Below are 72,089 nucleotides of genomic sequence, written 5' to 3' on the forward strand. Positions count from 1 at the left end.
TACAGTTCTTGGGGGAGAAGTCTTGAGATTAGAATGTCAGCAGAGTCAGGTTCTGTGACGGCTTCTTCCTGCTTCATACGTGGCCATCTACCTACTGGGTCCTCTCTGGAATCTCTTTTATTGGGACACTAATTTCATTCATGAGGTTCCTGCCTTCATGCGCTAATCAACTCCTCCAAATCTCACCAGCAAATACCCTTAAATTGGAAGCTGGAATTTAACACATGAAGTTTTGGGGGCATAAACATTCTATCAATACTCTCATGCTCTTTACCTACATGCAGTGATCCAAGTTTCTTCTAATTGCAGCTCCATTCCATTCTAGACTCTCAGAGTCCCTGCATCCTAGTGGACGAGAAAGGAGGGGAAGAAGCCAATGCTTCTCTTATACAAAGGCTATATCATTTCTACTCATACTGGACTGACAAGAACTAGCCCCACGGACCCCCTAGATGCAAGAATGCTTAGCTAATTACTGAAAAGCAGTTTCTGGCAACTCTATCTTCTGGAAGCAGGGCGGGATTGGTAGCAATTTAGCCTTCTGTGTCTCAAATGCAAAAGACAGTAGTGTAACACTTTAGAAGACAAAGGAGATAATTTTTAAGAATCTGGAAAGGAAAAGATTTTTAAAAAACAAGCCACAATAAATCAAAAGTATAAATAATCGATAAATAGAACTACCCAAAAACTTTGGGAGCTTCTGATCATAACACACCATAAAGAAAGAAAAATGGTAAGTTTCAAACTGGGAGGAGATACTTGCCATATTAACAGCTGCATACCAGGACTACACAAAGAGCTCCAACAAATAATGAAAAACTGTGCACAGGTCAAGAGAAACAAGATGTAAACATACATAAATATGTGAAAAACTGCTTAAAGTCGTTAGAATTCAGAGAAATGCAAAAGCAAGCTGTCTTTTGGCATCAATCTTATGGGTGGATGTTTAAAGGAGGATACTCTGAAGCGCTGGTAACCAGTCTGAGGTGAGGAAAGGTCATTTACAAACCAATTCGTAGAGCAGTTTGATGTCTCATCATAAAGGTGATGGTGCAAGAGTACTTGCTTATTTATTCTTTTTTTATTTTAAAAATTTAAAAACAAACAAAACACAATGAAGACAGACTCAAAACAATAGAAAAACAACAAAAACAATACATGACGTCAAAACCAGATGATGGGAATTAACAATGGTTGCTACATTGCATACTGTTATCTTCAAAGAAGATGCTCAATCCACCAGACATAAGAATGTAAGATTGATCAAACAATCAAAGACAGTAACAAGTAATAAAAAAAAAATTGGAAATGATGCAGAGCTTCACCATCCAAGATGGTAGGAGTTCAGTAATGGTTCTTATACTTCATATTGTTGTTTTCAGATCAGTAATTCTGATTACCAAATTCAAGTATGCAAAATTGGTCAAGAAAAAACGAAAGTTTTAAGCACTGACTATTCCTTTCAATAAACCACAGATATCAGCAATACACCTATTCTAGCTATCCTTACATATACATATAAATTTTGTTTTTCATTTAAAAAAAACCCCAAAAAACAAATACATAAACAGAAGTGTAGAGAACAATAATACAGAATTTCAAAACATGATGATAGAATATTAACAATGGTTGTTATATTACCTAATGTCATCTTCAAAATGGTTGCACATATAACCAGATATAGGCATGCAAGATTGATCAAACAATTACACATTAACAGTTCCTTTCAATAAATCGATAGGTATTAGTAGCACAATTATCCTAGCTATTCTGTGTATACATATACATATTTTTCCCTCTTCCTTCTTTCTTTTTCCTCTCCCCTCCTTCATCTCATCTTTTCCTTCCCATTGGAACAGTTTCTTTCCCTTTCACAGTATCTATTGTACCTTTCAGATTTTATTTACTCTTTCAGTTTCTTACAGTAGGGAGGAAATACGATGTTTACACATGTGAATCTGATTTATTTCACTGATGAGTATGGTGTCTAGTTTGCATCTATTTTCTTTGGAAACAACACAAATGTTCATCAACTGGGGAATGGACAAAAAAGATGTGGTATTTTTATAAAATGGAGTATTACTCAGCTACAAAGAAAGATAAACTAGAGGCTTTTATAGGTAAATGGATGCATCTAGAGACCATATTTATTCTTTAAACTACACTTGCACACTCTATTCCACAATAGAAATACTTAGGACAATAATCCTTTTATGTGCAATGTGTAAATTGTGGAACAGCTGGCCTTGGGGGTCACACTGCACCCTCACTAGAGACACATCATGGCACCATATGCTGGTTTTCATCCTGCCAACCTATATGGTACTGCTCCTTTCTCCCCTTGCTAGATAAGCAAGGGGCATAACTCAGGCTAGTATGAAAGACTAATATTAACACGAGATAGCAGTTTTGAAGGAGTGCACCTCACCACTTGTCTTTTTTTTTTAAAAAAAATTGATTTTATTGGTACATTTTAGATATGCATAATGGTTGTAACATAAATAACATAAATAACCAGCAGCGACCACCAGGCTGTGTAAAGGCAGCATGGTATGGAATTTATTGTTCCCGAGCTCAGGCAGAGAGTACGATGAGACCTTCTGCCCCAGACAAAGAGAAATGTGTCCTTTCCATAGGGATGGAGAGAAAGCAGGGGACGTTAGGTGGGAAGATCCCAATCAACATCTGTAGTTAAAGTTTTCTGGCAATTTTGCATTTCAGTGGGTTGAGTCCCTTGAAGCATCCTTTTATAATTTTGGGGTGTCTTCAGATGTCTCCAGGACCTGCAAAATTCCTTGTCCTATCTTATCTCCTTTCCTGTGTTTGCCAGAGTGCTGAGCTGAATTCTCTGCAGAGAGTAGTGCTTCTGCCGGCAAGCAGGCTGGGGGATGGGAGAGTCAGACCAGGTTGGAGACTTACAGTGTAACATTCGTCCTAGGGAATGTGTACTTGTGTATGATATATCTTCCCATCCAAGGACTAACCAGGCCCGACCCTGCTTACCTTCCAAGATCAGACAAAACTGAGCATTTTCAGGGTGGTCTGGCTGTAGACTGTATGATGTATCTTGATTCTTCCTTTTTTCCCATTCTCCTCCCCTCCCTTCAATCCCTCTTCCATTTCACTGTTCGGAGGGTTGCTGAGAACAGGAGGCAGAGCAGACCCATGCAATCTCTCCATCCCACCACCCCATCCTCTCGAGGAAGCACACCTTCTGTTTGTGTCAGAGGGGTTAATTAACAAGTGTCAGTGTCGCTTCCCATAATTACTAGGCATCAAAATTTGCAGAAGGCACAAGGAGGGGCCGGTAGTTTTAGCCAAATAAATCTGCCTCTGACCATGTAGCCATGGCTGCTCCATCTCAGGAGGAGTTTTCAGATCACCTTCTCAGAAGCCTAGGAAATGAGTATCACCCAATTCCTCTGGAGTTTGTGGGCCTTGACCGGAAGAATGGCCCCATCAAAGCCGCAGGGATTTCCTGTGGCCTCTTTCACTGATGGGACCCATTTTCCATTTCTCAGAGTTCATTTTCAGGCCTTTTCTCCAGGAGGCAGAATTTAGGGACCAAACAGGTTCTTCCTTGTTAACTTTCAAAAGGAAATAACCACTTTTTGTAATAAATTATAAAATGTAGCCTAAACGAGTAGAACTTAAAATAGCCCTGTGCTGGAGAGCGCAAAGACAGAAGTTTGAAAAATAAAGCAGACCTTTGAGCCTCTCTTGGTGGAATATGGGGCGAAGTCATCCTAGAGCCCGCTCCACCCTTAAGGGCTCTCCAGAAATCACTTCAAATGCCACAAGGAGAGCCCAGAGCCACCGCTCTTCCCCACCTCAGGCAAAATTTGCTTCCTAATTGTACATCACTTGGACTCAAATGCCAGAAACAAAGCAACCACTAGAGGGCATACCAAACCTTATGAGAAGTAAAAATGCCTCAGAGAAAACCATCTGCATCTGAAAGAAAGGAAGCTGGAAACGCTGTCACAGCCAAATAGTGTGGAAAGGCCACGAGAAGATGCGTGATTTATACAGTCTCCTTCTATGAAATGTGAATCTCCTGTGGGAACATGAATTAAACTGGTCAATTTAGTAAATGTACGTATTTGCTCACCGATGTGGAACGATTTCTACATTTTCGATCAGACTGCAGACATCAGGATTTTTTTTAAAAAAATTAACCATAAAGGTCTTTTATAAAAAGTAATGTAGTGACTATTAAAGATTACTCTTAATAGTACCACCATTTTTCTAACTTTCTCCTTTTTTTAAAAAAATAATTTTTATTAGTGCATATTTGCAGTACATAATGATTACATTCGTTACAGGAAACTGGTATGTAAACATAATATGTCTCAGTTCTTCTCTCCCTTCACCTCCACCCTTCTTTTTCATCGCATCAGATTCATTTATTTATCTTCTAAGTCCTTACAAAGTTAATTATCATACATACAAATTAACAGCCAGACTAAGAGGCCTAAAACATATAAAACACATAAGACAACAATATGTAATCCAGCATCGACAATGTATGCAAAAGTGTCTCTTGATTTCATATAACAGTAACCTTTTCCTCTTGAAAAGATTCCAAGGGACTCAGAAGCAGAAAAGACGGTAAGGGTATTGTATGGAGATTGCATTTGGCAAATAGCAAAATCCTCCTTCGTGAATCCCATAGTACCCTGGGCTTGTTGGGAGATATGGTAAGGGCCATGTGGCTAGTTAATCCTTCAAGTGATCATTTCTGGCTCTTATTTGCGTTGAAGTAAGGAGTTAATCAGTAGGGGTATTTACCTTGAGTCTGTATGTGTCTTTCTTTCCAGAATGAAATAAATGCATACCAGCTTTGGGGTCCTGCTTCGTGATGAAAATGAATTGCTAGGTCATGCTACAGCTTTCTCTGCCAACAACATTCCCTCTGTGTTTGCTGAAGTATAAAAATATCTCCATATGACCAAAATCACTGTAAGCTACAAGCTAACGCCAAGAAGCACTGATGCATAAAGAAAAAAATAACCTACCCCGAGGCTTCACCTGCCTGCTAAAAGGATAGAGCAGAGTATAGAGGCTCAGAAGGAGATGCTGAGGGAATTTTTTGTTTATTCCAAACCACAGTCATTAGTTTTAAACCTTCAGGAAGAATGAAAGTCAAGAGAGAAATTGTCAAGAGCAGATAGGAAATTATCTTTTATTTGGTTAAAAGGAGTTTGTGGAAAATTTGAAGGAAAAACAAGAATAAAAAATGAAGCAAAGGAGAAAAAGCATTGTAACAGAGAGGATGATCAGAAAATTCAACAAGGAAATTGCTGGTATCTTTTGTCTTTGGGAATAGAATCATAGAAGCAGAACAAATGAAACTGGAGTCTGGGATAAGTCTGTCGCTTCAGCAGAAGGTATAGTTTTCACACCACTGGACTCAGTGGACTCTCATATAAAATTTTTTGGGTGTTAGAGGTATGGTAAGTTATGGAAACCAGGATGATTAAATCCCTTCTTCCAAAAACCAGTTCATGTGCTTAATTCCTTACTGTGTGCTTGGCTTGAAGCACACAGTGAAGACAGACATTTTAAATCAGAGTTGGCGAAGAGGACCCATTAAACTCTGTGATAATAGTGATTGCAATGAGTATGACGATGGTGACTGCCACAACAGGCTCTTTGTAGTGCTTTGTTGTAAACACTTTATGTATATTAACTCCTTTATTCCTTATAAAAACCCCTTGAATTAGAAATTTTATCATGATCCCATTTTACAGGTGGAACTAAAGTGGGAACAGAGAAGAGGTATTTAGTCCAAATCATGCATACATTTTAGCATGTCACAGAGTGAACTTGAATTAAATGATTTGCTTCAGGATCTAGAATTTTCATTATTGGTTGAGCTGCTTCTCTAAACTCATAAATATGCTTTGTTAGCATGTTTATTGTTCCAGTTCATTAGTGTTCACTGCTGTGTAGGTGTATGTGATAGTTTGAAAACTTCTGTCTTTCAGGTACCTCAAGCCTGCTGATATGGGTCCCTGCCTGGTACCATATAAAGGCAACCCTGGGTAGATGTTGGCTCTTCTCTGTGCACATTACTCTCCAGCTTGTGTATCTTAAAACATACAGCTATACTTTGAATCATTAACTTAAAGGGACCTGTGCCTATGACAATGTTTCAGAGAAAAATTGCCGTAGTTTGGGATAGAAGATTCTCATTAGTAGAAGATTCTCATAGTAGATTCTCATTACCTGGAAGGATGGCTTAGAGCAATATAAAGAAGAAAAATTCATCCACTGGTATCACTAACTTAGCATTTCATTCCCTTTATTATCTCTTATACATTTCCACTTCTCTCACTTTTCTAGACCTTTCTTCATGCTAAATAATAATATAAAGTTTATTCTCACCAAGAAATTCAAAGCCTTTAATAAGACTGATGTCAGACATGCTGGGTCATTTCCTGAAGGCACATTTTTTTTTAATAAATTTTTACTAGATCTTAATTAAAAATTATGTGAGTTTTATTAAACCTGAAGACACTCCCCAACCAGCAGAGATTGGGGGTCTGTGCAGCTGCATTTATTTCCACCTACTTTGCTCATTATTCTCCCTTCTTAGGTTAATTAAGTACCTAAATATATAGGTTTTATGTTTAATCATATTATTTGCATTCAGGGCTTTTGCTTACCAAGCTTATCTGAGCATCAGCCCTAAACATTTTAATTATTTCTTCCTGATAAACACTGGGTCTCAAAGTGTGATTTTAGATCTCTGAAGGTCCTCAAGATCCTGTCAGGGGGCCTAACATGTCAAAACTATTTTCACAACACTACTGAGATGTTTCTTACCCTCCTCATGGGTTGTTACGTGCCTTGCTGGTGCAAATGAACGGTGCGTCTAATTGTTGGTGTCTCACTACAAAGCAAGACAGTGCCCACAAAATGTACAAAGAATCATCACGTTCTGTCTCTACTTATTTGCGGGAAAAAGGAGAATTCCAGTTTCACTGAAGAATGTTCCTAATGAAACAGTAAAATTTATTGTTATTAATTAAAATTCTATGACTGTGATGTATACATCTTTTTAATGATCTTGGGAAGGGGCGTTCAAACCCTAGGCCATGTACAACCCAGCAAGAGGCGAATGGTGGGCTAGCAAATGAAGCTACATCTGTATTTATTGCTTATCCCTCACACTATTGTCCTAGGTCCACTTCCTGTCAGATCTGTGGCTGCATTAGATTCTCATAGGGACTGGAAGCCTGCTGAGACCTGCACATATGAGGGATCTAGGTTTCATGCTTCTTATGAGCATCTAATGCCTAATGATCTGAAGTGGAGCTGAGGCAATGATACTAGCACTGGAGAGTAGCTGCAAATAAGAGTGACATTAACAGAGAGATTTGACTGCACAGCAGCCATAATACCGTAATAAACAGTTGCTTACAGACTCATCAAAATCTTACCAGTTAGTGGCAAGTGGCAGTTAAGCAGTGTCTGGTGGGAGCTTTATGGTGGGTGATGTACTTTAATCATAGTGAGTTGATGTAATTTAATCACACAGTTACATCTGCTGGTAGGCTTGAAGTCAGAATCTGACATTTATTTTAGTCTGCAAGTTGCTCACCCATTATTTTATTCAGCACTTTTCTCTGTGTCCCTCCCCACCAACTGTGGAAAAGTTGTCTTCTACTAAACTAGTCCATAGTGACAAAAAAGTTAGGGTCTGATGTTCTACGGGACAAAAATGTGACGTGTACATAAAGCACATCTTCATTCTGAAATCCACATCTGTTTATAGAAAATACTTGGGCAGTTGCCTGAGTTGTATGCTCATGTAGCTGCTTTCTTTTTGAAACACTCCCTTCACTGGAAAGAATGACTGACATACTGTGGTTATACAGCTTTCAGCATTTGACAAACATTTTCTGCAAATCATCAGAGCACACCTCTTGTTAATTCAAGGAACATAATGGTCAATTCTTGTTTTCAATGATAAAGTTCAAGTTTTCATGTGAAAAGTAGAATGTTGTGAACTCTTATCTATCCCCATGAGTTTAACAATTTAATTCTTAATTTTTAAATGAAATCTGTAATATTATCAATAAGTCTTATTTTTTGGTATTGAACTAATGAAATAAGTTAAAATTAGGAAACCATATAATTTAGTGAAACAATATTTACAAGTGACCAATGCATAATGTAAAGAAATGAAAAGTTTTAATGTGAAATAAATAAATTTATTGATACAGTTCCAGATTCAGCTTTGGAATTCATCTTTAAGAAACCATCATTCATTGAGTTATAATATAGTATCAAGGAATAATGTCCAAAATTATCCTTAAAGTATTCTAAAATACTTCTCTCTTCTCAACTACATACCTTTGTGAAAATGGACAGTTCTTTATATATTTCAACCAAAACAACATACCCAAACAGATTTAATTGGAACCATTTGTCTTCTAAGCTGTCATACATTGAAGAGATTCGCAAAACCTGTAAAACTATGTTACTCTTCCCATTAATATTTTCTATTTTGGTAAATGTAATTATTTTCCATAAGTATATATTATTTTTGTTAATGTGTGATGCACTTATAATGTTCATTTAAAATAAATGAATACGTAAAACTTTTAAAATTTCCATTTCAATCTCCATATGATTTATCCACAATAACCAAAGCTCTTTTATGTCCTCAGTATTTGTGAGTATAATTGGTCCCAAGTATGGAAATTTTACAAACTTCTTCTTCAGACTGCTGGCCTTTGTGGCCCTAAGCTCCGTGGTGGCCATGCAATAGACGTACTCAGCAGTGCAAATATTATAGGATTGGATTCACAGGACTGAATCTGATCACGTCTCACCCATTTACAACCTGTGTGGTATTAGCTGAGTGACAGCGTTCCTGAACCCTCAACCCTTTCACTAAGATGGACTTACCTCTCAGAGAGCCAGAGCACTTGTCTGAGTTGCCCCAAGTAATGTGCCTTCCCCAGTGTCTAGGATGCAGTAGGTGATAAATGTGCAGACCCTTCTGTTTCCCCAGGTACCACATCTATCCTACCATTACATCTTATTTTCTCTAGTACCTTATTTTTCTTCCAATATAGTGAGAAAAAAATACTTGCTTATTTCTATACTCTCTCTAAATCCTTCTTTGTGAAAAAAGTTTTCCAACCCAAACAGTAGCTAATATATATATTTTTTCCCCCCTGGTACTGGGAACCAAACTCACAACCTTGCACTTGCCAGGCAGGCGCTGTGCCACTGAGCTAAATTCCCAGCCCCAGTAGCTAATATTTTTTGAGTGTTTTCTATATGCCAGGCATACCTTAGTTTAACTCTCTGTATTAATTCATGTAATCCACACAAGAACCCTAAGAGTAATATATACATGTTATATATATAAGTTATAAAATATGTGTATAACATGTAAATTAGCTGACACAAACAGTAACTAAGACCACACAACTTAAGAAATGTTGGAGCCAGGATTTGAACCCAGGTTAGAATCCTGTGTTAGAATCCAGTGGTTCTATACATACCCAGTTAATATACGACTAATAGGAAATGGACCTAATCACATTAATGTCTACTACATTTAGAAATTTCAACTGTGTCTTGTCTCCTCTTGCATCATTCTACCTATTGTGAATCAGATGGCCCACCTTCCTTTAAATGGGTGCATCTAGCCAGCCCACTGACTCCTGTCCTTGCAACAAATAGCGCTCCATGACTTGAGTCACTTAAACACATTCTGGAAGTTGCTTCTGGCAGATAAACAGAAATAACATCTTCCTCCCAATTAATCAGTTGCATTTGAATCAATGAGATGGGCCAGTCCCTTATTTTCGATTGTTACCTACTGCCTGTGTTGACTATCTTTACATTGCCAGACTTGGAGAGAGTGGAAAGTTAATATTCTTTGTTTAAATCAGTATGTTTGGGTCTAAAGATACTGGAACTGGTTTTTTTTTTAAACAATTACATAAGTGTCCGACACACTGTGTATACTCTCAGTAGTAATCTCAAGACATCATCATTTTCAGAACAGATGCTACAAAACTGTCAGAGGAATCCAAACAAGCCATTGATTGGTGCCAGGAGAATACTTCTGTTAATTTATTTCTTTTTTGTTCTGACCTAGGTATTAAATGACTGTCATTATTGGTGTCATCTCTTGTGAGTAATCAAGTTAATTCACTTCATCAAATATTTTTCTACAGTAAGACATAACTTGTATTATTTTCCCTCAGCTCAGTGAAAACCTTGGATTCATAGAATATTAACGTGGAAGGACCCTAAGGGACCGTGGAGTTAGCCTCTAATTTTATAGGTGGGGAAATTACTGGCAAATCATTCACAGCAGGAGCAGGTGCAGGGATCTGGGATGAAGGAAGATGGTATTTCTTTTCTATTTCTTTCGATACATTTCTTTATCAACTCTGGTGACCCAGTTTCCTCAGAATTGTTTTCTCCACTGTGTACTTCTTTTCACTTCTGTCCTTTTCTTACTTGGTGCCCAAGTAAGCATGAGACTTTTCCCTTTACACCCCAAAGGTTCCATTCCTGTGATGCCAACATGGGGTGCAGACTTTCATCAGAGACCAGCTGGAGCAAGGACATGTTAGAACTGTATCTCATGCGCACATGAGAGATGACTGAACAGAATGTTAGATTTCTCTTTTTGTACAACTCTTGGCTAAGAATGGAAACTCCTACCTTCTAGGGATTTCCACTGTGATCTCTATATCTTTAGCACACCTCCAACCAATCTTTTATGTCTTCTGCCAAGGTCCTTACTGATCTTAGAGGACATAGTTCTTTAACACGTCTCCGTGTTGTTCTTAATCCATCACTCCCTGAGGCCTTAATTTCTGTTAGTTTCAGATTTTCAGTGCATTTTCTTAATTAAAAACAAGTCTTTTCCTAATAGGAATTCTGATACGAACCACAAAATAATGCATTTCTTTTTGCCATATTACATTATAAACTGAAATATATTTAATGGGTTTTTGAACAACTAGTGAAAATGCTTCATTCTACAAGGGAAGGTCAGTGTCTTTTAATTTAAACTGACATTACAAAATGCCATAGAGTGGGTTGCTTAAACAATAATCATTAGGCTGGCAAGCCCAAAACTAAGGCACAGAAGATTCTGTCTCATGAAGGACACTTGGTTTGCAGATGGTTGCCCTTTCAATGTATCTTCATATGGCCCAGAGAGATCACCTTTCACCTGTCTCTTCTCATAAGGACACTAACCCTATTGGTGAGGGCTTCATTTTCATGACCTAATCACTTTCCAGAGGCCCTGCTTCCAAGTAGCACCACATGGACTGACTGCTAGGTTTCAACACGGGGGGACATAAAGGGTTCACAAACATTCAGTCCATAGCAGTTAAATAAGGTAAAAAATGTTTTTCTGGGGAAATAAAGGAGGCAAGATTGAGAATAAAATATATCTAGCAAATACAGCCACATGGAGATAAAGACAGAATAAGGACAAACTTTAGCAGTAGCTGGTGCCTGGAGTCCTTGCGGCCCATGAGAGATGATTGGCAGAGGAGCACAGGTGCAGAGAGGAATATTCTCCTTATACCATAGTAAAAGATTTAGGTAGGCCCACAAGGCACCAGGATCTGTTCTTTTAGTTCTTTGACCTCTCTTCACACAGACTCTCCATCCTCTCTGGTCTTACATTAGTTGGGCTGCCTCATCTTTCCCTTGGAGGCTTGTTTTAAGAACACAGTACATCAGGAAAACAGACTGTTAGCTCAAGGTCATTAGAGCAAAAATGTGTGGATGGGTGGTAAGGCCTGAGCAGAAGTGACAAGTAGAGAGCAAGATTCTTCCCATGATGCTTTGCCATTCATTCAACTCTATTTCTAGACTCCAGCTAACGATTCATCTATCCAGATTTACTTATTCCAGCTCTAAGAGGAAGCATTCTCACGATAAAAATTTTCTTCCCAATTCCCTCTGAAAGAAACGTAAGCAATTTACAATTCTAGCAAATTTCCAGAGTAGCGTAAAGTTTATGACAAAAAAGAATATCAAAATACCAATATTTTGTTGATAGAGATCAGAGAAACTAGTAGAGAAGCTCTACATTTACGAGAACTGGTTGTAATAATGTTTAGCTATTCCACACCATCTGTGCGAACATGGAAATAGCCTCATTATATGTAAACACATAATAATAGTAGTTATTAAAATTTGATTCTCTTTGTACTGTACTCAAACAAAAGGGAAAGTAGAGAAGCTAAAGTATGTTTTCTATGAATGTAGAATTAGGAAAACAATTAGATGTAAAAGGAAACTGTTGAGTTTGAAAATTCTTTCTGGAATATCTAAAATTGTTATTTGAAAACCCAAGATTCCCAAGAGATAAACTAAGCTATTGCTCATGTGATAATTACCCAGAACCATGATGTCCAGCATAAAGCAGTCCACACTAATTATAATCAACAGGTCCCGTTTAGAAGAACTGACATCCACCAAGTCCCTTTTGTCCATTAAGTCTTTAATACATGCTAGCATTGTACCCTTTATTGGGTGGGCAAAGGGCTCTATCACCACCACTGGATTTTGACTTTTACAAGTTCTGCTTTGATTGTCCCCTGGCCTCATTCTAGTGGTATAAAATATAACAAAAGTTTGTTGGGTCTCTGCTATCCTCTAGGTAGTATGCACAATACTTGTCATGTACATAGGCACATATATGTATATGTTTTCTCAGAAATACAACTGTCCGGCAAAGTGAATATTACCATCTCCATTTTACAGATCAGGCAAAACTATTGGAAGAATTCTTAAGGCTTTACTTAATCAATACTTAGTTGAGGGTCAGGATTTCCCACATCCAATCCTTCTCTCCTTGCACCTTCTTATCTGTCTTGGTCTCTGCTTCTGAGACTTGTGACTAGTTAATGACCCTTAAACCTTTCCTTTGGTGAACACTGTAAAAAAGCAGACACATTTTGAATCATAAATTTGTGTTTCATAATCACAGCATATTCATCTTCCTGTATTAGCTTTTAAAATTCTTTTGAATATGAGTTGTCCTCACATCTGTAAACTGAAACTTGCAAAGTGGCTTTAACCATCAGGTGGAGAATGTATGATTATTCGATAACCTTTATAATTTTTGTCAGAATATTAAATACTCTTACTGTCAGTTGTAAATATAAATGGAAATGATGAAAATAGTAAAACTATTATGCATTTAACTTAAATATTAGAAATAGTAGTGAGAACAAAATTATTTTGTTTCATTGTAAAGAAAAATTGAGAACAGTATTGACAGTGCTTACTTTCTTATCACAAAACTTAAGACACAGAACAAGCAACATTTTTGTCCAATGTCACGCTCCTTTCTACACTTAAATTGATGTTCCACATTATAGTCTTTGTGCTTTCAACATGGTGCAGGGTGTCTGAGGATTTCTTGAATGTGCAGTGTCCCCTTCCTCATCCTTTTCTTCACAGCCACTTCCTCATTTATGTAGGTAAAGTTCACCTTCTGAGCTGCTCTGGCTGGACCTGGAATCTTCACCCGACAACACCACTCACATCACTTCTGCACTTCCATGTGTGTCTGATGGAAACTTGTATCCAGTGCTCTCCATTTTTATTTCTTTGTTAAACAATGTGGTTGACCAGTTCCCACTTTGATTACTTTTTTATGTAAAATGTCACGTGGCTTTATCACTGGGAGACAGAAGGCAATGCAACGACAAGCTTCAGTGCCTGTGTGGGACTTGAATCACATAGGCACAGGGGCCAGGCAGCAGGGCACTGTGAAGGAAATGATTAGGCTGGTGACTGATCATGGTGTGCAGTACATCTGCTATCTAGGTGATGGTTTATGGAATGAAGGCACGCAACAAAATTTGTACTTCATGAACTTTTTCACATTTGCTATACCATGGAAACTTGAATTAAGACAAAGTCATCAGGGAACTGACATTATGTAACTAAACCATGATGACTGGAACTTGCATGTTGTAAGCATGCACCGTGAGGACCAGCTGTGTTCACATGATCAGTCAATGAAGAAAGAATAATGAGAACCGGGCATGATGACCCACACCTGTAATCCCAGCACACTGGAACGCTGAGGTAGGATTGCAAGGTTGAGCCCAGCCTGAGCAACTTCACAATTTAGAGAGACCCTGTCACAAAGCAAAACTACAAAAAGGAGCTCAGTGCAAAGGCCCTGCATTCAATCCGCAGTACAAATAAATAAGTAAGTAAGTAAGTAAGTAAGTAAGTAATTGGGGTATTCTGAGATGTACTCCCCACTTTTTTTTTTTTTTCCAGACTGGTTACCTTTCCTGGTTATATCTCTGACTGCCAAAGCCGCACCAAGCGGCGATTTAGCAGAGGCAGGATCTGATTGCCAGGGTTTGCACACTGGTTTGGCTCCCTCATAGCCATGCTTGTGATATACCTGTATTTCTCTCTTCCTTCATCTTCTCTGATAAAATTGTAATAATAACCATACCTATCTTGGAGAATTTTGTGAGCCTCAAAGAAAGAATCCATGTAAACTCCTCCAAATGTATCAAATACAGAGTAAGAGACCAGTATGTTCTTTCTATATTAATTTATATCTTATTATTCATGGTTAATAGGCTCTGAAAAGTATTTACTGGAGAAACGTTTGTTGCTTTTCTGCGATGTGTCAGGTGCCCTCTAGACTGGTGGAAGTTTTTTTCCCCACAGACCTTACACTGTAGTGAGAAAATGAATAGAAACATAATTATGATTTGTCATTTAAAAAATAAAAATAAAAAAGATAAAATATAAAATCATAAAAAGAAAAATATATACTAACAGAAATAATCATGTCCAGTAAATCACGTCCAGCACTGTTGAAGGTGAGGTTATAAAGCTGCTAAAGGCAGGAAAAGAAAAGTGAATTTCCTGGAGGGCCTCAGATCTCTGTTTTTGCTTTGGGCACCACGTGAAAGAGTTACTTTTAGTTTTTCCCAATGCAAGCCTGTAAATCTGCCTTTAGAGAATTATTTCCACGATCATGTATTTGCCCAGTTCCTGAAGTCAAAGAAAAAGAAAAAAAAAAAAAAAACTGCTTTCACTAATATTTACTTACTGCCATTAACAGACCTCGATGTCAATGGCAGTTGGCAACCTCGCCACCCATGGGGAGTTTTATCTTCTTTTAGAGATGTGTTTGTTTGGCTATGTTATCCTAGTCTTTCTTTATGATAAGTCAAGGTGTTTGCTCATATAAATATTTCAGAAAGCAGTACATAGAGCCTCGGAAAGAATGCTTGAAAAGGAGACAGATTTATGTCTAGATTTTCTTCCTGGAACACTTAAATTATTTCTTCCTGTTCTTTAAGCAGGAAAAGAAAAAGAACCACCTCGTTCTAAAAATACTTCCTCTGTACAATCGTTCCACACCCAAAGCGTGTCTTAGGAGGGCCTGGCCGGGCTGTTGCTGAACTGCCTCCCTGTAGATGGGCCCGTGGGGGCACCCCTCCGCCTCGTTGTCCTTGTGCAGGACTGCTTTCCTGTGTGCTGTGGGAGGAAACACTCAAGACGCAGATACTGCTATTTTGAAAAACTTTAACTGTGACAAAGGTGGTAGTTTGATGACTCTTTGCAGAGTGTGGAAGAAAGAAGGCTTGAGACACCAGTGAATTATTTCTTGGGTTATTGTGAGGGTTGCGTGCAGGTGGAAAGGGTTCCCTCCCCCCTCGAGGTGCAGCCTGGGCACTGGGACGGGGTAGGTTCTGAGCCCTACTTGGCAGATCAGCCACTGGCTGTGCTTGAACGGAAAGACAACGGGGCTCAAACCACCCAGCGCTGCTTGTGAGCAGATGCTTTCTAAATTCTCTCAAGCCCTGGAAAAGATGAAGAGCAAGGACCTGGGTCTGCAGAAGGAGCCATAAAGGTGCCGTCTCCCTGCCACCTCATCTTTATGCATCGTCTCCCTGCCACGCAGTCCTTCACAGTGCCAAGAACTGAAGGAGTCAAATTCCCAGCGAAAATCACGCATCATTTTTGGTGGCTCAGATGGGCACCTGGGCGAGAAGAAGTGGATCTTCTGAAATAAGGTTGTATCACAAACTTCAATATTTTCACTTGGCAAATAGTAGTGCAAACATCTTCAGAGAAATTCATTTTAAAAGAATGCTCTAACATGCTAAAACAAAGTTTAAAAGGAAAAGAAGATCAGCAACAAAGGTATTGAAATGTTAATGTCAAAATCAGAGATTAATTTAGTTTGACATGTATTCAATGGGAAAATATTTTGTGTCAGGTTACGGCTGCCTGGTATGACTGTGTAGTGTGTAGATGTCATGAAAGCACTTGGCTAGTCACAAAGAAACCGTAAGGGCAGATAGAGGCACCAGAGTCAGGAATTTGGACTGGGGATAAAACAGTGAACCATCAGACAGACCCTCTGCTAGCAGAGGAAGAGGCAAGCATGTTGGCAGGCACTAAGGAAGCAGTACGTTGGACACCATGTATGTGTAGTGCAATGGGTACATGAAGGAGGACTCTTACCCAAAGGGGTCCTTACTGGAGGGGTGCAGCTGACCACAGCCCATGGGCTGATCTTAGAGACAGATTCCTGGACAGAATGTGGGCCATGAGGGTTTTTCTGACAAAGGGAAGGAGGTGGGCAAGATTCCAGGGTGCTGCTGAGATCGGCACTTTCTAGGTTCCAATGAGCTCAGTTTTAGTGGGCGAATCCAGAGGAGGGGTGGGGAATGGGCTGGGAGGCAGATGAAGACCCTCTCACAGAGAGCTCAGGGGACCATGCTGGAGTGTTTGGAGCAGTGGCCCAATGCATTTAGGGAAGAAGCGGGCTGGGATAGCAGGACCTGCACTGTGAAAGGAGCGCTGTCAATGCCAGGGCCAGACTGATTCGAGTGGAACAAGAGGAGAGAGAGGATACCTCCAGCAAGACTGCCGCGAATGCACCTCACATTGCAGATTTTACTTAGGAAGCATGTGCATGGTTGATTTAAACAATATTTAAATAAATTAAAGGTAATTACTTGGAATTGAAAGTAAAGTTAAATGAATGACCTTAGCTGTATATCCATTTGGTAAAGAAATCACACAGAAAAGCATTATTCTAAGTGCGTCTGAAAAACAATAAATGGATTGTCAATCTTAGCACAATATACCCCAAGGAAAAAAATCACTGCCAACATTTTTTTCTTAAACAATTTTCAGTAATCAAATTGTTGGGAGAAATGTTTATATAATTATTCTGAGAATTTTGTTCTAGTTTGTATAAAGCCATGAAAGAATTGTCATTTTAATGGCTCCTTCTGTTCTTGGATTATGGATTGTACAGACTTTAAGTAATGATTTATTTTTCCTTAGAAAAGCATGGTAATGGGCCTTTTGGTGCTAGCAGGTGAGGCTCCTGGGGTAATCTGTAATGGAAAGATAGAGACTAAAGGAGCAAAGTTATTCTATAATTAAATATTGAGAATTGTCTGTTTTTTCTTAGTAGCTCAAAAAGAAAAAAAGATGTGAGAGAGGCTAAACTCAGAAAAGGGAAGTGGCAAAATGGAGACAAAGGTCTCGAAAGATGAGCAAAATGGTGGCCAGCTGCAGACTGGGAAGAAGAATCAGAAAGAAACAGTTTAAGAACCTCAAGGTCAGTGGGATCGGAGACCAAATTATAAGTTGTTCATTCAACATCTACACAATGTCTTTCCATCATATGCAAATTTATGATGCATTTTAATTGAGCTTTAATTTTATGCCAAACACTATGGTGAGCACTGACATTATCTTAAAATCTTCAGAGAGTTTGTTATCTTCATGACCAGACTCCAAGTGTGTGTGTGTGTGTGTGTGTGTGTGTGTGTGTGTGTGTGTGTGTGTGTAGGCAGGAGGGAGAGGTAAAGCTGTGTGTGCTCATATTTTTGAGAACATAATTCAGAAGACCAGTGGAAGAGGGTGAATGAGCTGGTGACAAGATGACCAGGGGTACACATGAGTAGTTAGAAAGAAGAGTTGAGGGAAAGGTGAGGCTGGAAATCTTGATTTAGAATTAGCCAAGAAGTGCAGGTTGGCAAAATGTGGCAACAAGATACTGTCCCTCTAGGTAAGGTGTATAGCCTGTCTTAGTATTATGCAGTAGTAGGTACTGTAGTTCTCTATCCATACCTCTGGAGTTAATCCCAGCCATGCCCCTTGTAGCAATAAGGATTGTGGGCAAGTTATTGAATGTTCCAGAACATTCTCAGTGTTCTATTCTGGATTTTCCATTTTGTTTGTATTTGTTACATGACACTGGTTGGTGCCATCTGTTCCCAAACATACTCAGCCAACAGGAGTGACGACACACATCTGCCCCACCTAGAGATGTGAGCTGCACTCTCAATTGCTGGTTTCCATACATGGTTGGAAGAAGAGGTTGCTAAAGGGAACTGGGTAAAGTCATATTAGCTCTTAACATTTCTCTTTTCTCTAATTCTTAGATAGATCCTCTTTCACTGACATCCCTATCCCCAAGAATCTCCTTGCACCATTTTTCATAGAAGAATTATCTTGGGCTGATAGCATTTTCCCAAATCTTCTATTTGCCCAGCCAGCCTAAGAGAGTGTCCTTGATATATTTACCCTGCTCAGCTGGGTGGTACCTGGTAATGCTCTCTGTCCCTGGGGAAACCTGAAATTCCTGACAGGTTCCATGTAGGGAACTGGACCAAATCACAACTGTGACAGGGTACTCTAAATGCCTGTGGGAGCACAGAAAGGCCGAGAATCACTGATCAAATGATCAACAGTCCTTGGAGATGTTTAATGTAACTGAAACATCAGGACAATATGGTTAGTCCCTAGACACAGGATTAAACCTCAGACTTGAGCAGCATAACACACATCTGTGGAGGTTCCGTTTTGAAATGCTTAAAAATCCCATTGATGCTATGGGACTGAGAAAAAGCTCATTTTTTCTTAAGCAATTGATCTCATTCCCCAACGCAGTGCTACCTTTCCCATTATAAATGGAGCTACAGCTCTCTTTGGGCTGCTACCAAAAATTTTCTAAGGAACATCCATCACATAAATGAGATTTCCTAATCGTTTAAGCACAAGGATTTTCCAACATTCTAAAGAAATTGATTACTCTCAGTTTAAATAAGAAAATGTGTCTTTCTTTTAAAATATAAACAGTGGCAGCCACAGAAGGACTGCACCAAGTGCAGAAGGGAATTTTTTCCATTAAATATTTTCTAGACATTGTCATTTTCTTAAAGACCACAAACAAGGACTACTACAGATTTTAGCTGGCTGAAAAGAATCACAAATTTTGCTAATTTGGTATTATTGTTTCTCTCCATCCCTAAAATGGCAGCAAAATAAATAAAATGGTGAAATTTTATGAAGTGAAATAAGGTCATTGCGAAAAAACATATAAAAAGTTGCTGCTAATCCTGTGTATTTGATTTTTTAAATTATATTTTTCAATGCAAAAAGACTGAAGTCAACTCGAGGCTACCATGAAATTATAACTTCAGATAAGAAGAGTTTTTGTGTCTTTGATTTTTGGTGCTGACTTTCCTTTTCTACAGACAAAACATTTGATAATAATGCATTTTAATAATAATGCATTTAACAGTAACAAAGAAAAATAATGCATGTGTGATATGGGTGGTAAATTTAAATAGTGACCCAATTTGTATCCAGAACTCCAACATTAGCCTTTGCTCTCTGCTTTACAAGAGACAGATACTTGCAACTTAAACAGAATAAAGGACATCAACTGGCATTCTCAGTGCTCTTAATTAGTGTTTCCTACAAATCAATAAAGAAAAGCAAATAAATAGAAGAAAATGTGCAAGGGATGTGAAAGTGTAGTTCACAGAAGAGGAAGGTTGGCAGTCAATAAGCACAGGAGGTTATGCCCAGCCTCACTTATAAAGAAAGAAGGGAAGATTAAGGTAGCGGTAGGGTGTCATGTTGCTCCTGCCCAGCAGATCAGCCAAAAGGAGGGAGAGGCCTGGGAAATGGAGACTGGGTGGGGGCTTGGAGTGAGGAACTGGACTCACAGATTATGCCATTTCAAATCAGCATGTGCTTTGAAGGACGTTTTGGCATCACCTGGAAAAGCTGATGTTTTTCTTTTATTATGAAATATCCTGAAAACATAAAAGGTAGAGAAGATACCACAAGCATCTGTATGTGTTTTCTCTGACATGAAAAATTTACTGTAAACATGCCCTGTGTATCTCTTCTTTCTCTTTCTTCCCAAAGGAGACTGCTCTCTTGAATCAGTATTTGTCATTTTTATGCTTATTTTACTGCTTGGGTGTTCAACTATACACTCAGTCTTTGAGCTTTTTACATAAATGATATTATTATATTGTATTTCCTTCCCTCAACCTCTTTTTTGTTTTTACTTTGTTTTGTTTGGGCTCAATATTATATTTCTGGGAATTATTCATAGATGCATTTATCTATATATCCATGATATATGTAGCTGTGCCTTGTTAATTTTAACTCTGCATAGTGTTCCTCGGGTAAACATGTTAACTTATTTTTCAGTTCTGTGCAGATGATCAATTGTTTTATTTTTCCTGTAATTTTTAAATTGTAAACCGTACTGCAGTAAATGTTCTTGTGTAGATTTTTCCCATTAGTGTGTTTTTCTGAGTGTGTATCTCACTCTACTACGGAGTAGTCTAGACCAAACTTCTCAACCTCTGTATGTATTTGAACGTTCTTAAAATATAAATTCTGATTCAGTAGGTGTGGAGTTGGAACAGAAATACTGCCCTTCCAAAAAACTGTGAGGTGAAATCAATATCTCTGATCCATGGGCCGCCTGGGGAAATTATGAAGTCTTATAGCTGTTTGCTTTTCAAGTAGCTTTTGAGTACCTTCCTATGTCCATCGGTACAGCCTCCCCACATATACCACAAAAAAGTTCCTGTGTTTAACTCTTTAAAACTGAACGGACCACTCAACACAGTCCACCAAACCTACCATAACAAGGTGCTAAAAAGACACCATAGAGTTTCTTTTTTTTTGTTTTGTTTTGTTTTGTTTTGTTTTTCTCCGGTACCAGGAACCGAACTCATGACCTTGCGCTTGCCAGGCAGGCACTTTGTCGCTGAGCTAAATCCCCAGCCCCACCATAGAGTTTCTTTACAAAGTCCTAAATCGCCATACTGCACCTTGAATTTCATGTTAGATAAAGTTACAGTGACCCTTGGCCACCCAGGTGCTGGCTCTCAGCTGTTGCGGAGCAGAGCAGCTATAACGATGGAGCAAGAGGATGTGAATGGCGTCTACCTAGAGGACAAAATGCTGTGTGGTCCTTGTCTTTTAGTTTCTTAACTGATTAGCAAAAATCTGTTTTGTTTTTGATGTATGTGTTATATATTTTAATTAAAAAATGGTAAGTGTAGCTCACTCCCCCCAGAATGTAAAAAGAATGAAAGGAGTTGTACTTGGAGTTCTGAGCCTTCTTGCCAGGGATAGGTGCTATCACCAGAGTTTTAAGTCCCATGGTAGGCAGACCTGTAGGGAAGCCCCATTGTTCTCAACTCCTGATCTCTCACCCTGGGCTGTTCCATCCCTTGGGGTTGGCAGGTCTTGTGGAACAGGGCGACGGCAAAGGGATGAATGTGATCACCTGAATGTGATGGTGCGGTTAAGTTGTGTAAGAATTAGCACCCATCTGGTTTGAGTTTCTTGGCCCTTTGCTGGCTTTGAGAAAGCAAATAATCATGGTGGGAACCACATGTGACAGAGAATTACAAGGGAGGGCAGCTTCTTGGAGAGGACAGTGGCTTTCCCCACAGGGACAGTCAGTGAAAAAGTAAAGCTCTCAGTCCTACAACTGCAGGGGCTAAATTCTACCAACACCAATGTAAGTGCAACAGCAGCTCCTGCTCCAGTGAAAACTCTTACTTAAAAACACAATCATGGCCTTTGCCTTGATCAAACCCTTGCAGAAGATCGGAAAAGCCATGCTGACTCTTAACACACAGAAACTGTGAGATAATACATGTATTCCTGCAACATAACAATGTGCTGAGGTGACACTGTTATGCAACAATAAAAAATTAATCCAGCAACCGTCCATAAGTAGTATACATATGCAAAAATATATATGCACATTTGCTCCCATCTTGCAAATTATTCAACATGATAATTTATATAGCTGCCCCTTAGTTTTTAAAGCTATGTAGTATCTCGGTGTGAGGGAGGCTGAATTTTATTTAACAAGCCATTTTTTAATGGACATTCTGGTTATTTTCTTTGACTTTCAATATTTCCTGCTGTATTACCAGAAATATATGAAAGTGACTTGAACAGCTAAGGGCAGTAAATAATATTTAAAGAGACATTCTCTTTAGCGCTTCCTTATCTGTCCTCTTGTCTTTTAATCACTTCTCCCAGCTGAAGTTGTTACTTGAGTTTTGACCACTTTAGTGTACTGGGACTGAGGGGTTCTCTGGGATGTAAGACTTTCAGGGCTAACCCTGGGCCAGTCCCAAGAAAGAAAGGGCAGCTGATCAACCCATAAGGCCTTTAAATGTCAAATAAGAAGATGAGGGAGGAAACTTCAACAATTGTATATGATGTCCTCAAATCTCAACTAGCAGAAAAGAAAAAGCACTCCCCAGGTCTAGCTGGCAGATGGGTCTGCAACTCTGGCTTGGAGTTCTCTTTGAGCCTCTGCTAAAAGTAAATACGCAAGTGTCTTTATCTAATATAAGAATGAAAGGAAGACTTTGAGGTTTCAGAACAGTAATCTACCTCCCTTTTCAAAGGAATTAACCACTCAACCTAGAAGAATGATTATCCACATAGGGCTTGGATTATCACCCCATAAAGCAGCAGGATTCTTCTATTATCACTAAAGAGAGCTGCTACCAAGCTGGAACAAACAGGCAAGGCAGAGAGTCTCCAACAAGTGAGAGACTGAGAATAATAATAAAGGCTTCACAAATGTGCTAGAGATCAGATGACCTGATGTTTGAGGCAGGTCGGCTAAGAGCTGTAAACAAATTGCAGTACTCCACATCCTGGAATCTCTGTTTTCTCATCTGTAGGTGCATGGTGGGTGTTCAGTAAACAAAGATACCACCTCTCTCCATCTCTTAGCAGGCTGGATGGACGGAAGTGTATGTGCATTCCAAGGAGGATAGTGGAGCATGTCCTAACCTCACGTGGCCCCAAATATAATGTGCACTTGAAAAGGGAAGAATGTGGAGGGAATGCGTGGTACTATCTCCTGCTCTCAGAAAGCTGAAGAATTTGCTTGCTGGGCACATGGTTACTATACCCAGAGACAGCAACTGGACACCTCTGCTCAGTAGCATGTTTGTGTGTTTCTCCCGGTGGTGGAAAGATCTCCTATTGTATCGTAACCTCTTCCTATTTTATGTACATACTAAAAACTATCAGTCTCCTTAGACAGAAAGAATACACTTCCACATACTTACAGTCTATAAATTAAAGCACCTTTTAGCCTTCTCTTTCTTGAGCTCCAAAATCCACATTCACATCCATTTCCTCAGCAACAGCAAATGCCTTTGTGTGGCAGGTTGGGCTGTTTGACTACAGCTGTTGTTACGCAGCCACTGTGCTCAGACACTGTTGAGAAAGCTGTTACCTGCACGCGCCAGTTCAGTAGGCAGGCTAAGTGGGACCTAAAGGGCCCCAGGCAACGGACCTCCTTCCTCTTCCACTGCAGTACTGTACTCCTGCATATGGGCACCTGCCTGTGTGCTTACTGTGTTCATTTCTAAGTATCTTGTCTACAGAGGAACATGAAAAAATGAGAGAGGGAAGAGGAAGGAATGAAAAAAGAAAACAGATTTGTACTAATAAAATAAATTTTTAGAAAGACGTATTGCATCTGTGTACCAGCTCCCCACAAGGATGCAAACATTAAGTGCTACAAATACATGCTAATAAAAAAAAAAGGGATGCAGTGATGACTACAGAAAGCCTTTAAGGTTTTTTAGGATGAATAGAAATCTGGAATTACAGCCATTTCACAACCAAATCAAAACTATATTGTGTGTGAATAAAAAGTATTATAGTGAAAGATGCATTGTTTTTAATTCCCCTTCAAAATCTTCCCCCTTGCCTCAAACATACTTATCCCATTAGTCTTGGCCCTTTCTGAAGCCTTTCCGGAAGTCCTCTTTCTTGTCTCCTGTTGCTCTGTTCTGGTGTGCTTGATGTCCTGAACTGATGCAAAACTTTACCTTTCATGGTCATTTTGACTTTGGGGAAGAGCTAGAAGTCTGCGGCGCCAGATCTATGAAGAAGGTGGATGAGAACGTGCTGTGACGTTTTCACAAGCCTGCCTTCCTGCTGGACGGCACTGGCAGCAGCACTCACTGTATTTTTGATCATGACACATGAAGACATGAAAGAGGACTTCCAGAACTGCTTCAGAAAAAATAACAAGAATGATGAGAATAAAGGAATTCAAAGTGAGGGGGGTTAATGGCAATGTGTATTTTACTGTAATGATTTTTTTAAAAAAATTAAGTAGTCACTGTATTTTTCAATCACCCCTTGCATTACCAGAAAGAGAACTATGGTTGAACCAGTGTTCCTGGGTCATGGGGACAAGGGAAGGACCCAGGAAGTGGTAGCAGCAGCAGCCTCCTCTGGGACTTCAGACAGTGCCAGGAAACAGAGGGTGCAGAGGCCCACTCTGATTCCCTCTGTACACTTTCTTTTCTCCTTCCTTTCTCACTGCCCACTGCCTACACAGAAGCCTTTCCGTGATGGGACCTCTGAGCCCTCCCACCCTATGATTTACAGAGCCATCTTCAAAAGAAGCTGAAATTCCATCCCTGAAAATGTCATTTGAGCTTTTAGCAGAAATCATTTTAGTCTTCTTGATTACCTCAGCCCAGAGGAGCCCTGCAGCTTTCACAAGTACATTCTAAGAGGGGGCAGCCGAGAACCCCAAGCTTCAGGCAGCAGGACGTAGATTGCCTACATTTTAGCAAGAGCAGTGGAAAAGACACACTTACACAGAGAATAATTACTCAGTCCTAAAGCATGTTCCCATTTTTAAATTGTTTTACTGTCCTAAGTCATTTATTCCTTTACAAGATATTTATTCAGCCCTGGCCCTCACCCACTCACATTTTGCTTTCTTTGCAAACACTTTTAATTCCCTTGCTTCTCTGTACCAAATTGGTCAGTGCCAGTACTGGACAAACCAAACATCCACTTATCCCGTCCCTGCAGCTGAGCCATCCAACACTGGCTCACCAAAGCACACAACGCTATGTGTTTGTCTTCCTTTAATGCATGTTTTTGTACATTGCAACTGGGCATACAGTACTGCTTGCTGACCTTATTGTTGGCTCCTGGTAGACCTGTTGTCTCATTCCTTAAAGTGAGTTCTTAACACCTTGTCTTCTCTACTCAATCCTCTTGTTTCCCTTTCTCTCTTTTTATTCTCATCAGATAACTTTGACTTAAAGTTGTAAGAGAAATTGAAAGCATTCAGACTGGAATTCCTCCTCCTCTGGCTTACTTGATCAGCAGAGCATGAACTGGACTCTCTACTTTCTCTGCAGTAAGAGGGAATGGATTCTGCCTCTTCTTCCCACCATATATCAACCACCCTTTTCTCACCCAGGAACTTCACTTGCGTATATATCTCTTCTTTCTCCTGCACCATTGGTTTCCTCTTTGTACCAAGTCATCCAATGTGAAACAAAGTGCTTCCAATCTTTAATACTGTATAAAACAGAATCACAAAATTATCCCTTGCTCCATCTCCCTATTGCTACAAATCCATTACTTTGCTTTACCCTCTCCAAGTGCTGAAATAGTTGTCTAGAGTTTCTGTCTGTACTGCACCCTAGCACTCTGCTAAACTGCTTCCTACTGCTCTGGATGACCTTCACTGTGCAAAATTTCTTCTCTGATTTTGCCTTACCTGACTTTCAAAGCAGTATTTCATGAAGTTGGACAGCCTTTCTTCAAACATTTTCCTTCTTGTCTCTTGGGAGATCACACTCTCCCAATTCCTTTTCCTATGTTGTGACCATTTCTTCCCAGCCATTCATTCTCAGTCTCCTTCAGGGACCTTGTTCTTTTGCTTGAACCTTAAAAGTTGGAATGTCCATGGGAGATGTCCCGGAACCCCTTCTTTTCCCAGCATATACTCTTCCTAGCTAGTTCTGTGTGTAGCATGTAAATGTCATTTGTAGTATGATGGAATTCACACTTGTGCTTATGAAACTCTTATAGTTTATAGATCACCAGATGCATTATTCAGTAATGTATCTTCCTGTCCTTCCCACTCAGTGACACTAGAACTGAAGATCAGCAACAAGATAAAGTGTTTTTCATTTTCTTTCTTTGTCATATTGCTTAGATCTAACTCATTACAAAGTTTGGGAAACACTGGAGAACATATCCTGATTACACCTGGTTCTTTCTTTCCATTTCCAATGCCACTTCCTAGACCCAACCGGCTTAGTAACTTTTTCGTTGTTGCTGAAACATAATAACTGACACCCACAAGTGAAAGGGGGAAGGGTTTATTTTTGGCTTACTGTTTGTAGAGTTTTCTATCCATAGTGACTGGGCTCCAAGGCAGAGTAGCATGGCAAAGGGGCATAGCAGAGGGGAAACAGCTCATGGTGTAGCAGGCAGGAAGCAGTAAGTTGTCAAGGGAGGATGAGGGACAAATACCTTCAAGGCCACACCCACAGTGATGCACCCCTTTCCATCAGGCTTTACCTCCTAATATCTATCCAGCTATAAACCCATCAGTGGACTAATCCAGTATCATACACCCATGACCCAATATCACACACCCGCAAGACAGGCACCCCCCAGTCATATCACCTATGATACGAACTCATGAGTCTTTGAGGAGACATTGGGATACAAAGTCCTCTTCCAAGCCACCATCATCACTCATCTAAATTATTCTATTAGTCTTTCATTGGTTGCCCCAATTCCACATAGGCATTGTCCTTACTTAACACAGGAAGAAACTAAAACTAAAAGGCGTCCAATGAACTTATACAATACAAAATGAGTTTAAGCAATATAAAACAAAATCACAAAAATCTTGTATGGTACATCTACCTGTAGCAGCACCATTTCTCTCCTTTCCATTCCTCAAGCATCCATCATCCGTGTTCACCTCTGTGTTCACCTCTACAGTCGGACAACTACTTGGGCAGAGCCAGACTTTTCTCCAAAGCCCTGAGGGCTTTGTTCTGCTCCTAGGACTGATCCTCCTTCTTTTTCCCAGATTTCTGCTTGGTGACAAGAAGAATCGTTGTTGTAATTTCTGCTGGCACACCTCGGTGAGAAGTGCCAGGGTCTGTTCTGAGTCCTTTCAGTCTCAGAGAGCAGGGAGTATGGATTCAGTCTTTTCCATTCCAGAAAGCCTGAAGATTTTAGGTGAATTGGTCCCCCACCCACCACTTTAGATTTTTGTTTCTAACAGTTCTCAGGCAACTTTCTCCAGCTGGAGAGATGGTCCACTGCAACCCCCCCACACCACATGACAGTGAGGCCTATCTGTGTCATTACCCAAGGAATGTATCACTGTTTAAGGAATGCTGCACTGTGACCCCCTCCTGTGAAAAGCAAAATCTGCCTTCAGGTATAGGCATAGGAATAATATAAAGGATAATTTTGCTTCAGCTGATCATCAGTGCCTCCTTTAGACCTGGGCAATAAAGCTGCACTCTACATAACATAAAAATATTAACTGAGCAGAATGGGTGTTCCTGCTACCACTGGAAGTCCAACGGGTGTGTGAACACTAAACGCGCATTCTCAGGGCTAAAATTGTTCCAGCCCCAGGATGCTGTTTCTCCATAACTTGCTCTATGGGTCCTTGAAAACCACTTTGGCTTTGCTGCTGCCAAGCCAGAGACATGCATCCTCTGCAGGGCAGGAAGAGCTCAGTGGTAAGAAGCCCTGAAGATTGAAAAAGGCGAGTGAATGAACATGCCAATCTCTCCTCTCAGGGAGCCCAAGTGCAGGAAGTGCTTGAATAACTAAGTGTTTTTTTCGCTCACTAGTGCCAACTGTTCATCTTCTTGTGTCTCTAGGTGTTCCAATGTGTGGTTCTGAAGATACTCAAGAATTCATGAGATACTTCCAATTGCGCATGGGTGACTGAGGGACATTGTGCGGTAGTAATAATTTATATTATTCTTAAATTTATATAAATGCAGTTCTGAATGTAATATACATGAAGAGGGACACTAGCTTCTTGTAAAAATGATGAGAAATTGGAATGCTAGTTTAAATAGCTTTTTACATTTTCTTTTCTTTTTTTCTTTTTTTCTTTTTTTCTTTTAAAGAGTAAAAGAAGGATAACATAATAATGGGGGTCTTACCAAATTACAGACAAAATGGTAGGAAATTATCAATGGTTATTGTTTCACATATTGTTATCTACAAGATAGTTTCTCAGGAAAACAAATAGACAAATAATAGTGAGTTACAGACAAAAGAGGTAGGAGATTATCAATAGTTGTTGTACTACACTTTGGTATCTTCAAAGTGGCTTCTAAAGAAAATAAATAGAGCTATACACGAGTGACCTATTGAATAATCATTAACTTTTCTCAATGGTTGTTGTAGGGAACACATAATGATAGACATGCATCCATTTATGAAATAGGATAGGAACAATACAAACATTGGAGAGTTATGGATAGATTAGTAGGAAAATATCAATGGCTGCTGTAATACATGGTGGTATCTTCAAAGTGGTTTCTCAGGAAGACAGAGATACGCAAGAAGGATCTAACAAGTAGTTATAGCCTAAGGGTTGTCAAAAATCAAGTGAGCCGTCTGGGGCCAAAGCCAGTTTTTGTAGCGTTTTCTCTCCAGCCTTCCATCGCATTGGGACCCCACAACCAGTTAGTGTCCTCTCCCCAACTGTCAGCACAGGCAGCAGGAATCCTGCTGCAGACCTCTCCGGAGCTCCACCACAGCCTGTACTGTCAGGGGAAGAATGGCTTCCAGGGAGTCTCCGCAGGTATTGTGCAAGTTCCTCCTGGTTTACAGCTTCTGAGCGGCTCTCGTGACCCCAGTCCACAAGACCTCTGACTCCTCGGGCTTAGTCTGCATTCTCATGTTCTCCGAGTCCTTGTTCAGCAGCTGCTCCTCCGCTGACTCTGGACCTTTCTGGTTCTCAGTGGCAGGAGCAAGAGTGGCCCATTGTATGGCATGTATTCCCGGGGGTTTCTCCATGTTTGAATTATTCACACATGTCCATGGGTGGGCATCTGCAGCTGGTGCATGGTGGGCCAGTTGTGTCATTGTTTCTCTGTGTCATGGTAGTTCTCAATTAAGTAGCAGCGGCCATCCTGAGGGCTGGAGCACAATAGCGCTGGCCGCCGCGTGGCTTCCCCTGAGCCAGGGGCCCTCCTTCCGGGCACCTACGAGGCAGGAAGCGAGCCAGTCGGAAGATCGGTGTTCCCGCCCATGGCTCCCCGTGTGCCAGAGGCCCTCCCTCCAGGCTCCTAGGAGGCATGAAGCGAGCCCCAGTGGTATTTTAAAATTTGAGACAAGGTCTAAATTGTCTTGGCTGGGTTTGAGCTTGTGATCCTTCTGCCTCAGCTACCAAGTCCTGGGACTACTGTGTGCTACTGTGTCAGGAATAAGGCCCTGGGATTTTTTTTTTTTTTTTTTTTTTTTTTTTTTTTTTTTTCTGGTACCAGGAACCAAACTCTCGACCTTGCTCTTGCCAGGCAGGCGCTTTGCCGCTGAGCTAAATCCCCAGCCCCCAAGGCCCTGGGATTTTAAAAAGCTTCTTCTTCGCATCCTCGCACCTTGGAAGCTGGTACAACTGTTAGGTTTTAACCATGCATCTAGCCAGGCATGGCAGTGTAGGCCTGTAATCCCAGCACTCAGGAGGCTGAGGTGGGATTATCATGAGTTTAAGGCCAGTCTGAGCTACACAGTGAGACCTTGTCTCAAAAAGAGGGGAGGCACTACTTTCTATGGTTTTCAAGGAGGCAATCTAACAAACCCCCTCCCTGCAGGCAGTGAACTATCTCCTGTCTCCTGCCACAGGACTGCAAGACCCTCAGGTGACTGAGGGTCATCAGCAGAAGGTGGCCTCACTCACCAGGCTCCAGGTGGCTGGCAAGCACATGGCACCCTGCAATGGCTCTGTCCATGTCAGGCTACTAATCATTCAGGTGTTCACGGGTGGGAACACTGAGTGTAGACATAGCCTCAATTCTCTCTGCAGCCTAGTGACGCAGATGTGACACAGCAGCCACACCTGCAATGTCTTGAGGAGCATAAATTTTCTTTTAAATATATATTGATAAGACTGTCATGAATTTTTAGAAAGTATTTTGAAATTTTAGCTTTATTTAAATTTTGATATGAAATTTAGATATACATCACGTTTTATTGTCTTTTAGTTTTAATATGTACTATTTAATATTTCAAAGGATGATAACTGAAGAGACACAAAAGTATCAGGTTTTACATTTTTATACTTAATTTACACCTTCAATGAAAGTATACTAAACTTTTAAAGATTTTAATACAATTCCATACAAAATTTTTACTTAGAAAATTATTGTCCAAATAGAACAGACTATATAAAAGTATTACTTTGGATGACATGATTAGTAAATTTTGCTAAAATGAAGACAGGAAAATAAGTTTCAGAAAAACAGAAGTTCTGAGTCCTTTTTTCATTAGTGTATTACTAATTCCAAAGTTGCCAGTCTATCAACAGAATGTGTAGGTTTACACAATAATAACTGACTTCAATTACTTTGGTATTTTACTCATATACATTCTCTGCCAGAGCTTTATGTCTCTTTTATTTATATAAAGAAATATATATCCAAATAGGATGATAAAACATAGTTTTAGTGGCATGTGGGTCTCAACTTGGACTCTAACTCAGAATCTTCTGACCCTCAGTGTTGCCAACAAACAGTACTTGCTCAAACAAGTAGTAGTGACATAGAGAGGCCAGCTTTCTTCACAGAGAACAAGGCTGGGGACAGCAGCTACACGTACAAAGGAGGGACTTTGCAAAGAGGAGAAGCATGCTAGGATGAAATCTGAGTGCTGCACTTGGAAAGACAGTTGGAGTTGAAGCTTCTGATGTGCTTCCAACTCTGCCTTTGGATTTTATCTGACAGGAGAAAGGAATGACGCTCCAAGTGGGGTTTTGCTTAGTGGAGTTTCATTGGCAACCTGACTGCTTTGGAAAAATCTGGACCCAAGCTGACTTGGAAGGGATTATAGCTGGAGACATGAAGAGTAGGGTTAGGGAATTATAGTAATTTGGAGAGAGGGAATAAGAACATGGATAGATAATAGGAAGTAGAAAGATCTTTCTAAGTGGGAAGAGAATGAAAAAAATTTGAAATATGTTACTTCCCCCCACAAGAACTATAATCATTACCTACCACAAATGGATACTAATAAAAACATTTAGGATGAGATAAGACCATGAGGATGGGCTACTCATGATGGTATTGCTAATTTCTTAAGAGGAAAAAAGGCTCAAACTAGCAGGCTTGCTCCATCTTACCATCTGATGCCTTCTGCCATATTACTATGCAACCATACGACATGAAGACCCTCACCAGGTGTCCGGAAGGTGCTAGCACCCTGCTCTTGGACATCCTAGCCTCAAAAACTATGAGGCAAATGAACCTGTGTTCTTTATGAATTATCCAGTCACAGTTATTTTGTTATAGCAAAAGAAAATGGATGAAGACAGAACACCAACTAAAGTTAGCAGCTCAGCAGGGCCATGGGAATGAAATGGGACACTGGATTTAAGCAGTGTCTTTACTCAGCTTAGAAATATTTGATTGACAAATTTAGGCCTCAATGCTCCAGGACTGGAGAATTGAGGACATTAATATTCTACTTACTTCTAAAATTTTAACTTGGTCTTGAGCTTTTCCATTACTGTTCAGAATTCATATCTTTCAGCATGGATGAGATGGTGATATTCTTCAGGGAAAGACAAAAATCTGAAACAACTTTTCCTCTCTTCCAGGAAGGGGAGCTCCTATAATCATATTTCTGGAGATTGACCCTTGCAGCTGCAAAGAAGTTAGAACTCAATGTTTTGTTTTTATATATAAATTTATTTTTATTTTGATTCTGAATGGCTTGAGGTTTAGTTTTAATTGCTGTTGAATTTCTTCATTTAAAGTTTTTCACTGAGGATATACCTGCCGGCTTCATGGATGCTTGCTGCAGCAAGAGAAAATACACACTCAAGGAAACCATGGACCATGGGCTTTATGATGGGTTTTGAGCTTGTACAAGGTACTTTTGGGGCAAGTTCAAGTAATTAAGGGTGTGTTCCGAGAAGGCACCATCAAAAAGCAGACTATCTAAAAGTAGAAAAGAATGCAATGAGAGCAGAACTCCAATTGGAAAGACAGACAGTCACTCCAGTTTTCCGGGGGCGGGACTATTTGGCCATGTTGGTAGTTTGCATAGTGGCTGTACTTTGGTCTTTGTTCTGACAGCATGCCAACCTGGTCTGAGATTTATCCTGCTTCATCGCCTTCTCTGAAAGTGACACTCTGTGAGATTGATCATGCTCAATAGAAAATATGGAATACCTGCATGTGCCACAACAATTGTCCACCACTGGGGCTGCTTTTCTTTCTCTTGGGCCCTTTATGATACAGGGAAGTTTTACATTGAAAGGGGAGAGAAGAGGAAGCCCAACGTGAGAAGGAAAGATGAGAAACTTGAAACCCAGATAAAAACTTGAACCTCATTGCCCGCATGGCAATGAACAAGCTACTGCTGTACTTGTTCCAGCAATTTACCCAGTCATCACCAGCCAGGCTCTGAGTGCTGTACACCCTAAGAACCAACTGGCATTTCAGGAAAAAAAACAAATGCCTACCAATGCCACTGCTTTCTGGTCCACTCCAGATGCTGCGGCCAGACTCCTAGAGTTCAAATTATGCCTCTGTACTAAGTGCCTACCTTTCAGCATCCCCACTGTTTTCTCTTCTAGCAAAAGTACATGCTTTGTAGGATCATTGTAAAGATGAAAGGAGTCCACACTGGGAAGTTCCTAGAATAGTGTCTGGAACATTGTGTTAGCCACTTCTGCAGTTATTATCTTTTCCCACAGAACACTCCTCCAGCTCCAACCACACACACACACATTCCCAGAATCCCTGGGAAACTGCAGGATGGCAGGAGGGAACACTTCCACATTCAAGCTTGATTAGACGAAGTTAATTAGCGCTCCTGGTCAGGTCACAGTGGGTGGGTATCTCTGCCGCAGGGCAGAGGCAGAGCCTGGATATGGTGTGGGCACTCAGAACTGGACCTTCCCGTCCCCCTGGGTCTGCATGTGGCTGCCGACAGCAGAGTCATGGGGCCACCCACAGGTAAACACCCTGTTGAGTACAGTGGTTTGGAAGTGCCATTTTTCCTGGACTCTTTCTTTCAAATGAACACTTTCACACATAATAGATCCCAAATAAAGCCTACAAAACGACCACAATTTTCCCATTTTAAGAAGGGTCAGCTTCCAATTACAAGGAGGGGCTGTGCACACAGAGCGTTGGTGCTCTAAATCACAGGGATGGGCTCCGCATGAGGCAAGTCCCTTGCTTATGAGCATTTAATGCCTTCCTCCGCCACTTGGAATATATTATTTACTCTGTGTCAGAGCTTTGGCTTCTGCCCTTCTACCAGCCATAAAAATAATAGCCAATGTTTGCTCAAAATGACAAATCAGACAAGGCAAATATTATACCTGTGGAGAACAAATCCACCTGAACTCCTTTTGATCCCTTATCACAAGGTTATTTGGATGTGTCAGTGTAAGAGGATTTAGTTCTGTTTCCTTATCAGGGCAAATCTTACAAGCAAGCAGAAGAAATAGGTAAATACAAACTTTGATTTCAGGGAGCAGGGAAGGATCTCTGACCAGCCACTTACCCTCCAAAAAACTATCTTTTCCATTGGTCTGTTGCATAATTTCAAGTGCTACTCTTGGGAAGTAATTTGCATTTCAAGACATGGCAGGAGTTTAAATTGAAAGAATACATCTGGTTGTATGATTTGATATCAGTTAGTCACCACAAACTCGTGGTGGAGGTACAGTCAGCTCTCAGTATCATGGGGAATTGGTTCCAAGATCTCTCAAATCCCAAAATCCTGGGGTACTCAAGTCCCCTAGATAAAATGGCTTAGCATTTCCCATCATCTATGTACATCATCCCATATACTTTGTTATCTCTAATTACTTCTTATACCTAATATGATGTAACCATAATAAGACAGTTGTTAAATTGTGTTGTTTAGGGAATAATAAGAAAAATTTATAGGTCCTTAGTATAGATATAATTTTTTGAGTATTTATAGTGTGCAGCTTTTTAAATCCAAGGATACAGAAAGATACACTCTACCTACACAGAAAGCCAACTGTATTATCTTCAGCATGGCAGACAGAAGTCCAAAGATATTGGGCTACAATTTGCTACACATGTGAAAGTAGGTAAGAGCCTACTTGGATCCTAATGATGTGGACACTGGTGCCCCACTATTATCTCTGTATTCTGGCCTGTTGTATTGGCCAGTTGTATGCATTGGCAATTAATTGCCTGCTCTGTTTTTGTTTGTTACTTCATGAGCAAAATGCTGTCAACACGGATCATGATGAAAATAAGACAATTAGCATATTAATGAAAGGTCAGTAACCTGACACCTGACTTTAAAGAACCTATGCTAGCTCCTAGGAGTAAATTAACAATTAGGCAGAATCTCTAGGAATTTGGAAATGGCTCTTCCAGGACTATCTTCTAAAGGAAGCTATGTTCTGATCTTTAGGAAAGAGATTTTAGACCTAAATCATCTACTGACCACTACTCAGCCATCATGGCAACAAAAGAATAGAAAAGTCATGACATAGAAGGGAGCCTGAAACATACTATGAATGTAGGTGTGTCCAAGTGAAACACAGTACTTATATGCTTAAGTACTTCATCTTAGGTAGTGAGAGTCTATGAAAGTCTACATAAGTACAGCTTTAAGTCTACACACAATTGACTGCTTCCCTCTAGAGTGCATAGTTTGGGGGAAGTCAGCAGGCATTACACTGGGATACAACACATCAAGCAGATGCTACATACATTCCTGGTAGGCAAATCTCCGTTAACCCACACTGTACCAATTAGAATACTGAGTATTAGAAATGGGATTGGTATGAACACTGTTAGAAATAGGATAAAGGTGATCTCACTGGTAAAATGTAAGGTTTATTTGAGAAACACCTCTCTCACCCCTCCTGTTTTACATGAAGAGAGTATAAATACCCAGCAAGGCCTATAGCCTGCATGCTTAGCCCTGGAACCTGAGGTTCGTAATGGTCTTTTGTCTACTTTAGATGAGAGTGTTGCTGGTTGTCTGATGCTAACTCTAGTGCACAGAATAGGGTCCCTGGAATGTTGTGTCTGGGTTAAGAGAATCTCTCATGTAAGGCTGAAGCACTTAAAAGGATCAAGAACTGGACCTTCACTGAACTTACAGAGCTCTTTTTGCACATTACTTTTTTCTGCTGTTTTAATGTTTATTTAAAAAATACCTTGCTCTATTTGGGGGGCAACATTTGTGATACACTCTTTAGAGTCAGACAGTAAGAAGAATGACGAGTGGCTACCTCTTACCCACCTCAATCATTTTTTTGTTTTGTTTTGTTTTGTTTTAAAGAGGATATATAAAAAAAGAACACTAGCAAAAATACCAATGTCACAAAAACAAAACAAAGCAAAAACATTACTATTCCCTACCGAACAGGCACATTCACTAATTCAGGGTATAATTTAAATTATTTTCAGGAAGGGTGTTCTGTGATATGTAAACTCCTATGCATGTATAAGAATCTGTGAGAGCATTTCTCTAGGGTTGTGGGAGGTGATACCAGGATGGGGTAAGCAGCAGCTGTGGCCATGAGGTAGGGATGGCACTGGAAGTCCAAGGAGCCCTGGAGGAGCAGGTTTTTCCCTTGGTTCTTGAACCAATGATCTGTTATTCAGTTTTCCTCTTTGGTTTCTTTATTTCCAGCGATAAAATAAGGTAGATGGATAGCAAAACCTCAAAGGCTCCTTCTGGTTCTCCAGTTCAATGACTCTCATATCCAATCTCCAGAGGAAAGGAGCCAGTAGACCTCCCCACTTCTTTAGCAAGTCACCAGCAAGGCCGTTCTGTTCCAACTTCCTACATGAAATTCAGTTTATTGGAGGTGCACTTGGATTAACCATCCTCCCCTTGAATTCAGTTCTATTAGAGGAGAGTGGATTTTGCCCCTCCATGTCTTAGGAAGTACACAGACTTATTTAATTTAATTTTGAAGTAACAAATAATAGTGCATGAATTTTTTTGTACAATATATTTTGATGTGGTATTTGTATATATTGAAGAAAGATTACATCAAGTGAATTAACATATTCATTACCTCATATATTTATCACTTTGTCATTATTTAAAATCTATTCTTTTAGAAATTTACATTACCATTAACTATAGCTATATAGCTGTAGGCTGTGTAATACATCTCTAAAACGTATTCAGCCAATCTGATACATCTCACCCTTTGATCAACATTCCCCCTTTATTATCCTTTTATTCAACATCTCTGGTAACCACCACTGTGCTTTCAATTTCTATGAGTTTGACTTGTTTAGATTCCACAATGAGTGACATCATGCAGTATTTGTATTTCTGTGCCTGATTTATTTGAAGTAGCATAATATATACCCTCCAGGTCATTTGAGGGTGATATATTCATCTGCTTCTTGTTACTATAACAAGAAACCCAATTCTGACTATTTTATGAAGAAAAGCAGTTTATTTAGCTCACAGTTCTGGATATTCAAGGGCAAGGCACCAACACTTGCTCAACTTTGAAGAGGACCTCATGATCACCGGCATTACCATGGCAGAAATATTAATGGAGAAAAAAAATCACATCACCAAATGGGAAACCAGAAAGTGACTCCAGGGTTGGACTCGCTGTAATTACAGCTCGGTCTTATGAGTGATCAGGTGTGCAAGGAGGTGTACTCAGTCCCTTGAATGCAGCTCCCCCAATCCCATAAGGACTTCCCACTGTGTCCCATCTCCTAATAGCTCAATGATCTCTCTGAGTCCTACACTGAGGTCCAAGCTAACCTCGGATGACTCACTCAAACCATCCCCATGGCACTGCAGGTGAGAAATCGCAAATATCCATCACCTGGTGGGGATGAATTTAACTGAATCATTTTATTTCAGATAATGGATATCAGTTCATGAAGTAGAATGTTGATTTTCTCTGGAGGGAAGAAGTGAAAATGGAAAGCAATGAGAGGTCATTTTATCTCAACCTACAGAATCGAGGCAAGGCATACAAGAGAGGTATGAGCACTGGAGGAATGCAGATGTGAATGTGGATTAGCATAAATCTGGACCTACAAAATTCACAGGATACCAGGTATTTGGAGAGAGAAGAGTAATTCAGCAAACATGATTGCTTAGCAGATTTGCTTACAGGTCATTGCTATTTGCACAGACCAAGTGCCATGGCAAAGCCATGGTGAAGTCTAGACCTCAGCTTTTTAGATCTGAGCAGAACTCTACCTAGAGAAAGTCCCTTCACACCCTCTAGATCAATTTTCACAAGGAAATATAATTTTTTCTGGCTTTGGTTTGCCTTTTGGGTCGTAAGAACTGAAAATCATTAACTGCAGAGTGGAGAGTTCTCATGTTCTTCAGCTCCTGTCAGCTCCCCGCTTGGTAGACATGGCTGAAATTGGCATTTTCTTCCAGTGCCACACTGCAGAGTGGGCACAGCAAGCAAGGGGCTCCTGGGGTCAAGGAGGCCAGGAGAACACAAGGATAGAGGTTGATGAGCTGTCTGAGAATAACAGAGACTTAGAGAGATTCAAATATCCATTTTTTCTGCTTTGGTAGACTCAACAGTTAGAGAAAATATGGAAGGCCCTGTTCTCACCAGGCATGTGTGCTCTTTCACTATTTGAAGTCCGTCCACTGGGAAATAGGACTTCAGCAGGTAAATCATGAAGCAGGTGGCTTGACAACTCTTGAGAGCCTCATCCATCCCTTAACTTCACTCCAGAGAGACAAACATTAATTTCATCAAGACCAAATATTTCCATCAAGATAATAATGTTCAGCTCCCATAGCTAGGTTATTACATTTCTGGGAATTTATTCTAAGGAAATAATTCTAGGAAAGAAAATATAATTTAGCCTGCTCGTTGCAGCAAAATTATTTATAATTGTAGGGCCATTCAGATCAACCTTAGTGTCACACAACGGGGAATGGGATATAAACTATGCTACTTCCTTGATGGATCATTAAAATAATAATTATTAAAACTATAGGACACTAAGAGATTTGCAGTTGAATTTTAGTGAGAAAATAAGAACATAAACTATTACCTGTATAAGACTACAAACTTTAAAAATGTATTTCTATGAACTAGGATGACGAAAGACTGCAAAAATATGAAAAAACCAGAATGAATACTCAGCTTTTGCTGGTGGAAGTTCAGCTGGTCTTTTGCTGTTTTTGTTTTTATCTTTCTTATTGTGGTTACTCTGCAGTGTAATTCTGGAACAGCTGGTCTGCAGAGAAGCAATTGGAAATCCCTGGTCTCTGACAGTATTTCCTGAGCGTGTTTCATGGTACACTAGTTAGGTCGAGGATGTTAAGGCGTTTGATGAAAACAAAACAAAAAAGAAAAACAGAAAAAGATTTTCGACCAAATGAATGTTAAATCCGCTTGAACTCAAAATCGTCACTGTAGGGTTCCTTAAAGCCTTCAAGGTGCTGGTATAGAATGTAAATCTCCCATAAGGGAAATGAATGTGCACCCTTTTCAGCAGACGTGAGGCCGCGGAATCGCATGTCCTCAATCCGCCCCGCTCCCAGTGCCTTCCTTGTGGTGTAACCACGTGCGAAGGAGCACGCCGCAGATAATTTCTAACCCTGACTCACACACTCGCCTCCCTCTGTTAGAAGGAAACAAACACTTCTGCAGAGCCCAGGGTGCAAAGCGGTGCGTGGCTCAGCAATTTCTTTCAATCTTTCAAGGTCTTACTCAAGGGTTGCAACGTCTTCAAACCCCTCCCCTACCCCGGGCAGATCTAATCTTCTTCCCCCTTTGTTTCGCTTCTATTTTGCCTTTTGTCATAGCGCCGCGTGTTCCTCGACAGTTACTTGTGTCTGCCCATCAGCTGGACCAGCGATTTCAGCCCCGCAGTGTTTCAGCGTCCCCTGGGGAGTGAAGTACGACACAGTACCGGACACCAGCCCACACCATCCCCGAACGGAGTTCAAGGCCGGAGCAGATTTCATTCATCTTGGTATTACCAGCTTCTGCCACTAGGTGGCAGGCACAAATTTTTGCTAAATTGATATGCCATCGCAAGGCTAAAAGAGGTAAGTTTAGTTAAAATCTGGTTATCTTTTTCCTCCCAGTAAGACAGCAGATTTTCATTAGCTAAATTTTCTCATTTGCAATTTTGATTATAGAAAGACGGCTACCAAGTATTCAGGAGCTGTGGAGAAAAATAATGCAAAAGGTCAACAGCACTTGGGCAATCCTAAAGAGTGAGAGAATGTCTTTTACAAGAAGTCCAGATTTCCATGTTAAGTTTTTTGTTCCGCCTCAATACAGTGCCTCGATGTTTCTCTCCAACTCTAAGGACTTGGAATTCCCCCACAATGTTTTGCAGTTCAACTAGCTGGTCCTAAGCAGGGGTTGCCCTCCAGTGACTGCCCAAAAGACAGAAAAACTTGAGCCTGGGCTCTGGCAAGGTGAGACCAAAATGCATTTCAGCACTAATAATTCAGTCATCAAGAAAACTAATATTTAAGGAAATATTTTAGGAGTCAAAATTAAAGAAAAAAATTACCAACAAATACCAACACATTAAATAAAAACAGGACCAATTGCTGTAGTAAGCCTAGAAATACTGGGGCCTAAGGCAGAAAGGAAAATTACTAATACCGATTCTGTGTTTATTTAAAGCTTTTATTATGTTCATCATGGGTTCCTGCATTCATTTTGATTGCTTAATATGCTGCATTATGTACAATTTGTCAGAAATACTATTTAGCTTGCTTATCATAGTATGTGTGCTCTCTTCAGTTTTGCTTCTGAAATAAAAGGGCCTCACTTGTCTAACCCTAGGCCTAAGCTGAGCTGGACCTTGGAAACTTCTCTGAAATTGCTCTTCCCACTTTAGAGAGGATGCTGTGTTTGACGAAACGCTCATCCCAATTAATTCCAAGGCGGTTAACCGGCAAATAACCTCCAACGCAATAGTGTAAACCGACAGCCATACACACAGAATTTCTTACGGAAGCAAAAGGATCCTTTTCTGAAAATGACAGGTTTCAAACGGATTGGAATTGGATCCCCGGTGCACAAGACTGCTTGATATAGGCTGCATACAACCCAAATGCTGGGATTGTCTTAAAAGTGGCAGAAACTGGAGAAGAGGATATTGAAACACTACAAGAAACACACCAAGAATTTGCTGAACATTGGCACTTCTCTGAGACAAGAAAGGAACCCCTGTGTTGAGAATCAGAGTCTTAGGCCCAGAACTTCAAATGCTCAGTGCAGTGACTTGTTTTATAATCCATGGATGTTGGTTATAGTGAGATATGGTTAGGAACTTCAGGTACAAATTTTGGTTATGCAATCAAAAACAAAGAAGAAATTCACTGATGAACACACATCCTAGGGAGATTTTTGCAAAAGGAAGTTTAGAAAATGGTCAAACAGAGGAGCATAGGTAATGATTTTTGAGACCATTTTACTGTAAGACCATTTGGGATGCTGTCTTGGTTACTTTTTTCTCGCTGCTGGGACAAAATACCTGACGCCCAAAATTAAGGAAGGAAAGGTTTATTTCGCTTACAGTTCGTGGAAGTTTCAGCCCATACTTGGCAAATTATAAGGCAGAGTGGCACGTGGCAGAGAGCTGCAGCTCAGGAAGGCAGCTACAGCTAAGCCACAAGCACACACACCAGGGCGGAATCGGGGAGGAATGCCCCAAGCACTCTTTTCCTGTCCCTTACATATGCAAACTACCCACTCCCAGGCGGATGCAGCTCTCACACCCATATTCAAACTCTAATAGCCTGCCCCAGGGCCACAGGAGGCTTTGGGGGGGGGGGGACACATAGACATAAACCATAACAAATGCAATGAACTGGATGGCACAAGAGATTTACAGGCATTCCTGAAGTATTCTTGCCAGGAAGGTTAAATTAGGATGAAGGAATTTAGGAGGCAGAGTTGGTTGCTCTTAGGAAAAATCCAAAACATCAGAGTCAGCACTGAGAGCCCACGGCAGACATAGGAACTGGGAATCACTGTGGGTAAGATTTAGGGTAGGAGACTGAGTATCTGACTCTGAGGTGCCGTGCCAGCCTTTACTTCCAGTAAAAGCTGCAGCTGAAGGGAAGGTGGACAGAATAAGAGAGCTACAACTCACTGGGAGATTGCTCTCTTGTAGTTAGAAACTTTTGTTTGAAGTAGAAAATAAAGGTACATACAAGAGAGTAGGAGCTGCTACTCAGAACCTGGGGAGTCAGCCCTGTCCTAGAGCTGGCCAGTTAGGGCTCAGGGCATGGAATTAGGACGCAGAGATCTGAATGGAGAATGCTGGCTGGACAGAGTCCCCAAAGGAGGAACATTGTACTGCTCTGAATAGGGTTGCTGGCAGGAAAGCTTCGCACAGAGAAACGGCCTGCCAGGCTCTGTAGGAAGAATGCTCTTGGCTCTGAGCTCTGCCACCACAGGGATGCAGAACAACCCTGCTTCCAGTATAGAAATCCAGCTAGCAACCGAAATTCAGCCTGAAACTAGATTTCCTGAGAAAGGGAAAGTAGCTTTGTAACTGGAGAGAGCTTGCCTGGGGAGTGTGAGGAATTCACTTCATGGTTATGCTGAAGCACGCCATTCATGGAGATCAAAACAGGCAGGGTGCACATGCGTTGATCACTGTGTGTAAAGAATTTTATCCTGGGAATCAGCTTGAAACATTATCTAGGACCCCCAAATAAATTGCACATCTTTTCCCTCCATCCCTACATGTCACTTGGGGTATTTTTTTTTTTTTTTCCGGTACTGGGAAATGAACTCACGACCTTGGGCTTGCCAGGCAGGCACTGTGCCCCTGAGCTAAATCCCCAGCCCCACTTGAGGTAAAATTTTAAAGGGTAGCTTTTGGCTGAGAAAAGAGCATCACAGGAAAACAACAACAAGTAGAAAAATAAGCAGGGATGAGTAATGTATCAGCTAGTGGCTGAGCTCCTTCCTGTTGATGTAAGGAACATTCCTGTGTGTGTAGCAAGGTGCCTTGGTGGGTCATGTGACCATTTATCATGCTATGTCCACTTATGTGGATTAAGAAAGACCCAGCAGACTACCAGGGCACGGTTTGGAGTGTGTCTGTGGATGGCTGACATGTAAACTGATCGGGGGAGACCAGCCCCAGGGCCGGGGAGGTGACACCAACCAGTAGACTTATAGTGTAGACAAAGGATAATAAGGGAAAGAGGGGAGTGTCTGTGTTTTGAAAGAGCTCCAGTCTTGCGTTCCCTTTGGACATCTGTTTCCAGTGATTTCACCCTTCTAAGGCAGACTCATATTGGCAACTCTAGAGTTGCCAAGCCTTCGACTTTTGACTGGTGCTGCATCCTTGATTCCTCTTGTTCAACAGCGAACATCTTGGGCTGAGCAGATACTGAATTCTGTGGCTCTCCAGGGTGTAGACAGTGATTGTGCACTTTTCCACATCTGACCCTACAAGTCTACCTAATAAATCCCACTGTGAACTACACATATGCAGTATTTTCTATTGATTCTGTTTCTCTAGACAGCCCTAAATAAAACGGATAGTATGTTCTGGATGAGAGAGCACCAAGGTGTGGTCTAGTTAGGTAGGGCAGACCAGAGGGAGCCACTTGGTTCTTTCTTTAAAAATAGAAGAGGCTGTAAAGACTTGAGAATTCACTGTGGTAGATATGGTGCCTTGTTGAAGAATGGAGGTGAAAGGTGACACCTGCAGGGAAGACAGAAAACAGCATGAAAGACTTCGGGCCCTAGGGGTGAAATCTACTAGGCAGAAACTCACTGTAGGATAGACAGTTTGTGCTGAATTTGAAGTTACCTTTTGTGTTGTGATAACTCAGAACCTACTCTGCTCACCCTCACACGCTCCATCAGCAGTCAGAAACCCCTCTAAACACAAATGGTTTCTGATGGTGTTTTGAAGGAAAAGAAAAAGCCTCGGGAGTCAGTATTCTGTGCTTGAATTGGTAGTGGGGTGACTAAATATGAATAGTCACAAAATGTGAATTTGAGAATGCAACTGGTAAAACATGGGAACGGAATGAAACAGAAACCAAAGCCCCTGAAACTCGTTGGTCTGGGGCTCAACGGAGGGTTGGAGAAATTGGGGATGGGTTCCCCTGCCATGTAAGCGGGGACCTCCAGCCATTATACTTCACTATTACAGTAAAAGGTGACCCTGTAAGCTGCAAACAGGACCTCAAGGTGACTGACGTAGAAATGAGGGCTTAAATGTCATCACACACCACATAATGGCATAATAGAGTTCCTTTTCCCAGAGTAATCATAATGCACTTGAGAGAAGGTTTTTATATGAGTAAAGAGAACATTATTTTTGAATATTTAATGCGGAATTGCCATAGAATAAAATGATCATTAAATATGTAAATGCTATTTACACGTGCTTATTACTCCAATAACTCATCTCTTATATAATATGATGTCTGTGCCCTAATTTGTCACTTGGTCATGGGCTCCACAAATCAAAATCTAGGGCAGCTTCTCATAATGGAGCAAGTTGATGAAATCACATGCAAAAAAAATCTCCTTTCACTGCTAACAGTAGGCTTCTGCGTTTGGCCTTGTTTCTCCCTATTGAAGAAAGATGGAAATAAGCACCCCATGAAGAGCTGATGTAATGCCAGGTGGTAAAGGGTCATGTGAATCCAAGATAAATACAAATGCCCAGCCTCAAGTGGAGATGAGGGGTTGCCATAGTCTCCTTTCATATGCAGTGCTAAGCAAAGGATTAAGAAATTTTAAAATCTGCCCTTTTGTTTATCAAAGATTAGTTAATCTTCAACCTTCTCGTAAGGTCTGATATGGCGATATTTATTATTTTAAAAGTAAAATGAGATGAGGCCAGCAAGAGCTTCCTCTCTTGCTCTGATGATTATTAATGTGTTTTTTCCTTGCTTTCATCAATGGTACCAAAACCTGCTACTCAAAGCACAGTCTGTAGACCAGCCGGACTGGAACCACCAGAGTGTGCTAGAAACGCATCCTCTCAGATCATAGCCAGAGCTACAGAATTGGAATCTGCACTTTGACCAAGTCACCAAGTGAACTATACACACATTTGTGGTTGTTTTATAAGCATTCATTTGGCAAACTGGAGCTATGTTTCCTAGAGACCCTTTCCCAAGGAATCCCAAAACAGAATAAGCCAAAAGAGAAATTTACATAAGACATACGAGGTGGGAATGAAGCAGCATCTTTGCTTTCTCAGTGGCCTTAAGGCTGTGCATGTGCACCCCTGTGTTTCAGCTTTAGAAAGCTTCTAAGATTTCCTAAGGTCCAATTGGCCATAGTAACGGGAAGTCCAAGTCAAACCTTCAGAAAGACTTAGTCATGATTTTTTTCTGATTCTCCACTTAACTTCTCAGCTCACTCCACAGCTTTACTAGGTCTAGTTGCTATAATTCCCCTACTCCATCTTGCTTATGCTAGTCTTGCTTTCTTGGCTGAACCCTTACTAATAATAGGTTGAGATTTGGAAACACCAGTTTAGGCTGCATGCGCGATTAACAAGATGCATTGCAAGTTAGAGATTTCCAGCAAACCCACTAGCTCCATTCTTTTAGATGGTTTACCTGAATGAAATATATGCTTTTCAAAGCAGTTTTAGAGAGCGCTGGAGGATCTCATTCTCCCTTATGCTATTAGAACTAATTAAGAGAAGATAATGTAGCCTGGGAAGCCTACGGAAGTCCTTTCAGCATGGTAAAAAGTTTCAACTTAGGAGAAGTAGAAGGAAAGGTTCTCATTCTGGACAACTACTTTCCCCAACTCTTGAAAGTTGTCCAGGTACATTTTTTGACAACAAGTTTTGATGTCTTTCTGGGTTCATTAGGGATCTTTCATTTGCAAATAATAGATCACAAGTCAAAACCAGCTTAAGGTGTTTGAAAATATTGCTTTTTGCTTTCCCTACTTAACTGGAAGGTTGGTTTTGCTTTGTTTTGTGGTTACTATTGCAGGGAGGGGTGAGTAGAATTTATGGCATGAATTGTTTGAAGGAGTTAGAAAATGTCACAGGGACTGATTTGCTTCCCATCTCTGTCCCTGTCAGCCTCCTTCTTGGAAGGATTTATTTCAGTGTCTAGCAGACAGTTCACAAGTCTAAAGTCAAGGGATCAACAAAAAGAGCACCTTCTTTCTAGACACCCATGCAAAACTTTTGGGGTGAAAGCCAGAGGACCTGAAGGGTTGGATTTCTGTCTCTAGTCTATCCATGAGGAATCCTTTGATGGGGAAAAGGGATGCTGTGACTGTCCAGACCAAAGTCATAGGCCAGAGCAACCCAGTAGCTGCAGTGGGAATAGTCTCTATCTAAACTATTCTGCAGGCCTGGGGACTGGCTGAGGGCACCCACAAGCCATCACCACTACCACCGGAGGAAACACACATGCCCACTTTGGCTGTGATTGTCGTACACTTTGAATACAAGGCACTGAATTTCTAGAAAGCAAGTAGAAGAGGGGGCATCATAGTTTCTAAATTTTAACTACATTAAATGCCAATTGTTGAAATTTTAGAAAGGACAGAAAGCATGAAGAGGAAAAATAAAACCGTACTAATCTCACTACCAAGAAGAAATTATGGTAATCACGTAGGTGTGTAAACTTTTTCAGATAATTTTCTGAAAAGTATTTTCCACATCCTTAAATACACTTCTATGTTGTGCTTTCCAATAGTTACATAGTTTTCCATTGCATTACACTGAACTACATGACAAATTCTATATTAACAGACCTTTTTATTGTTTCTAAATTATGAAAGTTATGATGAAAATGCACATAAATCTTTGTGATCATCCATAATAGTCTGCATAGAATCAGTGCCAACCGATGAACACACTAGGTTCAAAGGTACAAGCATGTTCCAAGATTCCAACATATTGCCATGCATAAATGTACCAATTTATGCTTCTATCAGGTGTGTATATTGCTGTTTCCTTAACAAATACTGTTAAAGTATATTTTATGCTTGCCAATTTGATAAACAAAAATAATGCCATTGGCATTTTCCTTTACGTTACTTGTAAAGTTAAATCACTTATTCATATAAATATTTGTGGTTTCATATCTTTAGGTCATTTACTGTGTTAAAAAAATTGTTCTTCTTTCCTTGATTGCTTTTTATGCTTTTTGCACACCAGGGACATTAATCCTTTATAATATATGTTACAAGAATTTTTCCCAGTTTGATAAATACTTTTATGTTTTAAATTGAAATTCATATTCCTGCATTTTAATGATTGATCTTTCCATTTATATAGCATTGCCTTTAATATTATTCTTAAAAATTCTTCCTTTTCTAAAGGGAAAAATATAGAAGCAATAGAAATTCCAGTCTCTTTGAGGCAGTCTACATTGTTAAATGATTGATAATAAATATTATTTACCTGCTGACATGAATTGCACCAGTTATGTTGCTGTCCCTTCCAAAACCCCATACCCAAGGAGAAAAAGTTGATAATAATTTCTGATTTAAAATAATGTTATTTGCACTATATTTCCCTTATGAATTTGTGTCTGCTTTCATTTAGATTGTTTATCTCTGTTAATATGTGTGTCTATTCTGGTCCCAGAAACACAACATATAATAACTACTGCTTGGCAGTATATTTTATTTTCAGAAAGTATGGGTCATGTGTTATTATTTTGATTATCCCATATTTGATGGTTGTTTTATGGATACTCTGTTGAATAATGTTATTGAGGTAAATAAGCTTTTCTGAGACTATTAATTGGATGTGTTTAATTAGTAAATTAATTTATCCATTAAAGTGTTTCTTTCCTTCAAGTAAAATTTTTGCATCCCTCCCATTTTCCCAAAGGGAACCATTCCCTCAGTTGAAGATGCTTCCAACCGCTTAGCAGAATGCCCCTTCCTCCACCCTTAAGAGATCCTAGGCTTGGGGCTGACAGCACTAAATAGTCGTATCCTTCTTCCTCTGGATGCACTGATCTTTTCTGGCATTGCTAAGATTTTCCAGTGAGGTCTGGGAACGTGCTGCAAAATTCTTCCTAGCCAAGGGAGGTCTGACCTTGGAACTTCCACCCTGCCATGAGGGAAAGTGACTGATAGGCCTCCTCCCATGATCTCTCTTAAAGAAAAGGAGACAATTTGCGGACACAATCCAAAGTACCCTCCTTAAGAGAAACTAGGCAGAACTCACAGTGGCAGAACTGGTCATTTTCTCCTACCTCAAAGCAAATTCTTTTACAGCAGCAGGAAATGAAGTGGTATTCACACTATCAATTATGCCAGCTGTTTACCTAATGAACTCAGCTGCAGAGACAGTCATGTTCAAGGCCAAAAGAATGTAATAAGCCCATGGTAACTCTGCAGTAACAAGCACCTTGCAAACACAAGGTCTGAATGCATGCGATTACAGTCTAGATGCCAGGAAGGTGCCATCCCATTATTGACTTATAATGCTATGTTATTTATTGGGATAATTATGCTTTTCTACCCCTCAGGGGCTCTGAATCAGAGAAAGTAAGCAATGTATTCTTATTCATTCAGCATGTGAGCAAATTTCAAGTCAGAATAGATCTCTCCAAGATCTATTATACTGTACAGGGACACCCTACAGGCTTTGGTCTCAACCCCCTAAAATTACAGGGACTTAGAAGGCATTGTATGAATCAGTGGGAAGTTGGTTCTTGCAAGTTCAATAACAAATTTCTGTTTTGCCAGAGCAGTTTTGCCTAGAACTCTCACTCACTTCTCCCAAATTTTACCATCTTGATCTTGCCCATAAAACTTTTGATATTATTGTATGTATCAAAATCACATTTATTCTATGTAATCCTGCAAAGGTGGTATTACGAATAAGGAAATGGAGGCTCACAGTAGCCAGTCGACTTCTTTGGTGGCTATAAGTTGCTAGGTCTTTTTCACTGAATATAACTCACTTGTTTACTTACCCATTTTCTTACTAGGTTTCTAAATCCTTAAAACTTGAACCTTTCTAGTTAGACCTCGTCTTCATTTGCCTGTGCTGTAGGTCCTGATCAGTACATAGTGGAGTTTAATGATTGTCTGTTGAATAGTAGGGAAATACGGGGCTAGAAGTCAGTGAGCTCTAAGAAACAATCTTAGTTCTAATAACTACAAAGCTTGTAAACATGAACTGACCCCCTTACTTCGGCCTTCATTTTCCCCCTCACTACAATGGAGATAATAATTTTAAATACAGTAACACCGTACTTCCTTTTTGCTGTCTCACAGTTTTTCTTTTCTGTTTTTTTTTTTCTTTCTGGCAAGGATTAAATAAAACTCAGTTTAGGAGAGATTTGTGAAATAAACTATGAATTATAGATAAAATAAAATTCATCCTCTTAAACATATATTACCAGAAACTGACTAGGCTAGAAAAGACTGTGATGCAAGAAACATTTAGATGACAACTTCTTACAATCTAAGAGTTGGCTGGGTCTGTTCTAATGGCCCCTTTTTGCTGGTTACTGCTGTTTAGACTCTAGACCCTTTGGTATGATGTGGTAGAAAACACATTGAGTATAGAACCAAAAGATTCAGGTTTAATATTAGTTTCTCCTGGAAGACGTTATGTGGTCAGTTAGGTAAATCCTGGGCTTCAGTTTTTTATTTTTTCTGTAAAGTAATGATAGTGATAGTGCTCTGATGACGGTGACGTGGACCTTGGAGGCTACACCCCTTATGACCACACCAGGGTTAGAGAGAGTGGTGTGAGTTACAGTTTGAGGTGTGTGCATAAGCACACAGAATTTCTGGTAAGGAATGAAGGTTAGAAAATTCATCTGCCCTCTGAAAAGCTTGCTTCTTGTACCAGCTGTAAGTCCTGACAGAGGTTTGGGCCTGCTTGTGCCGGGCTTGGAATTGGTTAGACTCCGCATCTGTCGCTAAGTACCTTCTAACAAGCTGGCTTCCTCTCTAATGAGCCAATGCAGTCCTGGGCATCCAGACTCTGTGGTCAGGGTCTGAGCTGCTGACTTGGTCGGGAGGGAAAGGAGACTCATGGGGATCTTGTCTCAGGCATCCCACGTGACCACTCCAGGCCAGCACACGTTATCACTTCTGCTCTTCTCTCTTCTCCTGCTCCTACTTTTAAAAATTTAATTGAATTTTACCTTTTTGCAATGCTGGAGATCAAATGAAGGGCCTAGCACATGTGAGGCAAACACTGTACCACTGGGCTACCCTCCCTTTTCCCCTCGCTGTTTGTTTTCTTCCTGAAGACTTCCTGGGCTCTGGTCTTCTCTATTTCCCTTAGGAGTATGACCCAGAAGTGGCGATTCTCCTCTGTCTTTGGGAAATTCATCCCAGTTTAGGGATCAGGTTTTGCACTTTGCAACACACTCAGAGGCTGGGATTGAAAATAAAACTGGTATATTTAGCAGTGGGAATAACACAAATTTCATAAACAATATTCCGATCTTTGTGAATTTCATGTAAGTTCCATGTGATTAGCATGAGTTGCTATATTTCATCCAAGAAATCCATTTTTTCTGTGTGTGGGTGGCTGGGGGTGAGGGATGCACTCTTGCAAGGCAGATTTTCCTGCATCAGCCATGTTACTGCAGTATTTGAGAACTGGTTAGTTATATACCCTGCTGAGGTTTGATTCATATTCATGGTAAGAAAAAACAAGCCTCTTAAGGTATCCTTGAACTCAAGGGCTAAGAAAAATGCCTGGAGGACGCATTTCAGCACCAGAGCACAGCTCGGAGCCACCAAATCTGTGAGAAAGTTGATGATGAAAGACAAATACATTTTTTAGTCATGGATTTTTATAAGCTGAACCCCAGGGATTACTCCTTGGTGATGGAAGGAGGCAAGAGGCCCCTGGGCAAACAGCCTGCTGAATAATTTTAATGACCTTTCCTATAAATAAAAGAGTTTTATTGCTTTGTGCCTTTGCTAAGGATGAGGGTCTAGGAAGAGGCAGGCAGGGCAGAAAAAGATAGTTGGCTTTGACTTTAGTGGTAGAAAATACATTCCCCAAATAATCACACTAGAAGGACTCTAAAAAAAAAATACAAAACTCTAAAAAATCACTTGCACAGTGTAAATTACTGAGACTCAAACTTACCTGGGATCTCAGGCTGCCCAGAAAGCTTCTATTTGCTAGTAGGCGAAGGTTTTCTGTTCCCCAGAATCGCCCTTTCAAGTCTTCTTTCCCTATCTCCAGGCACCTCGTGGCAGTTTCCCCACTGAGTGCCCACAGAAGACTTTGAATCCAAATTCACAGTCACTGAAGCGCCGTCAGGTCAGAACTGCTGTGAGATTTCATTCCTCAACATGAGGAATTACTTTCACTGGTACCGTATTCATCTGCTAGAATCAAAATACCATAGCAAAGTACAGTGCTCCCCTCTTATCTGTGGTTTCACTTTTCCTGGTTTCAGTTCTCACAGTCTGAAGATATTAAATGGAAAATTCTAGAAATAAGCAGTTCATCTGTTTTAAATTACAGGTAATTCTCAGTAGAATGATGAAGCTTCAGACTCCTACTGGATGTGGTGGTGCACACTTATAATCCCGGCCCTCGGGAAGCTGAGGCAGGAGGATTGCCATGAACTCAGGGCCAGCCTGGGGTATATAGCACATTCAAGGCTAGCCTGTACTACATAGCAGGATCTCTCAGAAGCAAACCAATAAACAAACAAACATTTCAGACTGTTCCCCTGGTCAGGTGTATCCACACTATCAACACCAGCTGCCCGGTTAGTCACTCAGGAGACTCTTCTCCTATCACAGTGCTTATATATATATGGATCAGTATTCCCTGTGGCTTCAAGAATCTCATTGGAGCATCTTGGAATTCACCCCCCATAAGTATGAGGAGAAGACAGCATGCAGACTGCAGTAGACACAGCAGAAACATTGTGTCACTGTGCTGCCAGCACCAGGAAACAGTAAGTGTGAGCTCAAGAGCTGATGCCTTCCAAAGGAGCTGTGGGGGACCTGCTCCACGTCTCCCCTCGCTTCTGGGGAGGGTGGCTGGCAGTCTCTGGTATACTCTGGCTTCTGCGATGTCATCCTCATTTCTATCTTCATTACTTGCTATTCTTCTTCTGTGTGTTTGTGGCAAATTCCCCCTTTATATAAGGATATCCAACAGCCTAAATTAGGGGCTCACCCCACTCCAGTAAAGCCTCATCTTAACTAATTGCATCTGCAGCGACCTGTCTCCAAGTAAGGCTACATTCCGAAGTGCAAGGGTTGTGAATCTGGGGGCAGAACTCAGCCCGTAGCATGTATCCATCTTGACCCCACGCCTGATCTTTTCAGAATATTCCTTCTCTTGGGTGTGGCTGCTGCCTCCACAGATACCTTAGAGTCCAACCATTCTTGCCTCCTCAGAAACACTGTTCAACCAGCCACTGCCTCTCGCTTTAGTAACAATTGCTCCTGCTCTCTGATTCCCTCTGATCAGCCTTTGAGTAAGTTCACCTCTCTGCAATCTCAAGAAACAATTGCAACAGGAAAGATTTCCATGGGCCTCACACCCCACTTCAGCTCTAGCCCTGTGCTCTTTTCCTTTACAGCTCACCTCAGCCACCCTCCTCACTCACCTCTGTTTACCGAACACACCGTCATCTGGCCCTCCTCATCACTTCATTGAAATGCCTTTTGTTAAAAAAGCCGATCATTTGCTTTTTGCTACATGCAGTGGCCCCTACAAGCTTCCTCTTACTTGCATCTTCATCCTGAGTCAGCGCTGCTGATTCACCCTGACTTCTGGAAGTGCTTACCTGCTTCAGACACTGCCTCTCCACATTCTCCTCACCCCGCGTTGTCCTGATTTTCTTTCTGTCTCATAGTCTCTTGCTCTTCCTTCTCTGTCAGTCTTTTCAAATGTGGAGCCATCCTCAAACCTCCAAATTCTCTCCTCTATGACCTCTTCCATCTCCAAAGCTCCAGCTACCGCCCGATATGCTGACCGTCAAATACATTTGTAGCTAGGATGACTCCCCTGAACTTCTGGCTTACATGAATAATTACCAATGGACATTGTCAGACAGGCATCCACAGACAGCTGGAACTCAATTTGCTCCAACTAAATTTATCATAAGTCATCCAAATCTATGTCTCTATCTGTGCTCGAAGTCTCAATCAATGGTACACTATTTTACCCAGTGTCTCAGCAAGATGACTTGAATTATTTTTTTAACTTTTCCTATCCCACAAGTCACATCTAATCATACCTATTCTTCAGATTTTTCTCTTTTTATTTTTTGAATTGCTCCAATTCTACTTCTGGCAGTAGCTCATTTCAGGCTATTAACATCATTCTTCCAGGCTATAGCAGCAGCCCACCAGCAGGTCTTCTGGTCTCTGTCCTTGCCATGTACCAATCCATTCTCTGTACCTCAGCCAGAGTGACCTTTCTCACTGGAATACCACTCGCCTGCTGAAATAGATCGTCCGTGCTTCCTGCTGGTCTGCAATTAAAACAAATTCCATAGCATGGCATTTCACAATGTGTCCTGTGCCTGACTCGATATTCTTGTGCCTGACTCGATATTCTAATCTTTCTGAAATATTGCAGCTTCCCAATACATCATGATTTCTCTCACCTTGTAGACTTTATGTGACACATTGATGCCACTGCAAACATCCATGCTTCACTCCTTTCTTCCTCTAAAACCGACCCTTCAGTTCAGAAACTCTCATCCCCAAAGTTAGCACAAAAGGTTCTCATAAAAATTTTTATATCAGGAGATTCCTACTAGCTCTCTTAACTTATCACATTATATATTATGTATTTCATGTGTGTGAATATATTCCTTGAGAATGAGGACCTACCAATCTATGGATAAGCAATAGAGAATCTATGACCACAGAGCACACAGCTTGTTGTATAGTAGTTGTTCAACGAATGTCAGCTTAATGCAAGAATAAATAAAAAGAATGGATCAAGCCTTCAGAGACACTATTGAAACAATCTATATTTGACTTTGTGAGCAAAGCCATAGGCAATATACTAATCATTTTGTGGCTCCAGTCATGTATTTTCAGATGCAGATGTGTTAAAAAAAAAAAAAAAAGAATCAGAAAAGAATCATACCCTTAAGTACATGGAAAAATTGTAGGAACATGTTGTACAGAAAATTTTAAAATACCATAGGTGTTTGTAAACAATAATCAAGGCCAAATTTGGAAAAAAAAAAACTGTAAATTCCTCTTCATTGATTAAAAAAATAGTTGCCCTGCTGTTCCAGGTAGTCAAAAGCACTGCAAAATGCACTTTGTGAGATCTGTGTGCAAAGACAACAAAACCAGTGGCAGATTTATGCTGCTGGGAGAAGCATGCTAGAGGCTGCACCATCATTGTCTCTGAAGGAAGCCTTCGCCTCCCCCACACAGCTCAGCCTAGTGTGATAGAAGAGTGGGCAGAGCCTTCCAATTCTTCTATTTCTAGTACTACAAGGTAATATGGAGGCCTAATTCAGGAGGGGAGGGAGGGTGGCTTATGTCTAATGTCTCAGAATAACAAATTCCACCAACTCTTCCATCACAGTATGTCTATAATAGGTTAACTAATGGTCAACTTGTAGCACCCAGCTGAACTGAATCAGCATGTTGCTGGGTGTGGAGGGCCCATCTAAGGATTATTGCCAAAAGCATAAAAGGAGAACTGGAGGGGAAGAGGGGGTGCTGTTGATTCTGAAGAAGCTTGTTGCACTGATTTTCCTGATATGAACTCAGCTGTTCTGATCATCAGAGATGCTCAGGGTCTGGCTGCTACTGAGGATGCCACAATTCTCTTCTGGGGGTACTCTCATCCTTATTTTGAGCACCACCTGAGCTCCAGTGCAGATCCCTCAGCCTGCTGACACAAATCCTTCATCCCGCTGGCACAGACTTTCTAGCTTCCACCATTGGCTTTTCAGCCTTCGCAGTGTAGACCCTTGGCACGGACCTGAGTGAGACATCATCATGGAGGACATTGCTGCGAGATCCAGGCCCTCAGCTGGATTCCTTGGATCTCCAGTGTGTGGACAGATCTTCTGTACTCTTCTGCATCTGACTTTTTGGGTGAATATTATAAAATAATCCTATTCCCTTGCAAACCCTGACTACAACAATGTCCTAAACCAAGCTATTTTCCATTGCATTTTCTGCTCCGTAGGACTCCAGTTCCCAGCATTTCTTGGCTCAGTTATTTCCAAGGCCCCCTAGCCTCTGCCCTTGCCCCTCCTCTTTGTGTTGTGAACATAGTAGCTGAGGGGAGACTGCTAAAGAAAATTGAGAAGGTTTAGGTCCTCTGTATAATTCAGAATAAAACTGAAATGCTTATAATGAGCTTCAAGCTCCTCCAACCCAGCTACCACCAGCCTGACCTCCTAGCCTGTTGCTTGTGGCTCCTGTTACTTCACTCACCTTTTTTCCCCGCTCAGACATGCTCATGCCTCAGGGCTTTTGAATGTCCTGTTTCCCATGCTGAGCATTTTCCCCAAGGAGTCCCAGGCCTTTGCTGTTACGACCTTGCTACTGTGGTGCCTTCCTTGTCCACTCGGTTTTGCTCTGCATGCCCTTCTTGGGTCAGGAGTGCCTCCTTGTCTTCCTCCCCTTAATTTGCTTCTTAACATGCAATTCTTCCCAACATCCCATTTGTTTATTGTGTTTTCCTTGATTGCTTGATTTCCCATGTTTTGACCTCTAGGATTGTTAGTAACTCTTGTTTGATGATGCAGCTTCAATTTAACACAGTATCTGGCACATAGTAGGCACTCAGTAAATGTGTTCAATGAGAATTTTAAAAATCAAATTTGAAGACTTCCATTTTGACCTTAAGGAGGAAAAGGGACTAGATTAGTCATTCCGCTTAGGGAAGAAGAAAAAATGGACAAAGCGCATGAAATACTGCTTTCCAGAATGAGAAAATGGGTCGTACAAGGAAGTTACCCCTGAGAGAAGAGCAAGAAGCAAAGGGACCTTAAAATGGTGCCTTGAGAAGATTCTTGGGATGCAGCACAGGAAGGGAGGCAGACCAATATCCCTGAGTGGAGGAGAGAGCTTGCACCGGTGGGCGGGGGGAGTACTGCAGGCCAGAACTCATAGGCACGCGGGATGGAGAGGAGAGAGTTAACATAGAAATCTATGACAGGTTCCCTTTGAATATTCTGCTGAGGAGTGATCAGCGGTGCAGGCACAAGAGAAAACTACCTGAGACCGAGCCCCCACCCTCAAGCCTTCTTACAGTCAGCCTTAATCTATTCATGAGCACCTCTATAGGAGCAGGACAGAATTTGACAAACTCAACAACCATCATAATTTTTAAAAACTCTCAGAAAACCAGGAGTGGAGAGAAACTTCTTTAATATGATCTAAGAATATCATAGAGCTCACATTATACTCCGTGATAACTTATTGGGTACAGGACCAGGGCATCTGTTCCCAATATTTCTATTCAAAATAGTGCCAGAGGGGCTGGGGATTTAGCTCAGCAGCAAAAGCGCCTGCCTGGCAAGCGCAAGGTCATGAGTTCGGTTCCCGGTACCGGAGAAAAACCAAAAAAAAAAAAAAAAAAAAAAAAAAAAAAAAAAAAAAACCAACAAAAAAAAAAAATAGTGCCAGACTTCTCAGAGATTCACATATGAAGACAAAGAAACAAAAGCATGGGTATTGATAAGGAACACTCAAAGCTTCTTTGATTACAGATAGTATGACTATGTACACAGAAGATCCAAAACTGGAGAAAACAATTCCTAGAATTAAGAAATGGATTCAGCAAGTCTGCAAGATACAGAAGTCCATTACATCTATATATTTTAGATAGGATCCTATATAAATTTTCTTTACTCAATTCTCTTACTATATCTCTGAATAACAGTAGTAAACAACTGGAAAATGATGCTTAAAAATTTATCTAAAAGTAGTAGATATTTGTGTATAAATTTAACAAAATGTGTGAAAAATTTCTATATTTCAAACTAAAAATATTGTAAAGAAAAATTAAAGAAATGCTAAAGATACAGAGAGGTAAACCATTGATATGTCTTTGTCAAAACTCAATATATTAAGATGTCAAGTCTTTACAATGTGATTCAATGCTATCATTAAGTTCCCACAAGCATCTTTGTAGAAACTGACAAGAAGATTCTAATATATATATATGAAAGTATAAATTCTGTGCAATGGCTAAAACAGTTGTGACAAATAACAAAGTTAGAGGTTTACATTACCTCATTCTCAAGACTTACTGTAAAGCTACATTAATCAAGACAGCATGATATTGGCATAAGGACAGAAATAGATCCAGTGAAACAGAATAGAGAAGAAAGAAATAGATCTATGGATGATCAATTGTTTCTCAACAGAGTTACCAAGGTAATTCAGTGGGAAAGGAAAGTCTTTGTAACAGATTCCCTTAAAAAAGTTACATTGTGTAGAAAATTAAAAGAACTTCAACCTGTATCAGTCACAAGAATGAATTTAATATCTACAATAAGCCTAAATGCACAGAGCTTCTCAGGGAAAATACAGAAGAAAAAGAAAATAAAGAAGAGAGTCTTTACAATGTACAACTGGGTAGAAATTCCTTGCACAGGATGCAGGAAACACTTAGGGATAAAAGAAAACAACTAGCTAGAATCAAGCAAAACAGAAAAGAAAATCTTTACATCGAAAGACTTCATTAAGAAAGTAGGTGATGACAACATACACAGGGAGAAAATATTTGCTGTATACATATTTGACGAGGGACAATATTCAGAATATATAGATAAATTACAACTTCATAAGAAAGAAAACAATTTTGAAAACTATGCAAGACTTACTTGCTTTATAGGAATACTTCTTTTAGAATTGTGCTTATTTTCATTTATAGAAACGGCCAATGAGCAAATTAGTAGGTGCTTCACACTTTACTCACCAGGGAAATAGAAATAAAACCACAATGAAGATATTGCCTCATACTTACTAGAACAGTTAAAATGAAAGATAGTCACACATGTTAGTAAGAACATGGAAGACTGTGGACTTTTGTACAGTGCTGATTTGACTTAGGAAGACCACTTAGAAAGGCAATTCGATAATTTTATTCATTTTTTTTAGCAAAGCCAAGTATTTCTTAACCTATGAAACATAAATTTCCTTCCTAGGTACTCAAAAAACTTAAGCTGTAAAAATTGTTTATATATTCTGGATGTGGGTCCTTTGTAGTATTGTATCTTCTCCCACTCTGTAGCTTCTGTTTCCTACTCCTGACAGGACTGCAGATCAATAGAAATTATTAACTTTGGAACTATCCTTGGTCCCCAGGTGTAGCTTACTGGTGGTGCACTTACCTAGCATTTGCAACGTCTTGGGTTGAATCCTCTATACTAACTGATAAGGAAAGAAAGAAAGAAAGACAGAAACAAGGTTCTCTTTGGCTATTTTTCCTTTATGGTTAAAGTACTTTATATCCTGATGGAAACATTGAAAAAAATGGGACAGCCCTATCAACAATTTACTGTATAAGCAAATTGTGTTATTTTCACATGAATACCACTAAGCAATAGCAATTAATTAAATGTTGATACACAGAGCAGCGTAGATTAATTCTGCACAGCACTGTCTTGTGTAAAGGAGACTCAACACAAAAGAATTCAAGTTGTATGCTTCTATTTATATGAAATTCTAGAAGAAAAGCTACAGTTATAGAAAGTAGTGTGGCAGAGACTGAGAAGTCTTGACCAGAATGGACAAGACAGGACTTTCTGGAGTGAAGGGAATAGTCTATACTGACGGAGCAGCGGTTATGCCGGTTACATATTTGTCAAAACTCCTCAGACTACATTTAAAACATGCACAGTTTATTCTAAGTTGTACAATTCTATAAGTTATAAAGATGTTTAAGAGAAATTTGCCTATTTCCCCATCTATGAAGATGTGCAATAACAGGATAAAGAATTTGAGACCACCATGTAACAAGGAGGATAGCGAGGGTGAAATAGATCTTTAGAAGCGAGATAGATGAGTATCTTATTGGCTATTTGGGGCACACGGGCATCTTCTTGCTGGTATGTATATATAAGGTTATGCACACAGTAGTGAAGGTTACTTGTCACTGCCTAAGAGCAAGCATTTATCTTTGTAAAACTTCCAGAGGTTTGTATAGTCTTCAACTAAAGCGAGTTCAGTTTAGGGTATTTCAGCTTCACAATGGTGCAAAGTTGATATGCAGTCAGTAGGAACTGTACTTTAAAAAGTTTTTTTTTTTGGTACTGGGAATCGAACTCACAACCTCACACTTGCCAGCTGAATGATATGCTGCTGAGCTATACCCTGGCCCTACATTTCAAATTTTGATCTTCTCCTGGACTAGCAATAGGCTGAGTTTCAGGAGCAGCCATGGCTCCCACTCTGCTGAAACCATTGGCACTCTACAGCGTACTGTGCTAACAGTATGCTCTTTCTGTTGTGTTTTGGTTTGGTTTCTGGACACAAGAGATCAATAAATTGTGTGAGATATTTAACACTTTATTATAAGATGGTTTTTGTGTTAGGTGATTTACTCGTCTGTAGGCTAAGGTGAGTGTTCTGTGAATGTTTAAGGTAGGTTCAGTTAAGCTATGGTATTCAGTAAGTCGGGTGTATTAATTTCTTGTATGCTAGATTTATAGGGATATAACCCCATCGTAAATGGAGGCACATCTGTATAGGCTCTGCACTTGGTATCTAAAAAAGATCTTAGAACTGGGCAGAAATTTGCCTCCCTGCAGAGGTGATCCAAAATCAAGTGCGAAGCACTATTTATTATGACAGCTATATTTTGAGGCCATTTAACAAGCAGTTATAATCTCAATGACTTCATGCACCCCTCCCCTCAGGAGAAAGGAGAAGAGATTTCTGCAGTACAGTGGAGACAAGCGGGATATCGGTGTCCCTTGCAGAAGGGTGGTTACATGATTAGCCCACGATTAGCCACACACGTCCAGCCTTAAGCGCAAATAGGAGCGCTGCGCACCAGAGTTCAGGAGTTCTCTAGAGGGGAATGCACTGGCTTTTGGCAAAATTTGATACAGCGGAGAACAAGGTGCTGTATTATTAACTACTTGAGAGTTACAGATAGGTTTGTGGCACAACAGATATGATTTAGAAACTACATAAAACTGAACTGTCGGGGGTGATGTAAAGAAACAGATGGAGAAGCAGCGCACACGGGGTTCTCCAGACCTCCCTGCTGATTGATTTTTTGGTTGTCGGCTAACCTGAAGTCATCTTGCTACTGGAAAACTACTACCGTAGTTTTCCTAATATTTGGTAGTGTTTTTATAATTGGTTATTCTTAGATATCCAAAGAGCACAAATTCCAAAAACCTGACACTTTAAAAAAAGTATTAGAATCATCGTCTTAGTTACTTTCTGGTTGCTGAGACACAGAATCTGACATGGCCAGTTCAAAAGAAGAAGGTGTATTTTGGCTCACGGCTTGAAGGTGTTTCAGACCATAGTCAGCTGGCTCCAAGGCAGGGTAGTATGGTGGACAGAGGGCTGCTCATAGCATGGCTGAACGAAAATAGAGAGTGAGATCAAACATGGGAAATATACCCTTTTAGGCCATGTCCCCAGTGACTCACTCCTTCCAATCATGTTCCATCTCCCCGCATCACATATAGCTAGAAAATGAGCACTAGACTAATCCTCTGATAAGTATCACACCCCTATGACCCAATCGTCTCCCCATAGCCCCACCTTTGAGCACATGAGGCTTTGGGGTTGGGGAATATCTAGATATAAACTATAACTACTGTCACATGGTATAGATATGTACAGACATATGCCATAAGTACTTTTATATAAAGAGCTCTTGAAAATCAACACTATAACCCAAGTAGCCTAGAGAATCTAAGCAAAGAGGACTAAGAGATAATTTTTAAAAGAAGAAATGTGAATCTCTAATCTATTCCAATCTACTCTAATGTATATTAACCTATATTAATTTTAGGTTACTATAATCTATATTAACCTATATTAATATTAGGTTCAGGTATCACTAGTGAACAAATTAAATAAAAAGAGCTAGAGTTCCTTGTATCTCAGGTTAGAGACACTTTGGAAACTATTTGTGATGCATTGTATAATAAACACCTGTATGTACTGTTAATGGAACTGTAAATGATATAACCTTTCAGGGAAGAAATTTGACAACATGTACTAAGTGACTTAAAATGTTTTGTATCTTTTACATCAATTATTGTTCTCCTAAGACATGGACCAAAGGAAAGAATCACATGTGTAGATAGTGTTTAACCTTGGAAGAAAGAATAAGCAAAATATGTTTAATGCATACTATCAAATGACAAAAATTAGATGACATGTACATTAGGATATCTGAAAATCATAGTATTCATTGAACAAAGGAAGAGTAGAGTGATATTTTAAGACAAATGCATATTGATGAGCACACATTAATAAGCAAAATATGTTTAATGCATACTATCAAATGACAAAAATTAGATGAATACACATTAAGAAATCTGAAAATAATGGTATTCAACAAACAAAGCAAGAGTAGAATGATATTTTAAGACAATGCATATTAATGAGCACATATATGAAACAATTCAACACACTGTATGAAGTGTATGTTACAGCATATATGCAATGCAATATATTGTTTATGTCAAAATAATTAGGGATGTGTATTTGCAAAAGATAAATAATAATTGTTTTTATTATATTATATATTTGTAATTATAATAGAAAAGGACCTTCTTATTTTTTAAATTTTTACTAGTACATATTTACAGTATGTAATGATCCCCATTCATCGTGGGGAGTTGATAGACTGATGATCAGTAAGGGATGATCTACCACTGAAAGGCATCACGTATACAATACTCTGCACCTGAAATCTTTTTTTTAACAAGCTATTAAGTTCGTACTCCAGCACAGTACCAACTTTGCAATAAACATGCAATGAAACACCAGAAGGAATGAAAGATATTAACACTTTAACAAAAATAATCTTTGAATAACGACTTATCAATTGCCTTGCAGTAGGGTCTGAGCACTATCTGGTGGTGTACCCTCTGTTGGGATCTGCACATGTGAGTGGATGGCAGGCGGGGGTAGAGTGCTGTGGCAGGGGTGGTGTCTGTCCATTCCGGCCTCTAAAGCAAAACATCACAAACTGGGTCACTAACAAGCACCTGAAACTGAACCTGAACTGTGGAATCTAGGAAGTCTACATTCAAGGTGCCAGCAGATTCACTGTCTGGTGGTTTCGTTTTCTTGTTCATAGATGGCACTTTCTCACTGTGACCTCAGACACATGCTGTAAGGGAGAGCAGCTCTCTAAGGAAGCCTTTATAAAAACATTAGTCCATTCATTCCTACCTTTTAATTCCATCACATTATTGACTGAGTTTTAACATAAGATTTTGAAGGCGATTCACAAATATTAAGACCATGGGAACTGGGCAAATGAAAGTCATGTGGATAAATGTTCTCATAGGAAACAGACCTCAGTGCTCGGGCCCTGAAGGCCAGCAGATGTACTCTGGAGATCCACCTTTTGGTCCTGCAGCTCAAGAAAAGGGAGATAGAATTCACAGGAAGTGACAAGAAATCCTCCTCTAATACCCTATTGCCTCAGTAAGAAATATGACCAGGGTTACTTTCCACTTTCTGAATGAGACCTCTCAGGGCTTTATGTACATCTGAGGACCTTTGGCTACTCAAGCGCTCCAGAGCTCCAATTACTCAGGAAAAGGGGATCAGAGTGGTCGGGTGAAGAAAAGCCCAGGATAGGGTCCCATCACTGACTTTGGAAGCAGCTGACATAATTGAGGGTAGACAGAACCATGGAAGGGGATGACCCAAATATTACAAAGAGTAGGCCAAGCTTTGGCTCCTGGCCTTCTGGACTCACTGATGGTTAATTTTATGTGAACTTGATTGGGCCAGGGATTCCAAGATTAAATACTGAGATTATCCTTGAGAATGACTCTTGGTGAGATTAACATTGGATCATTGAACTCCATAAAGTATATTGCCCTTCCCAATGATGGTTGGCATTATCCACTCCACTGAGAGACTACTTGACCTGGAATATTGGTTTTTTCCTGGGTTTGTACTGAGATTCACACTGTTGGCTTCCCTGGTTCTCAGGCTGATTCAGACTATATCATTTATTTTCCTGGGTCACCATCTTGCTGAGAGCAGGGTATGGAGTTTATCAGCTACCACAATTGTGTGAGCAAATTCCTTTCCTTTTTCTCTAGATACCTTAATGGATACAGATTTCTAAAGCAGTCTAGCAACAAAGGGAGAGGAAAGGAGCAATAATTGTTCAGAGACTTCCAGACTTGCAACAGGAAGGAAGAGAAAAAACAGGGAAATATGAGTAATTATTGTTAATATGCCCTTTGGTACTGTGACTTGAAAAAATATGTTACACAATTTTCCTATTTTCTAAGCATTCTACGTGTAAAGAAAATATATTATTTTACACTGAAATAATGTTAAAATAAATTATAATAAAAAAGGCCCTTAAGAAAAAAAAAGAAAGCTGCCAGACAAGGTATTTCCAAATAAAGTCCTGCCAATTTTTTTTCTAGGCTTATTTTGTCCACATTGGCTTCCCCTATCCAGCCTTGGGTGGGAGTTGGGGGTGGGATAGAAAACATCACCCTATTCTGAAACATCTCATTGTATGTTCAGGAAATGTGTCCCAAACTATTTTTCCTGTTGTAAGATCCTTAAAGGATTATTTCTAGGGCCATATGTATCACATCTGATGAAAGGTCATGCTTCCCACAACTGGTTTTCGTTTAAAAAATTATATAACATGCACTTTCTTCTGAAGCTGGGAAAGATGTAAACGTCGTGTTGGTGTAACATCATCCAAGGATTATCTTGCTTGAGTTCTGTCAGTCATTATCCCTCAGTCCTCACACCTGGCCCTCCACTTCTCTATCTTGTCCCTGCCCAGTTCCAGAGCCAGGGTGAGACTTTGGTAATGGTGGGTGGCTTCAGTACTTTGGTTCTCTGATCTCTACCTTTTACACATCCCTGGTCTTCCTTATCCCAGTCCATAGATATCTTCCCCACTCTCTCTCAATACCCAGACTTTTCATCCTACTAATCTTCCCGACATGCTCAACTTCCCACCAGAGAACCACACACTTCACTCCCTCTCCAACCTTGCATCCTCATTGGGAGATGTATTTGAACTTTATAGTATACATTTTTTAATTGCCAGTGGACCTGTTAGGCACACTTTAGATTTTATTTCTTTATTAGTTTACATTCTATTTGTCATATACTCTCTTTTTTTTTTTCTTTTTTGGTACCGTTAATTGAACTCGGGATGACTCGCTTGCAAGGCAGGCTCTTGTGCCATTGAGCTGTATCCCCAACCCCATATACTCTTATTCTACACATACAGTATAAGCTCCACAAGATCCTTGAGTTTTATCTTTTTTTCTCTGCAGTTGTCTTAGGACCTGAAATCAGTGCTCAGCTCATAGAGATGTTTAAACATTTATTGAAAGGATGAATGAGTGAAGGAATGGATAGAATTTACTTGTGTGTAAACGAAACTTTCTAAGTAGCACTTAGATACGATTGAGTGAGTTGCTAGTTCATTCATTCATTCATTCATTCATTCATTCATTCATCTAATAGTCAGAATGAATACCCATGCAGTGTCTACCACCAGTGTGTGGGATTTCATGGCAAATAAAGCCCAGTTTTTGTCCTGGAGGAACTCACAGTCTAGAGGGGCAGAAAGATCAATGGGAACCAAATGGTGCAGAAATCATCACAGTTGGGTAAACATGAGCAGGAGCAAACCAGAAGGGCCCCAAACAAGTTTTGGGGTTTCCATAAGAGCTTAAAATCCTTTCTTATATTGACACTGAGAAGTGAGTAAGAATCCCAGAAAAATAGGAATTAGAAATAAGGGTTTTTAGGAGGGAAATGTCATACCAAAGCGTGCAACTGAGAGAGAAGATGGCTTGTTCTGGGCTTTGGTACCGCGGAACTCAGGGGACATCATTCACATCCTGTTAAGCAAATAGCTCCCCCAGGCTCTGTTATGAAAATAGATGGTGGAGATGATCACACACATGTGAGTGCACTTAATGTCACTGCATGCACACTGAAAGATGATTAAAATGACAAATTTTATGGCAAGTTTTTTTTAACACAGTAAAGTTTTAAAAAAACTATGTAGCTGAAATTTGCAGGAAAAAAATGTTGTGGCGGGTGTTCATATAAATCCCATATTGGCTTTTGCTTGGATTTTCTGAACTTTGGACAATTTTTAGCTTTTATAGTTTGTAATTTGCTGTAATTTCTTATTTTTGTAAATTTTCATGTTAAAAACAGCGTTAATATCCTTAAAGAGTAGCTATGGGCAGGCCTCCCCCTGTCTTGCTTAGCCCTACAGTACAGTGGGCTACATGTGCAAATGTCCTCATCTGTGTGAACAAAGCAGCCCAGGGGAGCAGGACATGCCCAGGAGCATCCAAGCAGAGGGTCCCCCTGGCTCTGAAACCTGTCCTTGTACTCACTGCCTGATATCATCACTTGTTTGAAAACTGCTTCTTGGAATATGGTGTGGTGGGAGAAAATAGCACTGAGAAAGTTTTAGAATTCCTTTCTAAATAAATATATACAACTAATAGAAACCTTTAGGCTGAAGATAGTGAGCATTACCTCTGAAAGAAAAAACTATCATCCAATCCTACCTCTTCCACTAGCAAGTTGGAGAGTGCTGGAAAAGCCATTTAGTTTCCTTTGGGCCACAGTTATAGCATCTGTAAAAGCCAAGTCAATAATGTTTATTGGGCAGCCACAAGGCTCAAGGCCTGGAGCGAGGCTCTGAGGATGTGGAGGCTGAGTCAAAAGTTTTGCTCTCCATGAACTCAGGGTCTAGTTGACCAAAACAGAGACCCAGGAAAGGCGGCCAGAGCCAGAGGACAGCACCATCAACTGTGCCTAGGGAGGTAACACTTAATGAAGCTTAAGAAGGAAATTGATAGGCATGCAACTAAGTACCAGGCTTTGTATCTCGGGACCTGGAGGTGAGAGCTTCCAAAGGCAGTTGGTAAAAGTGGATTTCCAGGGTAGCTGCTTGGTGAAAGCCTTACTGTACACTTTTCAGTTCTCATTGGCTGTGCTGAATACTTTCAAGTGCATGTAGGTGGCTTATGGGGGAGGGAGAGGGAGTTTGTTTTCCATCCTTTGCACCTTACCTGGGTGCACTGTGAACTCACACAAACACCTGTGCACACCTACACACACACATGCACCCCAGTGAAGCTGCAGTGCTTTGTGTCCTGTTCTCAGTGGTAGACAGCCACTATTCAGAGCAAGGACAAGGGCAGGAGGCTGGCAGAGAGCCTCTCACACATATTAAGCCAATGTACATGCAACCCAAGGTCTCCCTGCCCCCGTCATTCCGGTGTCTCTGCCACCCCATGGACTCTCCCTCCTCCAGGGAGGCTTTGCACAAATCTCTCTTTTGCATCCTCATCCTTAAAGCCTTCTCTCTTTAACTTCCTGTCCCTTGTTGTCTTGGTCTGCATTATTCCTCTTCTGGCTCTTCCTCCTCATTTCTCCTTCATTTCTGAAACCTTAGAGGCGAGCTGTTGAGCACTACCTTCCTTTCTCCTTCATTTCTGCAGTTGCATTGGTAGAGCTACATGTGAGGGAACTTTGGGTGGATGAAGCAAGAATAGTTTTTAATGGCAGACTTTTGAAGTGGCAGCCTATTTCTTTCTAATCTTTAATTATACCCCCAAATAGGATTATAGATGTTCATTCCTAAATAGTAAGTTTTTTAAAATTTGTAATACACAAGAGGTCATGCTATATCAAAGAAAAAGGAAAGAAGAGAAATTCTAGCAGAGATCAGAAGAAGCAGTGTTGAAGAGACTGGAATACTCATGACATAGCGAAGGCATGGAAATAGTCTAAACTCCAGACAGGAGGAGTATATGAGTCCTAGAAGTAAATTAGGGCCTCTCTGTTAAAGGTCCTGGGTGTTACGACTAGACATGTGGGTTCATTCTGTAGCATATGGAAATGGCCATTCACAGGCTCTAGACAAATGACGACAAACTCATGTATTAATGCCAGTTAATTCTGATGGCTACGAACAATGTATTAAAAGGGAAAGCATCTGGTTAATAATATCCCTTAGTTATTGCAGGCTGAGTAGATCTGCAATCTCCTGAACAAGTGTATGGTAAAGGCTAAATAAAAAGAGGCAAATGGAATGATTTGAGGGCTCAGGAGGAAAAAAGTCCTCTCATAGAATTCAAGATTCTCTCAGAGCTAAGACCAAGACCTTCTTGGAGTTGTCTGTATTTATTTGATTATCAGAAGAAGGAAAGGGAATACTCAAAAAGAGTGGAATTACTCAAGGACTTCTCCAAGTAAAGTATTAAACTAATCCTTAATAAAGATGAAGTTAATCTGCCTAGGAATGAGATACTTGAGGCTATAGCCTTTATCTGGTTGAGATAGAATCCAGGTATCTTTGGCTGTGACGTTGTCTTATCCTTTGAGGCTTTCTGGCTTCATTAGCCATTACAGGCTTTAGTAGAGATTAGTGACTCACAGAGGTTCACTTACTATGAGTCTGTTGCCCACTTCCAGACAAGCAGCCTAAGCTTTGGACAGATTCACAAGTAAACATAAAAAGTCAGCTGATTAATTTAAGCCCTGCTTGGGGTTGTTTCGTAGTGGTCTCCATCGGAAGAGAATCTAACAATATAATATGTTCATTTATTCAGGAAATGTTTATAAGTTGTCTCCAATGTGTAGATGCTACATTGTGGTGCTAGAAGTAGATGGTAGAGAAAATGGTCAATATCTCCTGCCCTCAAGGAGCTGATGGGCTATGGATGAGAAGGTTACTAGATTGTTGTGTCCGTAAACAGAGTAATGGCAGTAGACATTATCTGAAAATATTTTGAAAGTGTAGTTGCCAGGATATTAAAATGTTGGGTATGGAAGGAAGTGGTAATTTAATTGAAGACTTTTAACCAAGATGAGATACAGAGAATAAAGAATATTTTCTATAGAATTCTGAAGGTGATGTTGAAGTTTTAATACTATAAATATTTTCTAGGCAACTCCTGTGGTGGTGTCCAAAGGTAATTGTCCTTGTGCCTAGGGTTTGGGAGGCAGGGAAGAAACACAAACTTGAGAGCCACCAGAACATAGGGGACACTAACACATGGGCAGAGAGGGCATCACACAGAAAAATATGCAGTGATAAGCAGGGAAGATGAAGCTCAGAACACTGGAGGACATGCAAGGTCTGACCAAACACTATAGGTATATTTAAACAAAAATTATTATAATAAAAGATACATTACCATGAATCCCCTTGAAAATACTCTGCTTAGAAATACTTACTCTATCATTATTGTTACTTTCTGAAGCAGTTCTGGAGGTCCTCTTTCATGCATGTTTTCAATAATGTGATAAAATAATTCAGTGAGGGCTGCTGCCCAGTGCCACCCAGTGGAAAGGCAGGTTCATAAAAACATTATGGTCCTCACTCACCTTATTCCCTGGATCTGGAATTGTGCAACTTCTGGCTCTTCCCTAAAGTCAAGATGACCATAAAAGTGAACATTATGAGTCAATTTAGAGCATCCAGGCAGTCGAAACACTATGACTAAAGACACTCATGAAAGTGTACTTTCAGAAATGCTTCAGAAAGTGGCAAGAATGATGGAACAAGTATGTTAGAAAGGAAGGGGAGGATTTAGAGAGGGGTTAATGCCAACATGCCGTTTGTTGTAATAAATCTGCTTTAAAAACTTTAACGTTTACTGTATTTTTTAAAATCACCCTTCACATACCTACAGAGATAACGTGTAAAAAGCCAGAAAAGGGCTGAGAAAAGCAATCAAAGAATAGGAGAAGATAGAAAGTGTTTTGAAATTCGAAAGAGGAACTATTCTAGGAAGGCAGAGGTGGAGTTAAGTGCTGAGAAATTCAGGGTCATTCAAGAGGATTAAGCTGGTTTGCAAGCTTTGACAGGACAGCTTTAGTGGAGCAGAAGCATGCAGTGGAAAAGTCTGTTTTTATAAAACAGGGAAAGAAAGGGAAAGGAAGAAGTACTCAGTGACCTTACCCAATCTATATTTCTTAACTTGAATCTGTATACATTAGAAATAGACCTTTTTTTATTTTAAAGAGAAAAGAAAACAAAATAACAATAACCAAGACAAAAACAAAACAACACAAAAACAATAAAACCGATACAGAATTTCAAAACGAGGCGATAGGAAGTTAACAATGGTTGCTATATTACACTTGATCTTAGCCAAAAGGCCGAGAAGTGATAATGGTTGCTATATTACATATTGTTATCATCAACAAAGTTGCTCAGGATACCAGATGTAAGAATGCAAGATTGATAAAACAATTAAAGAGAATAAAAAAATCATGAAAAACATTAGACATGATGCAAAGTTCCACTAATCAAGATAGTAGGGATTCAACAATGGTTGTTATATTGTATATTGTTGCATTCAAATTAGTTGTTCATGTTCAGATTACCAGAAATAATCATGCAAAACTGGTCAGAAAAAGAAAAATTTAAGCATTGACTATTCCTTTCAATAAATCAATAGACATCAGCACTACACATATCCCAGCTATCCTTGTATATCCATATATATTTTTTCCCTTCCTTCTTTCTTTGCTCCTTTCCCACATCCCCATTGCTCCTTCCCTTTGAGCAACTTCTTTCCCTTTCAAAATATCTATTGTACCTCTTGGGTTTTATTTACTTTTTCAGGGTACAACTAAGGACCATACTCATAAGTGAAATAAATCAGACTTGCATGTGAGATGGGATTTTCAATGCTGCTTCCCTTGTACTGTTCTCTGTAACATCCTCTATATATCTCAACATTCTAAACCTGGGGAGTGTGAGAAAAGAAAACTTCCCTCCAAGTCCAACAGGAGTGTGACTGGAAAGAAAACCCTGTTTCACTGCTTCTGGGCTGCAGGCTTTGAATTCCTTCCTCCATTGTCCCCAGGAAGGATTCAAGAACTACAGTGACCAAGTGCTGTCCCACTGTCTTATGACATAGCACAGGTATGTTTCTCTCTTAGAAGTAGAAGGGAATGGCTTCATTAAAAATAAAATTCCAACAAATTCCTCTTTGTGGTCAAGACATCAAAAAGTTTGAGTATCCTGCTGAGAACAGAGTTTCTTTGACATTCCAACATCAGTATTTCTGAGGCTTCATAAATCAAGAAGTAATCTTCCTTGGATCAGAAGAAAGTGAATCTTGGCTGAAAGCTCTTAACTAGACAAGGCCTGCCAGAGATTTAAGGGTTTAATAACTCAAACTTCTCTCTGTCCCCACAATGACACAGCTTGACACTCTGCTAACAGCACCCAGCACCCTTCTTTGTTTATTAGAGTTAAATTATCTCTTCTTTCCTCCCATGGTGGTTTTCAGTGGGTTTCCTGCCCAGCTCACACTAATTTATTTGTTCAAATCTGTCCCATCCAGCTTTCCACAGAGGTTACAAAATTAAAAATTGTCAGTTCCTATAACTGCCTGACCTTTTCAATTGGAAAAGTTCAGAGATCGGCCCTTGGAGGCCCAACAGTAATTCTGCCCTGAGCAGCTGTGGCCTCAACAGAGTCAATGTAAATGTTTCAACAGGTAAATAATCAGTCTGAGAGCTTGGACCAACAAACTACAAATGTGGGGCAAGACACAGCATATCACAGGTGGAGTAAATGTAAAGGGAAAGCGAGAGTTGGCATTTTGTAAGAACAAAACTGTCAGCAGAGGAGCTTTGAGGTGGAGAGGTGTAAGTTCCAATAAATGGCTGCTTTTCAAGGGAACTCAGGAGAAAAAATGGAAGAACATGCAATGCACTCCATTGCCCTGGGGTCGTGCCCTGCTTGTGCTGTACTATCACAGTGGCCACATTTACTCTGTACAATATATTCACAATTTTTTTTTCATTCCTCAGGAGTTGTCAAGCTACCAGGTAGTCCCAGTAGAGAAGAAGTCAAGCAATGCTTTAGAAGATGAGAGAGGAAAAAACAGGTGAGGTCATATTTCTTAAAAATCTCATGAAAGTTTAGTAATCAAAAGACAAGAGCAAAATGGAGTTTATTGTAGCTGAAAAATTTAGCATGAATATTTTATAAAAATAGGTATAAGAATTAAGAATATAAAAATAAACTTGTACATCTGTGGCCAACTGATTTTCAACACAGGTGCCAAGATCATTCAATGAGGAATAAAAAGTCTTGTCAACAAATTGTGCTGGGACAACTGAATATATCCACATGTGAACAAATTCCTACTTCACACCATATAAAAAAATTAATTCAAAATAGATCAACGACTAAAACATAAGATCTAACCTCATAAAATTTTTTTTTTTTTTGGTTTTTCTCCGGTACCAGGAACCGAACTCACGACCTTGTGCTTGCCGGGCAAGTGCTTTTGCCACTGAGCTAAATCCCCAGCCCCCAACCTCATAAAATTTGTAGAAGAAAACATAGGGGTAACTCGTCATGACCTTGCATTTGCCAGTCGATGATACCGAAGGCACAAGAAACAAAAGGTAAAAGATAAATTGGACTTCATGAAAGTTAGAAACTTGCAAAACAAAGGACATTATCAATAAAGTGAACATGCAGCCTTTGAAATGGAAGAAGCTATTTTCAAATCATATATTTGATAAGGGTTTTGTACGCCAAACATAAAAAACTCTTAAAATTCACCAAGAAAATAATCAACTCAATTAAATTGGGCAAAGAACTCAAAAAGACATTTCTCCAGAGAAGATATCCATCTGGTCAACAAGCCCGCGAAAAACTGCACTGCGCCATTTGTCATTAGAAAAATACAAATCAAACACACAATGAGCTGCCACTTTATATTCATTAGGATACACTGACTTTCATTTTAAAATTTAAAAAACCTCAGACAATAATAAGCATTAGAGAGGATGGGTAGATATGAGTGCCCTTGTGCACTGTGGAAGGGACTGTGAAATTGTGCATCTATTGCTGCAGACTACAGTTTGATGATTCCTTCAAAGGCTAAACCTAGAATTGCCATGTAACCATGCAAGCTTATTACTAGAAAAATAACTATCTTATTGAAGTCACACACTCAAACAAATACAGGTACAGGCATATTCATAACAGTATTCCTCATAATAGCAAAAGTTTAAAACAAATCAAGTGTCTATCAGTGGAAAAATGAACAAACTGTAGTATTTACATGAAATGGAATATTATTCTGTCATAAAAAGAAGGAAGTGTTGGTGCTGGCTACAGCATGGGTAAACCTCCAAAACATTATGCTGAGTTATAGAGGCCAAACATAAGGCTCACATAAGGTAAGACCCTGTTTATATGAAATATTCAAAATAGATAAATCTATAGAGACAATGTAGTTTGGTACAGTAACTAGTTAATGGATATGGGCTTTTGTTTGGTTAGTGGGCTATTTTCAAGCTAGATAAGGAAATGGTTGCACCACATTAAAGTGTATCAAATAACACTGAAGCATTTCTTTGAAATGATTTGTTTCTTTTCTTGTGAATCTTACTTCAAACAAAATTTAAAAACAGAGAAATGTGGTCTACAAGTTCAGGCGCGGTCCCCAATGCTATATAGAACCACCCCTTCTTCAGGAGAGCATGTAAGCCTTGTAATAAAAAATTTTTTCCAAAGAAGTCAACTGCCCAAAATATATGAAGTAGCTCTCAA

The 72,089-nt window shown here is 40.0% G+C and overlaps 2 long non-coding RNA genes across 4 annotated transcripts; one reads left to right on the top strand and one right to left on the bottom strand.

Moving 5' to 3' along the window:
- Window positions 1-12,801: 12,801 nt before the first annotated feature.
- On the bottom strand, window positions 12,802-18,197 carry LOC102021832. Its single transcript, XR_259308.1, has 3 exons — window positions 18,151-18,197; window positions 15,882-16,037; window positions 12,802-12,944 (listed from the first exon to the last, which is right to left on the bottom strand). It is a non-coding gene; the product is annotated as an uncharacterized LOC102021832 (long non-coding RNA).
- Window positions 18,198-18,293: 96 nt separating this feature from the next.
- Window positions 18,294-40,867, top strand: LOC102022248. 3 transcript variants are annotated; one of them, XR_259310.2, is made up of 7 exons: window positions 18,294-18,417; window positions 28,062-28,145; window positions 32,168-32,283; window positions 37,264-37,462; window positions 39,190-39,435; window positions 39,529-39,813; window positions 40,190-40,867. It is a non-coding gene; the product is annotated as an uncharacterized LOC102022248 (long non-coding RNA). The 3 variants fall into 3 exon arrangements; XR_259309.2 differs by lacking the exon at window positions 40,190-40,867 and having other exon boundaries at window positions 39,529-40,042; XR_001235097.1 differs by lacking the exons at window positions 32,168-32,283; window positions 40,190-40,867 and having other exon boundaries at window positions 39,529-40,042.
- Window positions 40,868-72,089: the final 31,222 nt, after the last annotated feature.

Source organism: Chinchilla lanigera, unplaced genomic scaffold, assembly GCF_000276665.1.
Source record: "Chinchilla lanigera isolate Chin_1 unplaced genomic scaffold, ChiLan1.0 scaffold00003, whole genome shotgun sequence".
Taxonomy (NCBI): domain Eukaryota; kingdom Metazoa; phylum Chordata; class Mammalia; order Rodentia; family Chinchillidae; genus Chinchilla; species Chinchilla lanigera.